Below are 72,089 nucleotides of genomic sequence, written 5' to 3' on the forward strand. Positions count from 1 at the left end.
TGCTGGGCGCGGAGGATGATGGCTGCGGCGGAGATGCTCGAGGAGCTCCTCTTCTCGAGCGCTCGGGCGACGGAGACTTGGCGAGGAGGAGGCGCGGGAACACCGGTTCCATCCTGGAACGAGGCGGGGCGAGCTGGGCGGCCTGGACTCGCCGACCGGAGGGGCGACGGGGCATGGATTCGGGCGCCAGATCGAGGAGGAGGGAGGCGAGGGGATCGGGCGCAGGTTCGAGCGATGCGAGAGCGCGATGGGGATCGAGGCAAAGGTGGCGGCGGGCAGAGGGAACGAGAGGGAGAGAGATGCGTGGGGGCTGGGATCGGTCGGGCTAGGGTTAACAGTGGTTAGATGGGCTGGCTGGGCCGGCTTGGTCTAGCTGGTTAGGTAGTGGGCTGCGGCTGGTCTTCCCCTCCCTTCTTCAAATCTCTTCCAAAAACAGAAAAGCAAAGAAAGAAAGGGAGAGAAAAGAAAAGAGTGGACAAGAATTTGGGCATGGGGGTAATTTTCCCGGACTCGCAAAAATATGCTCGTTCCAAGAAAAATAGAAAGGTCATGATTGAAAGATTTAAATTCAAACTCATTTGAATTTAATTCAAATGGGTTTGAACTAGGACTTGATAAAAAGGAAGGTCCAAAAATGTTCGGATTTTTGGTGGAGCTCCGGAAAATGGTAGAAGAATTATTGGCAAGGTTAGAGAGTCAAAACTTGAAGAAGAAAAGGCCAAGGGATTTAATATGCAAGTGGGTTCATGGGTGATTCCAAAAAAATGGAATATTTTATAATATCTCCCTAAATATCGGGAGGGTATGTTTTAAGGAGAACCCACCATGTGAGTTTCCTCAATTTAAATGGATCGAAGATCCATACGGTTTATCTAGTTGAGTTGGAAAGATTAAAGACATAATGACATGATGCCATGCACATGATGCAATGAAGAATGCAACAAGCAAAAACAAATCACACAACGAATCTCGAAAACCCTATAAGGCATTTGAAACTCCGGTCTTGGGGCGTTACATCACTCTTTATGGAGCTTAAACATTTCAAATCTTCATGTTTATTCAGGAAATAGCCTCTAATGAAGAAAGTCTTGCGAACGACTATTCTTGCAAGCACCATCATGACGTTCATTTGAAGTCACTGACGCTGGAAAGCTATGTTCAATGCGAGAAAAGCATTCTATTTGCGACATTCTTTATTCTCAATGCAGCACAGCTTCAGACTATGAGGATAAAGTCTCTTTGTCAGGAAGACTTCACGGAAGAATTCTACAAACAGCAACAAAACGTGCTTCAGTGGGACAAAAAGGCTTCTAAACATGCTTGCCTTAGGTTGTCGCCAAGTTGCAACCACGGGAACTTGGATCTAAGGCACGCATGCGTTGAGCACCTCGATTTAAAGGATCCATTCACTTGTAAGTGCTGAAAACAGTCTTGGAGTGAGATGTTGCCGCCACTTTCTAGTTTGGAATTTACGTAGGTGTGGTGAAACAATGCCCGTACCTTTTTGCTCAATCTATAACCTTGCCAACAGTGAACATGGTATTTCAGTCTATGGCTAAACAGTCTTTTGCTCATGTCGTACATTTCATTAGCTGAACGGGCTTCAAGTCTCTTGCAGCCACGGCTATGTACATTTGTGTCTGTCTGTGTTTCGGTGATAAGGGTCACGGGCACGGGCGTCAAATCAGCAAAGGCATCATGTGGTAGTATATAGAGTCATGTTAGCTTGTGTCTGTTTCCCGAATGATTCCGTCGACTCATTTAGACGGGGAGGCACGGACGAGAAGCCCATAGAGGCATACTTTAGTATTAGGCAGAGTTGTGTTCATGCATTTATTGCGCAAGCCGCACATTTCATTAGCTAAATGGACTTCAACTCTCTGTAGACACGGCTATGTACGTTTGTGACTTTCTGTGTTTCAGTGATAAGGGTCACAGGCACGGACGTCAAATCCACAAAGGCATCATGTGGTATTATATAGAGTCATGTTCGCTTGTGCTTGTGTTTGTGTTCCGAATGATTCAATGAACCACGGTTTGTCAGCAAACACAGAGACGATCATGCCTGTCACACGGGCACGACCATGGCAAGAGCACGGTTTGCCACGTACCACACAATGGCCGTGAAGTGATACGACACGCACTGTTCTACACGCCGCACATGATTCTTACACAACAAACGCCGTGAACCTACTGCCAGGCACTATATCCATTTGTGAAACAGAAACGCAAACACGTTCGCCTGCGTTTCAGTGTTTCAGTCATTAGGATCACAGCCACGGGCGTCAAATCCACAAAGGCATCGTGTGGTATTATATAGAGTCATGTTCGCCTGTATCTGTTTCCCGGATGATTCCGTCGACTCGTTTAGACTCAGAGGCACGGACGAGAAGCCCATGGAGGCATACTTCAGTATTAGGCAGAGTCACGTTCGAGAGGGTTTACTGCAGAAACATAACAAGATTGGATTCAGATGCAAACCCTCACTGTTTACTTTGTGAGGCAATGAATGACCGATCCGAGAGACACTGTCCTTAAAAGCAAACCACGGCTCTGTACCAAAGAGCCACTATCAAATGAATGGAAGTCAAGCAACGAGGGCCACACTTTTAGTAGTAGAAACAGCACTTTATCAGCTGGTGTTGCTTCTTTGCTACACGCATAGTAGGGTGGGTGTGGAAGGCACGTTATTCAAGCACACAACAAACATCACGATGTCACGACAAGGTCAAAAGCATGGTTGTGAGTCTGCGGTGTCATGGCTAGAATCCTCGAGACGCATTTGGGTGTGGCCTGTTAAGTAGAAACTCGGTTGTGCGGTCACCAGAGGCACTACGTAACGCCCTGCGAAACAGGTTTGGTTGACCGTTGGGGCAGCTATCTATGCTTTGAGCTCTTTTCATCTCTCCTGTGTCGCAGCAGAGACGCATGGTTGTATTCTTACATCATCCAACTTCATAAAGAAATGGCTGCAAAAATTTACCCGCAAACCTATCGCCCTTATAATATTTTCTCAGCTGAGTAATAAAAATACATAAACAAGCAAAATCTCTTCTACTTAAATTTCCTTTGTTTCTACTACTTCACCAAATAAATTTACAAGCCGTTTTTTATAACCACAGAACAAGGAGCAGAAACAGTGCAGCGGCTCAAATGCAGCTCCATCAGTGCAAGGCTCAACTGCAGCTCCTCAGTGTGTATGGAAAGTACATACGAGAAGCACTGCTCTACTTGCAACACAGGCATGGATGTGCATCCATTCTGTGCATGACAGGTACATATGAGAGACATTGTCGTACATACAACACAGGTACGGTTACACGTACAACGAGCATTTCTCCACTGAAAAACTAAAACTACTTTATATATTTTAACCTTGGTGCCACATCATTTTATAGTCCTTCGGCCCGTACAAAGCCGCAAAACCACACACTTCCTTCATGGCTGCACGCAACACAAAAACAGACAAGCCTACACACGGTGCAAAGACTACAACGGTTCTCTAATAAAGTTTACATAAAGCACAAGCTCCTCTTTCAGACAAGCCTACACAAGATGCAAAGAGAACGCAACAACAAATAACTCCATACACCTGGACAAGTAACACAAGGCCTGATTTCAACATCCACACTTGAACGGAACCGTCAAATCCAGGTATTCAATACTCCTCGTTCTTAAAATGCGGACGCGCATGGCTACAACTTGATGATAATCTAAGATGTGCACGTTTAGAAGCCCTTGTATGCCACTCCAGAACCCTTTTGTTGCTTTTCGTAAAATACTCCCGTGAACTCTGCGGGAGGGGAGGAAAACTTAATGGTCATGGTCTCTAGATCCTTTGCACTAAGAACAAAGAACATCGCAAAATCAGCGTAACTCCCGGAGCGAATATAATCTTCCAGTGATACTGTCTTCAGACAAATGTCGTGATGTTTGAGAAACTGTCGGTACTTACGACACCATTTAATTTTTTCACCATGAGAAATCGACAATCCCTAAAATATAAATGATAGGTTTAAAATACTTAGCGGCTATAAAAATATATATAGACCATGAAATAACCAAATGAAACAATTAGTTCTACCACCTCCGTGACACGAAGTTAGACATAGACTTGTCTATGTATGGATGTATCCAACAATAAATCATGTGTAGATACGGGTGCATCAATTTCAGCCAAAAGTAAGAAAAGCATTTTGAAAAAGAACGAGTACTACAGTATGCACATTTGTGAAGATCATGACCTCGACAAACAAGTTCTCCGGTTTTGGAAAGCACTGCAGCAATTCAACGACAATGTCCACCTTATAATCCATGTAGATAAGCAAGGTCTTAACAGATTAACGCATTCTTGTTAGACTGACTGCCTTCAAACCCTTGATGAAAAGTAATAGAAAGTGGATCACAAAACTAATAGAATAAAGGTTGGATGAAATAAAACTTGTTTCCTCACAAACAAAGTGAAGCTGGAAGTATCGTGAAAACTCAATACCTCAATACACGTGAAACGACATGGATACGGTTCAGACGTAGAGACACCGGTTAAGTCCAAGTCCTGACTTTGCATGAAGAATAGAACATAGACCATAAAATTAATAGAACAAACATCGGAACAAGTGCAGCTCTGTTCCAGTATGAAGGAAAGGCAGTACCTCAAGACGCGTCGAGGGAGGCACGAACACGAATTCACCCAACGCCTCCAGTTTAGGTGCAGAGACAACAGTTATCGAACAGTCGTCAACCAGACAATCAACAATCAACCGTTGAACCGAAGGGGCATCCTCAATAATGAGTTCTTCGTATGGACAACGAATGCCAATGATTACAAGGTTAGACAAGTTTATTGTGACGCGGCGACCTACTCTATTGCAAACAAACAGGAGAGTCTCAAGTCCAGGGCAACTAGAGTGGATTATACGTTGCAGCGAGGCGTCTGATATATCAACTTCCACAAGCGAGAGTCTTTTCACCAGTGGTAGCTTAAGCGTCCCAACGTAATTGTCCGGTATTTGGCAAAGATCAAAGGCAAGAGTGTGGAGAGAGGAAGAAAACCGAAACACGGACTCCGGTGCCGAGGGCGTAGATGAAGTGCATAGATCCAGTAATGTTACCTCTTGCGTCAGAAACCTTGGGCAGAGGTAGTAGAACTCAAGAACCTGGATATTGTCCAGCTTCCAGGATCGGAGCCAGGCATCAACGGTGGAGGGTCTGCACTGTAGGTAGCACGCCGGGATAGAGAGGCGGCTAACAGAGCCAGCATGGTCGGACAGAATGGATTCCAGAAGACTGGCAACATCAGAGACATGATTTCGACCGGAATAGCATTTGCGAATGCACTCCTTGGTGAAGGCGGACAGATGAGATATGGTCTCGATAACTTTTTCCCATCATTAAAAAGACGAGAGACAGAGATCTCGTGGCAGTCGAGATTCAGAGGAGTGATGGACCACGAAGGACGCCAGCAACGTGCGAAGATTCGAGTACGGATGCCTTCCTTGATGGGAAAACGAGAGATGATCTCACCTAGCACGCTGTCGGCGAGATCGCTGATGCGGTCCGCACAACATCCCTCTTCTTCCTCCTTGGATCGAGAGGGAGCACGGTCGCCGCTTCCATCCCCTCCGACGACCAGAACACCACCAGAAGGCGGCATCACCAAAGGCACCACTCTCGACATCTTGATGCTACGAGCAGCGCTTTCCATCTCCACCTCCGTTGCTGGGGTGGCGCTGCCCACGACCAGTGCTCACTGAGGTGGATCTGGAGAAATGGATTATAGCCTGTCAATCCATGAAACGACTTAAATACCCACGACAGGGAGCGGAGGGGTCCAGATTAATTACCTCTTTTTTTCTTTTGACGGGAGGGTCGGGGTTAATTACTACTTGTAACAAGTAAAAGGTAGGTGGTTGCTTGAAACATTAAATAGAGCCACGGCTTTCAAGGTACAAGATGCACGGTTGAAGACGCAGACCAGGCATGGGCGTGCCCGTCCGTGTTTTAATTATTTGCAGCACACGTTCAATAGAAGAATTTGTTTGATGCCGGAAGCATGGTTCTATAGTCATCTTCCCTCTGCAAGCAGCAAAATTTTCCACGGGCATGTTGACAAATTAAGTCACTACAAGATTCAAGGTTGTGCCTCCGCTTTCCAGATGATTCTGCTGAAACGCTCACGGACAAAACCAATGAAGCGTGGCAGAGGCACAGCTTGTCATGTACTAGACACACGGTCCTCCCTTCGGCATTGTAACGCACTGTCCTACATGCCACACAGGAATGTAGAACAGTTTGGGTCTACGTTCGTGTCTCTTTGTGTTCCAAATTATTCCGTTGACTCTATCACCAGAGGAGGCACGGTATGTCAGACCAGAGAGGCATGATTGCGTTTTACGCGGGGTCACAATTGTCACAGGCACGGGCATGAAGTGCTCAAAGGCATGGTCGGTGGTATTACATAGAGTCACGCTAACCTTTGTCTTACGCACAGCCACGGGCGTTTACTGTATGAGGCACGGAATGGCCTATATGAGAGACGTTGTTTTTAAAAGCTTATTTCCTTGTATTTAAAAGCACGGACGTACAATCCATAGTATGATATTCGGGTGTGAAAGCCACGTGACACCGCTCCGGAAACCCAAGTGTCCGACGGGCGTCTCCTCCGGTGACGCCGCTCTCGCTCATAGCCCGAGGCTAGGCTCCGACTATTTAAGCAGGATGGGGTCTCGAAACCCTAGCCACACCCTCTTCCCCCCTCTGGCCGCCCCCAGGCCATCCATTCCTCTTGCTGCTCTCCATCCTGACCCTCTCCTCCATGGCTGCGTAGGAGGACACTACAGCAGAGCCCCGTGTCCAGACACTAGAGGGGATCAAGCCTGGCGAGGGTTCCTCATCTGTAAGTTCACTCTGCTTCCGCTTCTTTCCTTTTTCTTTCCTTCGGCTACTTGATTTAGTTGTGAAACGTGAATAAGCCAGGCGGAATCTCGAAACCCTAGCCACATCCCCTTCATCCTTTTATCCGCCTCCAGGACATCCACTCCTCTTGATGTTCTCTTCCCTGACACTCTCTGCCATGGCTGTGCAGGATGACACTACTCCAGAGAGCAGTGACCAGACGCAGGAGGAGATCTCGGCTGGCAAGACTTCCTCATCTATAAGTTCACTCTGCTTCTGTTTCATTCGTTCTTTCTTTCATTTGGCTACCCGGATTAGTTGTGAAACGTGAATCATTGTGGTGAACTTCATCCTAACTTGATGATAGTGCGTCCTGCCATCAATCTGACACCTTCTATTTTGTGCAGGTGAAGAACCGGTGGGAGGCTACGGAAGCTCACCTCTTGAAGATCGTGAAGCTATGCACGAGGTTGTACCATCTTGGGGATGAGAAGACGAAGGCGAAGCTCAAACCTGACTACGACAAGTTGAAGCTGGACATATACGTTATGATAAAAGAGATCAAGGAACTTCGCGACCAGCGACCCTGATAGCTGTATCTGAAGCAATTAAGCAGTGGACTAAAAGTTTCTTATTTTGTCTTGCGTTACCTTGTAGTCAGTTAACAAACATGATTTGGTTTCCTGGGCCACGTTCCTTCCATGTTTTGCGTTACAGATGTGAACATTAACGTAATGGCCGATTCGAGCGTTGTTTTTAAAAGCATGGGCGTCAAGTCTATGCAGCCATGGTTCTTTGTACCAACTAGAGTCATGTCTTGTGCACACATGAAGGCATGGACACTCCTGCCTTTCTTTGTTTCAGTATTTCGGGTCACAGGCACGGGCATGAAGCACTCAAAGGCATGGTCGGTGGTATTACATAGAGTCACGCTAGCCTGTGACTCTATCAGACGGAGATGCACAGGCGTTTAGCCCACGGAAATGAACCTTTGTCTTACGCATAGCCACGGGCGTTTACTCTGTGAGGCACGGAATGACCTTTATGAGGGACGCTGTTTTTAAGATCTTATTTCCTTGTATTTTAAAAGCACGGGCGTGAACTCCCTACGCACAAGTTTCCGTATTGAGTTGCCTCACACTTCTTAATTGATGTGTTACGTATATTATGCGATATAAAAGACGTGGACGTTTGTGGCTATCTGTATTTCATTGTTTCACAATGAAGCACGGGCACGCTTTTAAACAAAGCACAAGCACGTCTCGATTTGCAGAAACAGCACTGTCATGGTTCTACAGGACGCTATGTTCTAGGCTGTGCAGCATGTTTCCACCCAAACGTTCACCACACGGTCACGAACATACACAGAGGAAGTGTCGTGCAGTGATAACAGACGTAGCCTTACAGGTACAAGAGGCATGAGGAGGCATATTGATTAACATCATCAGAAATGAATCACATTATACATGTGCACGCATATAGAGAGATGCACAAAAAGTGGACTACAAGAGATAAACTAAGCCGGTAATAGTGAACACACACAGTAAATAGAAGTCCTGATCATGACAGATCGACTGGGTCACCAAAAACTCAAAAGTAGTAACAAGTCAATGCTAGGTGGCTGCATGAAACATCAAATAGAGCCACGACTTTGACGGTACGAACCACTATTGTACTTGCAGACCAGGCACGGGCGTGCCCCTCCAAGATTTAATTATTTACCGCACACATTCACAAAGCATGCATGTCTTTGTGGATCTGTTCGATGCCGGAAGCACGGTTCTACAGTCATCTTGCCTCTGCAAGCGGAAAAAATTTCCAAGGGCATGTTGACAATTAAGTTACTAGAAGATTCAAGGCCGTGCCTCTGCTTTGCAGATGATTCTGCTTAAACGCGGACAAACCCAAGTAAGTGAAGTCATGGCAGAAGCACTGTTCTACATGCCACACAGGCACGGCCGTGATTACACAGTCATACCTGTTTGGTCCATCACAAAGTAAGTGTCGTGCAGTGATAACAGACGCATGGTCTTACAGGCACAAGAGGCACGAACGCCTCTGTGTTGTAAAATATTTCAGCTAACAAGTTATTTGGATAGGCACGACCATCACATCACACATGACTGCGTGTTCTAGGTGATTTTATTCGCTCGCTCTATTCAGAAAAGGAATTCCAAACTTACAGACGGTGCACAAAAACATTAAAACTTGTTAGTTTTTTGAGCTTCTGAGTTGCTTCCCGACTAAAGAGCACAAAAACAAGTTCCTAACAACCTCACAGGCAGTGCATAAAGTACAAGCTAGAAATCCAAACTGGAAAGCACACAACAACACCTATCTGTGACAGTCGGATAACCGTTTTCAACATTCACAAGTCAATGGATCCGGCAAATCCATGATTGGGCACTGGTTTGTCCAGATGTGTACTTTTAAATCCAAGTTCATATGCCTACAATACCCTGACAATATTAGACGAGCACGTCTAGAAGCCTTGTTGCCCCATTGAAGCACCTCTTCTTGACGTTTATAAAATCCTTCAGTGATGTTGTCTGGGGGGAGAGAAACTTAAGCCTCATAGTCTCTAACTCCTTTGCATTCAGAATAAAGAACGTTGCAAATTCAATGTTTTTGTTGCAGTGTACATATTTTTCTAGCGTTACTGTCTTCACACGAATGTCATGCTATTTGAGAAACACCCGGTGCTTGTGGCGCCACTTGTTTGTTACACCTTCCTCATGGAAGACTCCTCCCTAGAAATGCATAAAGAGTGAGAATACTTGAGGACTACAAGGGGAAAGAGAGGCCTCCAATATAGTATACTATGCATTGTTTGTTCTTTCAATGCGTCTAGAAGTCATTTTACCTCGATAAACAAGTTCTCTAGGCTAGGAAAGCATCTCATCAAGGCAACAACCTTGTTCAGATTTAATGACATGTGGATAAGCAGGGTCTTCATAGATTGAACCACCATTGATAGGCTAACTACAGACAAAGCCTGCACCAAGCACATATCATAAAACTAGATGGATAAAAGTTTACATGGCATGAAACTCGGGCAGTGGAATGAATGCAACTAAAGAGTATAGTGCAAAAGGTGAGTACCTCGATAACTGTAGAGCCAAAAACAATCTTGGATTCAGGAAATCCTTCGTAAAAATTGCCCAGACACTCGAGTTTAGGTGCAGATAAGACGGTTATCTGCAACTGCCGGCTCTGAATATCATGAATCAGTCATTTAAGTGAGGGCGCATCCTCAACAACGAATTCACCATTCTCACAAAGGATACAGATGAGTTCAACTTTTGCTGAGTTTATTCTGATGCAGTGGTCCAGGTTATTGCAAACAAGCAGGAGCCACTCGAGGGCAGGGCAACCATGGTTGATTATGCTTTGCAGTGAGACGTCTGATATATCAACCTCCAAAAACGAAAGCCTCTTAAGCAGTGGAAGTTTGAACGATTGTGCATACTCATCAGGTATCTGGCAAAGAGCAAATGTGACGGTGTGCAGCGAGGAAAACAGCAACGTGGAAGTCGGTGACGAGGCCGTGGACGAACAGAATTCGTGCGGTAGTGTGATGTTTTTTCCCACGAAACGTGGGAACATGTAGTAGAACTCGAGAACCTGCCGATTCTTCAGTCTTGGCAATCGAAGCCAGGCATCGACTGTAGAGGGTCTACAGTGGAGGTAGCACGCGGGAATGCAGAGGCGATGAACTGCGTCCCCATGGCCGGAGAGGATGGCTTTTGGAAGGCACAAACCACCAACGTCAGGCTGAAAATTGCACCGAGTTCCAAAATATCTAATGCGAATGACATCCTTGCTGGGAAGCATCGAGGCTACGTCGATATGAACTGTTTCTAGAGGCTTAAAAAGACGACCAACAGGGATCTCACTGCAGTCTAGATTCAGAGGAGCGGCGCACCACAAAGGGCGCCACCGACGTGTGAGGATTTGAGTGCGGGTGCCCTCCTTAGTGGACAGATGGGAAATGATCTCACCGAGGACACCGTCCGGAAGGTCGCTGATGCAGTCCGGGCAAGACTCCTGCTTCTCCGAACCACTGAGCGGGCCCGCGCCGCTTCTGGCCGCTACTGCCATGCCGCCAGAGGATGAAGTCACCGGTGGCCCGAACCTCGCCTTCTTGTTGCTCGGGGCATCTGGCCGAATCTCCATCCCCGTCTCCGTTGCTAGATTCGCGCCGCCTGCGAGCACCGCTATATGTGGCGTGGATCTGGAAAAACTACTAGGTCTTCACTGCGGGCAGATCCCTCGTGTGAGGAAAGGAGGGGAGGGGACGTTGGCCAATTGGACGACAACTATAAATTATATTTTTCCTTCACTGTTGCGGTAGAAAACAAAGAATGGACATTTTCCTTCACTATTGCGGAAGAAAACATACACAGGCACGTGTGGACAGCCCAACAAAGCATGGTGTGGTATTATATAGAGTCATGTTTGTGTGGGTTTGTGTTCCGAATGATTCCGTCGACTCGTTCAGACAGAGAGACACGGATGTTTCGGCTCATAAGCACGAGCATGCAACGCTCAAAGGCATGGTCCGTGGTATTACATAGAATCATGCTCGCCTGTGACTCGATCAAACAGAGATGCACGGGCGTTTAGCCCACAGAACTGAACCTTTGTGTTACACACAGCCACGGGCGCTTACTTTGTCAGGCACGGAATGCCCTACGTCAGAGACGCTGACTCCTTGTATTTAAAAGCACGGACGTGAATTCCATAAGGACACGGCTCCGTATTGAGTCGTGTAACGCTTCTGTCTTGATTCTACATATATTATTCGATAAAGGCGTGGACAATATGCACTGTTGACCACGCAGACCAGGAATGGGTGTACCTCTCCGAGTTTTAATTTTTTACGACGCATACATACATTAAAAGAATCTATTCCACGCCGGAAGCACGGGTGGGAAGCACACAAAGGCATCGTGCAATATTATATAGAGTCATGTTAACTTGTGTCTGTCATCCAAACGATCTCGTCGACTCGTTCAAACGGAGAGGCACGGGACGTAAACACGCGGAGGCATGGTGTGGTATTATATAGAGTCACGTCCGTGCGTTTACCATGCAACCATGAGAGTCACGGTTGAACATTCACCAGTGGCATGGCCGTGGCTGCCCGTGCCCTTCGCTTATTTTTATCTCTCTGTCACGCAGCAGAGAAGCATGCTTGTATGCTTACAAAATCCATGTTCAGAAACCGACGAGGCTGCGGAAAATAACAAGGAAACCTGTGCCTCTAATATTTTTCTGTTCCGAGTAAAAATACATAAAGAAACACAAGGCTTTCTTATTTAAATTTGTTGTGTTTCTATAACTGCAGCAAATTAACTTACAAGCCGTTCTTATAACCACAACACGATAAAATAAACAATCCACACCAGCCCGCCCTCCCCACCGATCACTTGCTATTTCATCGCTCCACGTGCATCCTTGTTTTTGAATGTTCAGTGATCCATTCTTCCTTCTCGACCCTTGTGCAACCCCACCCTTCTGAATACCTATTCAAACTATTTGCCTGTAATATTAATATTCATACATAAAAACAAAGCGAAAAACTGCGGTCATCACTGTTTTTTTGATTACGTCCTATTTAAGCTGCATTATTACTTTTTAATTTTTCTATTCGTACTGCTCTCCGGTACCAAAAAGTCTCCACTCAGACCTTTCCTTTCTGAAAATGGACTGCACAGATTTCGTGCCTTGTCACGGGCTTCCCTGCATGCATTCTGTGTGCCTGGCTTGTGTGATGTTCGATTCTGGCGTAGATGCAAGACTTTGGTAAATGCTCCCTGCTGTCAGTGGGGTCGTTGGAGTTGCTGGCGTCTGATGTCTTCCTCCTGGGCTTGGAGTGCATTGCCCTGAGCCGTTTGATGTCCTCGATGGTGTTGTCGGTGTTGTGGGCCATTTCATTGACCTTGCCCTCTTCTCCTGCTGTGATTTCCTCTTCTCCTCTTCAATCCTCATCCTCTCCTGTACTTCTGGGTTATCCGGGCAGTTTGTTTTCCTGTGACCCTTTACTCGACAACGGCCGCACTTGGATGTGGCTTTGTTGCCTTTTCCTTTCTTCTCAGAACCATCTTTGATTCGATCTCCTTTTTTCGTGCCCTTTGAGCCACTCATGGGAGGGTTCTTGAGAGTTTCGGCAAGAATGCCTGTGTCTGGTTCCTCAGCAAGTGCCACCATGACTTTTATTTTCATATCTACCGTACACTCACGCAGAACACTGTATGCCTTCTGTTTTCTGCAAGCATTTGAACAGATATACGACAACTCAGCGTAAGCGAGGCCGAATCTCATAGTTTCATCATCTTGTGCGGTCATGCTATCACCTTGACTTGTAGACAGAACTTTCAGACTCTCTGATAGATTCCTGGTCCATCTGGGGATGACAAAGGATTTTGGAAGTTGATCGATCATGCATGTTTGGTCCATCACCTTAAGCACATGGCAGCACTAAATGCCATCCCTACTCATTTGCTTGTAGCTGCAACTGTATATTTCTTTTTGCTCATCCACATCTACCCTGAACTCAGACCTGTCAAATTCCTCGCCCGGATATGGTTTCCACACTTTTTCTCCAGGCTCAGTAATCTTTTTTTAAAATACTGCCTCCCCTTTGCCAGGTTAGAGCACTTGAAGTAAGTCTGGTTCCGTAGCTCCAGCTGGAATTTCCTGAAAATTTCATTGGTGTATACCTGACTTGCTTGTCTTTCAATCGGAAAACCCGTCTCTAGTGATGGTGCCTTCTCTTCTATTCGGTGTCTTTTCTTGTCAAGCGTAGCGAGGCAATTTTGCTGAATCGTGTGATACGCATTAACAAACCTTTTTATAATGTCCCTGTGGTCGACATAATTCTTCCACATCGAATTCGTGCTCTCACTACGAGTGGTTGTTGACGAGAAAGGATAGAAGCAGTCCTTGAAGTAAGCCGGCACCCAAAAATTTCGGAGTTCCCATAGCGTGTTCAGGTGTTTGTTGCCTTCCGCCTTGTGCATAGAAATTTCTGCTTTCCAGGCATGCTCAAACTCGTCTTGATTTAGTGAGTTTTTGACGATTCGGAATAAATCATCATACATCCCTGGGTGCTGCGCAAACACTACTGCGTTATTTTCCTCCAGGTTCTTCCTAATATGCCACCAGCAGAACCTGTGCCTCGTTCTCGGAAGAGCTTCCTTTATTGCAGTCTTCATCGCCTGGTCCTGGTCTGTTATTATGTATTTCGGCTCTTTACCTCCCATTGCCTCAACAAACGTGCTTAGGAGCCACTTGAATGACCCTATTTTCTCATCCTTCAAAAGGCCTAGTCCAAACAGGACGGTCGACCCATGGTTGTCGACACCTATAATTGGTGCAAATGGCAAGCCATATATATTCGTAGAGAATGTTGTGTCAAAAGACACGAAATCTCCATATAGCTCATAATTCATCTTGTGCAAGGAGTCTGTCCAAAACAGGCTCCGCACTACATTGTTCTCTGTCTCTTCCACATGGTGGAATCCCGGCCTCCGCCTCTGCATATCAGCAAACAGTTTCATGGTGTCCTCGATATCAGTGTCACGCTCTCCAGCCCTGTCCCGGCATGCAATGTTGCTTATGTCAATCGTGTAAAACATAATTTCTCGCCTTGGTGTCCCCGTTGCAGTAAAAATCTGGATAACCTTCCTCGGTTCTAACCTCGCCTTCTGCAACACTTGTATAAAGAATTTCTCCTAAGGTGTCATCTTCTTATAGCATCTCATGAACTTCAGCATCCAATATTATGGGTGAAGTTGGTGGTTGTGCTCTAGGCGCACGTTCTTCAGATACCATTTCCTCCTATCTGCATCCCTCTTGGCTGTTATTTGGACTGGGCAGCTTGTCCGGATCAAGCAATTGCTCCTTCTCTGCTTAACATGTCTCTCAATTGTTTTATTCTGCCCTTCCTTGGTGCACTGAAACACCTACTTGTCAAGCTGCTGATCATACGTCGATCTTATGCTCGTTGATTGCTTGGCAGCAAAGCCAAACTTTCTCGCATATCTGTAGAAGAAGAAAAAGCACTCATCCAATGATCCAAATACCATACCACCCTCTGGTTCGAGCGCTTCGGTGACCTCCTGAATCATTGGGTATATGTGAAAGTGCAACTATCCCTAGGTGGTTTTGGTAATTCATAACAACATATAGCTCATTGAGATAATGCTATTCCAAGACATATATTGCAGGAAAGCTCAACGAATGGCATGGCATGGATGATGAATGTGGATCCCTCAAAATATCAAGGACAAAGGATTGGCTCAAGCTCAAAAGCTCAAGACTCTTCATTTTATATTTCAGTGATCCAAGATCACATTGAGTCTATAGGAAAAGCCAATACTATCAAGGAGGGATGAGGTGTTGCTTAATGAGCCTCTTGCTTCATGTGCTTAGTGATATGCTCCAAATACCCTCAACTACTTTCTCACATCCACATATGACCTAAACCTAAAGCCAAAATCAGTCACACCGATTCTTTCTATCCGGCGCCACCGAGTTCAGATGTCATAGCCACTACCACAAACCCTAGGCAAATCGGTCTCACCGATAGGGATCTCGGTCTCACTGAGATGGGATTGTAATCTCTCTGTTTCCCTTCGTAACGTTTTGGTCTAACCGAAGTGAGCGATCGGTCCCACCGAGATTGCAATGTAAACTCTCCGTTTCCCTTTTGTAACATTTCGGTCTCACCAAAAAGAGCAAATTGGTCCCACCGAGTTTACCTGACCAACTCTCTGGTTAGCTAATTACCAAAATCGGTCTCACTGAGTTTGTGTAATCGGTCTCATCGAGATTACGTTATGCCCTAACCCTAACCATATCGGTCCTACCGAGTTGCATTTCGGTCCCACCGAAAATCCTAACGGTCACTAGGTTTACTAAATGGGTCTGACCGAGTTTGTTCATTCGGTCCCACCGAGATTGGTAAATTGTGTGTAACGGTTAGATTTTGTGTGGAGGCTATATATACCCCTCCACCTCCTCTTCATTCATGGAGAGAGCCATCAGAACAAACCTACACTTCCAACTTACTAGTTCTGAGAGAGAACCACCTACTCATGTGTTGAGGCCAAGATATTCCATTCCTACCATGTGAATCTTGATCTCTAGCCTTCCCCAAGTTGCTTTCCACTCAAATCTTCTTTCCACCAGATCCAAATCATATGAGAGAGAGTTGAGTGTTGGGGAGACTATCATTTGAAGCACAAGAGCAAGGAATTCATCATCAATGCACCATTTGTTACTTCTTGGAGAGTGGTGTCTCCTAGATTGGCTAGGTGTCACTTGGGAGCCTCCGACAAAGATTGTGGAGTTGAAGCAAGGAGTTTGTAAGGGCAAGGAGACCGCCTACTTCGTGAAGATCTACTGCTAGTGAGGCAAGTCCTTCGTGGGCGACGGCCATGGTGGGATAGACAAGGTTGCTTCTTCATGGACCCTTCGTGGGTGGAGCCCTCCGTGGAATCGCGCAACCGTTACCCTTCATGGGTTGAAGTCTCCATCAACGTGGATGTACGATAGCACCACCTATCGGAACCACGCCAAAAACATCCGTGTCTCCAACTGCGTTTGAATCCTCCAAACTCTTCCCTTTACTTTCTTGCAAGTTGCATGCTTTAATTTCCGCTGCCTATATACTCTTTGCATGCTTGCTTGATTTGTGTGATGATTGCTTGACTTTTCCAAAGATTGTTAAAATCTACCAAACTCTAAAATTGGGAAAAGGTTAAGTTTTTAATTGGTCAAGTAGTCTAATCACCCCCCTCTAGACATACTTCAAGGTCCTACAATATGCCTTCTTTGAACATGTCATCCATTTCTTTCTCTACAATGGTCGGCGGCACCATGGTGATTCTGTCTACCATGTCTTCATTCGTCTAATCGCATTCACTTCTGACGACATCAGTTTCATCGCCAGCCACAGGTCCACTTACAGCAGAGTTGCTGCTGCTCTGTTGTTTGTCACACGCAGCAGCGTCGTTTCTGCATGGCACGGTCAAATCCATAAATGACTCTGCCTCTCCACTGTCGCATTGTGCAATGTTGCTCCCTGTTTCTCCGGCACTTGTGCAACCAAGGGAATGTGCTGCTTCTACCATGCAATCCGTGCTGGCGTTGTACGCTACTTGCTGCTCTGAACGTTGCGTTCCTTTCGAAATGGATGGAGAACTATGATATTTCTTTGCCTCATCTGTTATCCCCTCCGCCAAATCCTGAACACATAGTACAAAATAGAATTAGATATCCAGAGCAGCATATGCATTTTTTAATTTCTAATAAGCGGTACACCAGAGGCACTGTTCACATTACACCCAGCAGCACGAACCTGACCATGCTACACACACATCTGGACAAAGAGGCACAGATGTGCTTCTGCTTACACCATACAACCGGAGAGGCACAACAACATCCTATACACTAGAACAACTGCACATACAGCCGCACCAGACGGACAACCGTCCTCCTGTTTTGCACTTTACACTGTTCTTCCAGAAAACTGTTCGTGTGTTGAATTGAAAAAGCATAGTTCCGACGTCACCTTTGTTTTCCCATGCCTCTCTTGTCCAGCAAATCTTGGCGACAACCTTCGTGCATTGGTAATTTCGCTGACTATTCTGAATGCCATCGGAGATCCTTTGGAAGGACCCCTCATGTTGAACGCCACAGGTGATCCTTTCAAAGGACCTTGCCTTATGTTTTCATCGATCCGTGGACTACTGTGATACTTGCTTCCTTGCTCGTACACCTACGTGTGCAAGATACTACAATTTAAATATACCACACGAAAACAAAGAAAAAACTGCTCAGAAAAAAATATACATTTGATTTAAATGTTGTTGCACGTTCGTATTTGTTGTCACATGTATTGCTTTTTGGTGCTGCTGAACAGTAAAGTTTATTCCTCCTATGTTTGATTTTGTCGTTGGACTCTTCTTGCTTGTGCAGATCATACCGAATCCTTGAACACTAATGCTTTTGTTGCCAATGATCCTTCTGCTTGCATCAAAGCAAATTCGGTTACCCTGTACCTCTTCATTATGACTGCCTTCAAACGCTGGGGCGTCACAATGCCCGCTCTGCACCTTTGTGGAAAACTGCATCTTGAAACCAAAAAAATAGAGGCACATGCGAGTATTACGAAGAATTAGCACGTAAAACTTCCACGTACGTTCAAAACCAGCGTTTGAAGTTTTCGTTGTTACCTGCACAATCTGCTTAGTGGAGTCTCTGCTGCTTAGAATGCTCCTCTTTGCAGGTGTCTGCTGCACACCATGCTCCTGGTTGGGACGTTTTCCAAGAACTTGTATCTCACTCTTGACTCCAATTACTCCAGCCTGCATGGCATGTGCGTGTTTGACAACATCTGCATCCTTGACCTTCTTCTCATTATGCAGTGATTTTTTTCTTCCACCTCTCGATACTCAACTGCAGAGTAGATGCACAAGATAAACAGATATTACAGCATTCATCCAGGATATATTAATCATTTTTGTTGTTCTTAATGATCTACTAATTGGTGTTCTCAGTGGTGGCACCTTAACAGCAAACGTCCCAGAAATAAAGGACCAAACCCTAATGTTCAACTGCCTTGCTATTACCTGCCTACCATAATCCTTGCCGATGTCGTTCAAAGACTGATCGTCCTTGTTGTCCTGACCAGATGACGCACTCGTGAACATCTGCCTGAAAAGGTTATAAACCTGCAGTATCAGTGTTGAAAATTTTCAAAGTCGATCTCAATCTTTCTTACTAACGTATTACACTTAACACGCAACAGAGATATAATTTTACTTCTATATAATTGACATATATAAATATATACATATATTAATTTTTAATTAAACTACAACCTCAGCCAAAGTGAGATCCTCTGATGCTAGTTTGCTTGTGAAACACTTAACACAAAGATAACCATTCAAACCTAACAAAATTAACAAGCTCATATTACAAGGACGAGAGTACACAAAACTAAAAACAAACTCAAATCAGAGCTACAATGTAAAACTAAACAGTTTTATTCTATGAATCCCAACCACAAGAAATTCATCCACGAATTGAATCTCGTGTATCAGGAATCGCCACACAAAGGTGTGTTGATAAATTTTCTACTAACCTTTGATTGCCGAATCTTATGCGCTGATTGTTTGGAACTCACACCTTTCTAAATTGTGGGGGGATCTGCTTCCCTGCAGTTTGTCAGCGATCTCCTTCAATGATTTTGAATCTGGGAGAGAGAGAAAAGAGAAAGAGAGACGGAGAGAGAAAGAGAGAAGGAAAGAGACAGGCTACTTCAATTTTTTGCGTGTAGGAGAAGAATAACCTAATAGGTGGGGTGAGTTTTGGGACGCATGAGAGATGCACATGTTTTTTCGGCGTGACGAGATGTGGTAGGTCGGCTTCACTTGACCGTCGACGAGACTGACAAGTGGGCTCTCAGTTACTAATTCCTCTAAGTCTCTCACTAACTTGTGGAGTCGGCCTTATATGAGTCCTACGAGGAGTACCTCCATCTGGGGTGAGAAAATGTGGTAGGTGGAATTCGAAGTCATACTGACATGTGGGCTCTCAAATAGTTCCTCCAAGTATATGACTAACTTGTGGGGTCGTCCGCAAGATGAGTTCCAGATCTCTCTCCATCTAGCATTGGTGGCAACATGCGAGGCATATTCTAGCTCTCCAAAGGAAAGCCAATCCTGATCCCTCCGCAGAGTTCGCTCGTCACTTAAAATTTATCGGTCTCCTTCATCTCACTCGTCGTGGATCTCCTGTTCAGGTAATCCATTGCATCATCACCATGATTATGCCACCGATTCAACGTTTGAACCTAGCAATTCCGAGGGCTGCGTACACACCGCATCTATGCAACACAGCATGTGGGGCGCGATTTGAATATTGGTTCCGGATCCAATTATCTTCAGCTATTCCGTGCTCAAACTGTTGCGCCGTCTTAACAGCAGAAGGGTTATGGATTTAAAATTAGGACTCAGCTGACCTCACTTTAATCATGCCAACTGCATGCTTGCATCGTGGTTTTGCTGAGTTGAGTTGTATCTCCAGCCATGCAAAACTTAAGCACTCTCGTGACCACATATTATATTACTTGCAGAGCTCAATGAAACTGCAGTCAAAATTCACTATCATGATCCCTAACATGAGGTCACAGGTCAAATGATTGTATAGATCCGCAATCTATAGCAGAGATCCAAAGGACTTACGTCCCTTTTTGCAAAGTAGTTACTAACTCAGAGTTAGAAACCATCTTACATGGACCAAGCTGTTGATGATGGTCTCACATGGACTGCTAACAACTGTCTTACATAGCTGACCTGGTAACGATGATGTCTCGTGACCTCTTATGTAGAGTTCGATGAGATGGACTCCACCCCATAGCTGTCGGAGACTCAGTCCCAGTCTGTCGATGGCACACAGATTGTCACCCAAGATTTCATGGTTCATGACCAGCTAGAAACAGAGAGACTAAGGATCGATTTAAAACATGCAGCGCACAAAAAGCTTGTTGAGGAGTACAGGGCAAAGAAGTAGCTTGCTGCCTCGAAGTAGGTGTTTTTTATCATGCATCTTGCGTGTGTCGTTGAAATGTCTTTGGAAATCAATGCCTCTCATTCTAGCTACATTTTTAATCACGGCTTAAACATTTGTCTCTGTTTTGCTGACTCAGCGTTTGTATGTAAGCTTCTGCCAGAAAAGCATGTGGTTCAACAATACATTTGCTAAAGGTCATTTCTTATCTTTGTCCACAGAGCTGTTACAATGGGTGAATATGAAGAAGAGTTCAGCACAAAACTTAGCTTCCAGAAATTCATTACTGTCTGTGAAAAGCTAACAGAACCACAAAAGCAGCTTGTCAGAGATATTGGATTTGGATACCTTCTAGATCTATGCTGTCGCGAGCTTCCAAGGTGTTTCGTTCGCTAGCTTGTCCGCTATTTTGATTGCTCTTCCACGTGTTTCATACTGCCTAGTGGATACAGATTCCTCATCAACTCGTACACCGTGCACCAGATATTAGGAATTCCACTTGGCGGGTAGATTATCCCTAGAAAATGCTCAGAAGCTTTCAGATGTCAGGTTAAGTCTGAAACTCGGTGTGCTGGGCACGCTCCAAACATCAGAGAGTTAACTAATCTCATAACCCCAAAGCTGATAAGAGATGTGTTTCAACGGGTTTTCATGATGTTTGCAACAGCGGTATTTCTATGCCCAACGACATATGACTGCATTAGCCCCGACTATTTAGCCGCTCTAGAAGGACCAGCAAGTAACATATCGTCATACGATTGGTCCAATGATGTCACAGAGAAACTGGTGGTGTCACTCCAGACCTTCAAGGACAAAGGATTCGCAGGCGCCCTGTGTGGTTGCCTCCTGATTCTAGTGGTTTGTTCACTAACTTGTACATTTCTTTATACCCACAAGCAGCTACAAGAACATGATTCATTTTTATCTCTTCCCCACTTGCAGATAACGTATTTTGAGTACCTGGATACGAAGATTATGGACCTGGAACCTGACACTCTTGCAAGACTTGTCATGTGGGACACAGAGGACATTAAGAATTATGCTAACATAGACAGCCTGTCAACAGAGGACGGAATTTTTGGGAAACACATGATGAGTCAACTTTTCATCATTTTCCTTTGGCGAAGTTTTCGACTCAACATAAGGACTTAGCTGGAACATATTAACTTGACTTGACTGTAATTGTTTCCTTTTCTGCATGGCAGCTGAAAGACATTAGGCGCACGCCTTTCCAACCACCGTCTGGCTTTCAAGTGCCATTTTTCCAAATGAGTCCCAGACTAGAATCCTACATAGAAGAATTTGTGCCTCAAGAAAAACTTTGTTCCGTAAGTGATTTCCAGCAACTTCACCTGATTTTATGTTTGAAATGATGCTCCCTAAGTTTTTACGAAAAAGATACATGTCCTATTGTGTTCATCCAGACAGTTTCCTATAGTACGTTAGCTGTGCTTTTGTGTTAAAACTAGAAGTGCTTCATATAGGACATTAGTTGTCCTTTCATGCTCATCCAGACAGTTTCCTATAGTACGTTAGATGTGCTTTTTTCTTAAAACCAGAAGTGCTTCCTACAGGACATTAGCTGTGCTTTTGTGTTTAATATAGAAGTGCTTCCTATACTACCTTAGATGTGCTTTTGTGTTAAATATAAAAGTGCTTCCTATACTACCTTAGTTGTGCTTTTGTGCTAAATACAAAAGTGCTTCCTATAGTACCTTAGTTGTGCTTTTGTGCTAAAACTAGAAGTGCTTCCTATAGTACGTTAGTTGTGCTTTTGTGTTAAATATAAAAGTGCTTCCTATATAGTACGTTAGCTGTGCTTTTGTGTTAAACATAGGAGTGCTTCCTACAGGACGTTAGTCGTGCCTTTGCGTTTAATATAGAAGTGCTTCCTATACTACCTTAGTTGTGCTTTTGTGTTGAATACAAAAGTGCTTCCTATAGTACCTTAGCTGTGCTTTTGTGCTAAAACTAGAAGTGCTTCCTACAGGACATTAGTTGTGCCTTTGTGTTAAATATAGAAGTGCTTCCAAAAGTACGTTAGCTATCCTTTTGTGTTAAATATAAAAGTGCTTCCTATATAGTATGTTAGCTATGATTTTGTGTTCAATATAGCACTGCTTCCCTGCAGCGGTAGGTCAACCATGCTTCGTACAATACGTCGGGTGTGCTCTTTCAAGGAATGTGTTGACCATGATTCATTGACCTTGTTACCCGCGCTTCCCCGCAGCATATCATGTGTGATTCTGCAATTCTTGACAGAACATACAACAGCTCACAAGATATTTTTCATTTTCGGTATTAATAACTAATTTTCATTTTCGGTATTAAAAATTTCTGATGTTTTTTTTCAATTATAGGCCAAGGTGAAAATTGCAAAAGTTATCAATGAAATGTACACAAAACTTTTCTCGCGGTTTCAACCAGTTCTCGAGCAGAAATTGGAGAAGCTCCTTTCACTTGGTAGGGATCTTAGTGCAAAAAAAACCAAGACTAGAGACCGGGGCGTTTATTATAACTTGCAACAGGACAACTCGAATGAAAAAGAAACTTTTTCGTCAGCCCCTTCAACATACTCTACGCTTCCAAGTTCTAGCACGACAAGCAGTCAAAGTTCTTCTAGTAGTGGCTCGACCAGTGTCCTTCACGCCACGTCATACTCCCTGGAAAATTTAAAGGGTTGTTGCGATACCGCTGACCCAGACTCCCAGAATCTGTACGACAAAGAGCAGTCCCAAATTCGTCTATCTTCACAGCTAAAATCATCAACTCGGATTAAGTTGCTACTGGAGGTGAACAGGATCGACCACAACAAAGAGGACATTGATGAACAAGCCAAGATTCATCTGGACAAAGTGCATAACCATCTGCAGAACTGCCTTGATGGCTTGCCGGTTCATGAGTCATTCGTGCCAACGTTTGAGATGCTGGAGAGCGGGGCAATTATAATGACAGGTGAAAATTCGTCTGAGTGTTCTGTATGGATTGAAACCAAAAATTCTGCTGGAGGATCTGCAGACCACAACTCTCTGACAAGCCCACTGGAAAAACTCTTGGAGGAAACAGCAAAACCTACTGCAACAGAAACATCAACCTCGCACTCTGCGGTTGACAAATAGTTACTGACTGGTCCAATCTCAATGGATACACTTGGAGCACCTGTTCATCACATTGGGAAAATGTCACCAACTACTGCACGGTCCAGCGGTTCTGATAGCACTCACAAGAATTCTTCAACCAACACAAAGAGCCTCACCGTATCCCAACCTGCACAAAAGTTAAACATTGTCACTGAACAACGTTCTTCTTCACTGCTAGAAGCTAAGGTCCATCTTGTTTCAATTTTGAGAGATGAGAAGACAGTTGCTGAAACTGAACGCACCAGAGCTACTTCCTTCCTTGCTCCTAGAGTAGCCATCACCATTGATTCTGACAATGGTTCTGCCACAGTACTGGACACGAGAAAAGCACTTCCATCCACTAGTGATGCTCCAATCATTACTACCACATCTATCGATGAAGAAGACAATAACATTGCAGAAGAACATGAACAATGTACCAAACAACCACGTATTGATCCCACAGACAGCGTCCCTCTTACCACAAACACAAATCCGCCAAAACAGGAAACACAAATGGCAGCTTACAAGAGGTCCTTACAGCAGTCAGAAGATCCAGGAAACAATAATATGGCACCTCCTAAGAAAAAAGTTAGAATACTGGAGCCTCCACATAATTCAACAGAAACTGCAACCAATCAGTCTCTACAGGCTGACAACCACAGAGGCCTCCTTGATGTTGGATTCATTGATGATGATGAGATATGGTCTGGCCCATCTATCTATGAACAACTTGACAGAGTCATTGAAGAAAAGAAGAAGCAACCCTTTCATAACCAAGTAGCATCCCAACAATGCCAACCTGATACTATCTCACACTTGACCAAGAATTCAACCTCGTCATCCAGATCTTGCCTTTCTAACTATGAAGAACCACATATGCCCAGCAGATCAGGCTCAATGCCAGGCGGTAGCCACCTCTCACAGACTTTTGATACGTCATACTCCACAGGTTTAACTCAAACTATCTTGTCCGACAGTTTGCCAGCAACTGCTTTGTCCCAACACTACCAACCAGTTCATACTCTCAAAAACAACTACTACCGACGTCCTGGTGCTCAGAATAACGGCAGCTCAAACAGCAGCCAGCACTCACCTTATGCAATGAACAACCAAAGTCGCAAACAGTACCACCAACAAACCCCTGTTCACAATGCTCACTACCCCCAACACAATGATGCTCAGAATAACAGCATTGCACGGTGCCAGCAACGCCAACCTCAAGAGCAGAACCATCAGCAACCACGGGCAAGCGAGTCTCGTGGGCAAAGTTACAGTGCCTTGCAACAATAGTTCAACAGCATGCAGTATTCCGGCCATCCTCTGCAACATTTTCCAGATATTCCTTCGAGCTCAACCGGTGATCCAACTGTCAGAACATTACAACTGCGCATGCAGCACCAACCACAAGGCCTAATAGTCCAAAGAAACAACAATTGTAATGAGGGTCATCTGCAACTCAGTAATGGTCAAATGAACTCCGGTGGTCATGTCTTCCAGCCTCATCAACATCATCCTCAGCTAGAACATACTCGATTCACTCACCAAGGGAATGGCCATCAAGATCACTGCCAACTTTTGGAAATAAGAGATTCTACAACGCAGGAGAAAGAAGTGTATGAAACAATCGTCGATAGTACACCAGGCATCAGTCAAAATGATAGGTAATGAATTAGTTCTTCCTCTTACAGTAATGTTTTGATCCTTTCTTTTACTACTGCAATGCATTCTGCCTGAAGCTTTCAAATTAAAGAGTTTCAACTCAATTATTCTACTGTTGCAATTGAATACTCATCAACTCTAATGTTAAATAATAAAATCATACGATTTAAAATGCATTTATCTTTTTTGGCAGCAAGAGGATATTCTACGTCGACCGACGTTGGGCCGATCATTGAACTTTAGGTTTGTCAATGAAGGTATACGAATATATCAACTCATTCGTGGTCGATGCTTACTCAGAGTTGCTGATGAAAGAACAATTCTACGCAATGCCAACATCTATGCACAAGCATATAATGTACATTGACGCCTTTGTAAGTTCTTGCTTCTCATAAATAATAATAACAAACCACATTTACTACTACTAGCACGCTGAGTGACGCAGCTTCAATTTACTGCAGTATAAATTTCAAGTTCTAGGAGCAAGCACTGAACTACTCAAGGAACAAATTGCAGAAACAACTATTGGGTTCAGGCTGCCAAACCAATGCAACATCGTGAGTTCACCCTACTCACTCTATCTGTCCAGTGTTCATCTTCAATTCTACCAGATTTTCTTGTTACAATGATATAACTTCCCGTTAATTGTTTTAGGTCTTAATACCTGTGAGAAAGAACCCACATTTTATCTACCTCATAATCGTGAATCTTGCAATGCGTCGCTTCGAAATTCTGTGTCCTTATATCAATTGCGACGGTATAAAGGAACACTCGGACATTGTCATCAAAAACTTCAAGAGAGCTTACCATTCTGCTTACAACAACTATCCTCACACAATGGCCTCCTTTCATGTCAAACCTTTGCAGAGTGTATGTAACTCAGACAGAGAGTGAGTTTCTTTTAACTATAGCTCTACCTCATTTACACCATGCATTTTTTTGTTCCACTACGTATCCCATATCTACTGTCACCTTCTAACCAATAACATAATGCTCTCAAATTTCAAGGATGACAGTGCTATTTACACCATGCATTTGATGCCCCTCATTAATTTCAATAATAATTCATTTTTATCAATAATGTAAGTTCACTCTCATTGACAACACATCAACATACGTTCATCCAAGCTAGCTAAACATTAAGTTTTACAATAAATTTTATTAGTTTGTGTGCTTATTTGTTTTGCAGATCCATGTGAAACCGATGAGAGAACAACTAACTTACAAAATGATAACATTGAACTACAACACAAGCCATGTATTTGAGGCACTGAGCATCGTACTCAACAAACACAACATCCGGCACGAAAGAAGAAGAGTTGGAAAAAGATGACTACTGCTTAAATGTGCCTTAATTTAGATGGAGACATCTGAACATTGTTTCAGCCATATCGACTCATGTAATAACAATAATGTTTCAGCTATTTTTGTGTCGGTCCAAGATATCTGCTATGGATCCCATTAACGATAGATGTGCATTCAAATGGTCAAGTCTTAAATTCCTGACATCGTATTTTTTTGAAAATAAGAATCGTATTTTTTCGAAAAGTTGTAAAGATCATATTCAAGACATCAATTCCTTGCACTAGAACACAAGTCACTTTGACTAGACATAAAAAAAGTAACAATTGGAACACAGAGGAAAAACACTATCGATTCGTAAGCATCTGACGAGGGAGCTAAATGACTCACCTCCAGTAATGCCGGTCACAGAGGCACTGTCGTGCCTCTTATCCACGTAGAACGTGCCACTCTTAACACGGACAACTAACCTGACACACACAAGTGCGCCACCAGTTAACACAGGACCGTCCCCTCGATAGCTTAACACCGGTCCCTCTACCAAGCCAACGAGTCATGGAAGCACGACCGTGACTTCAACCAAAAAAGGTCTGTGACCTCACAAGTTTCACCGACGAATCTCTCTCAGCAAGTAAGTGAAAGCAAATGTTTCGAAAGAAAGACACGACCGTGCCTTTGAATAACAGCGTATACGTGCCTCTCTGAACAAACGTGTCAGAGAAAGCATTTGCGAACGACACACACAACTCTGCCTCAACATAACATAGGACATGCCTCCACTAACTAGACAGACGTGAATTCACTAGCCAGACTAACTAGAAATATTACAGAACATACAACCATGACAGTGCCTCTCCGAATTTAGTACCCAAAGGAAGGATAACGCCTCTGCCAAACATACAACAATGCATCCAATACCTTCACGGCAATGCCTTTCGAAATCAAAGCACCACCACAATAATTGGAACACAGGAACGCAACCGTCACTAACACAATACTCCCACAGCAACTCTCACACTGGATTATCGTCCCCAAAATAGACAACCTATATTGAAAAAGGCAGCACAGTGAGAAAATCTGAAGAATCTTAAACACACCCAAGCTCTACATAAAAACATTTCAAACACACAACCACAACCGTATATTCGTTTTAAAAACAATCGTGCCAAACACACTACAAACACAAAGTGAAAGTGATGCCCCTACCTGTCAGTGTGACCATATTGAGAAAAAAACTGAAGCAGCTAGCAAACTAATAACACCAGAGCGTGCCTTGCCTAAAACAAAAACAATGCATCCCTGAGCAGACGGCTGTGCGCTGCCTAGATTCACGAAAGTGCACATCTGAGTGGTCCTCTTAATACATCTCATCTTATACCAACGAATAGCAAGAAATCATAGAGGAAAATATTCTTGAAGGCACCCAGTCAAGAAAAACATGATGGAACGAAAATAAACTTAAATTTCCAAACCAGTCAACTCCATCTGGTTCAAAATAAAACCACCACAATTACAAATTCATTAGTCGATGTAATATTACCCAATACAATAACTATCAAATAACCAATTCATCACACAATCCTCAGAAACGTCCTCGCCATCTGACATCAGGAAGACAGCGACGATGCAGGATGTCCCTCATCGACAGAAACCGGTGGTATAGCTCACAGCTCACATACCCTTCCTAAAGGAAAAGCAAATGAAAACATCAATCAAAAAATGTATTGTTCTTGCAACAAAGGAAGAAACTAACGAAAATGAAATCTTCACTTACAGTAGCTCCATATTTCAGGTGATCAAAGGTAAGTGGCTTCCAATCCCAGTAGTGACGAAGAAGTTCTGGAAAAGAGGACTCCAGCTTGGAGTAAGATTCGTCAATGATGGCTCCTACTAAGTCCTCCATGGAATCCATTTCTTCACCTCCTTTTATCATGAACTTCTCTTGGATGTCGACATGGTACCCTTCTGGAACTCTGATGAAATCTTGAAAAAGAGTATCTCTAATATTCTTGACGCCCACACTAGAGAAAGTTATACCTCTATTCTCAAGGAAATCCTTCAGGACAGGGCACTCTGTCCTGGCCTTGCAGAAGTGATAGACCAAAACATGATTCCGCATAGCTAGTTGCATGACGGCGACTTTTCTATGCCCATACAAATCCTTTCGTGTGAACTCCATGCCGAGACCAACAAACTTGTACTTCTCCTCGCGCAACCAGTCCTTGTACAAGGCAATGATCTCCTCCACCTTGCCAGGCTCGTTGGTGTACCACATGTCGAGCTTCGTGTTACCATCGGCAACTATCGGATGGTACTCGGTGGTGTTCAAAAAGTCGTCCATGGCAGCAAGCAGCAAGGTGCCAATGGAGACTCCTGAGACCCTGCGACAAGGTTAGGGAGTGGTAAGGAGGGTGGAAACTGCCTGATGTTCTGCGGCTACAATACGACGTGGAGACCTCACAAACACGGCCAGTATTTAACCTTGGCGAGGGATGTTTGGGTTACCATATGCATTAACGTGTGAACTAGGAGCAGCGTATAGACGGTTATGCTTCCTAAGCTCATGGAACCATGCACTTCCTAAAGTCATAGCTGTGCACAAATAATTGATACTGCGGAGAAACCGAGGAGCCTCTAACTTTATTTCACGGTAACTAACACACTGAATAGTCATATCAAACAGCCACCACATCGGTCATCGATTCCTCCTTTGAACAAAGACCACCGACGGAAGAATCCAATGAAGCAAATGAACAGCCTGCCGTACACCTTAGATCCGAAGGCCAGAACTCATTCGTCCCTCATCTAGCTAGATTCACACCATCTGTCCCTCGAGAGTCAAGGCTGGTTTCACGTGAGGCATGGGTATACAGGCACAAGACGCACATACATGTTTATTCCACAGGCATGGGCGTACAACTTCTGGAGATATCGGTCGGTATCACAACAGGCACGTACACATGCAGGCAGAAACTCGCCGGAAACACGTCAATGAAGGCAACGTAGGCACGAAAACATAGCCTCTACAGGCACGTGCATCGGCTTCGCGAGCCACATGATCTTTTCCGTCTTGTTTTTCAGTCTCGACCTAAATCCTCTGGATACAAATCATCTGAATGCAAAAAAGAGACCTCAAAGAGGCACCGGTGAGAACACTCTGTTCGAGAGTCATGGCATCTATCACGTGAGATACATCAATACTTGAAGCAAATCAACAGCACAAGTCGGAGAGCCGCAGTTTTAAAGTCTCCGGACGCACAGGAGTGTAGAAGCACAGGCACGACGAGTAACAGCCATCGCATCCCCTCACGGACGGGCATCTGACACCACGGGCACGAAGAGTCACAGCCACTGTGTCCCCTGAGAAACACGAATGCAGGCACAGGAGGCACAGAACTGCAGCGTATACAGGCACGGAATTGCAGTTTCTCGGCGCACAGGCACGACTTTGGAAATGGCGTTCTCAAGGCACATGTATAAACCAGCTGGATGCACAAAAGAGTGGTGGCAGAGGCACGGTTGTGCAGTCTTAAGAGAAACTGCAGTGTGACACCAGCACATACAGACATCGCGTGTGTCGCGTGAGGTACAGAAATAGCGGAAAAGAAGCCACGGGAGTGAAGCCTCCACAGACACGGATGCCGGGCTTCTAAAGGCATGGTCCCGAAGAACACAAAGACAGGGTACTGAAATGTTGCCTCGTACGTTAGCAGACATGCCACTCTCGTGCGAATGTGTAAAACACAACAATACAAACACAAACAAACAGCGCTGAATATAAGCCAAACAAAAAACACGCTTCTCCCAAACAATACATATGTGTCACGTCACGGACGGACATCTGCACCAGAGGCACGTAGAGTCACAGCCAGCATGACGCCTGGGACACGCAAATACACGTACAGGAGACACGGAATTGAAGCGTATACCGTCACGTAATTGCGGCTTCTCGGAGTTCTCGAGGCACGGGTACAAACCAGCTGGATGCACAAAAGAGTGATGGCAGAGGCACGGTTGTGCAGTCTCAAGAGAAACTACCGTGTGACACCAGCACATACATACATCACGTGTGTCATGTGAGGTACAGAAATAGTGGAAAAGAAGCCACAGGAGTGAAGCCTCCACAGACATGGATGTCGGGCTTCTAAAGGCACGGTCCCGAAGAACACAAAGACATGGTACTGAAATTTTGCCTCGTACGTTAGCAGACATGCCACTCTCGTGCGAATGTGTAAAACACAACAATACAAACACAAACAAATGGCGCTGAATATAAGCCAAACAAAAACACGCTTTTCCCAAACAATACATATGCATCACGTCACGGACGGACGTCTGCACCAGAGGCACGTAGAGTCACAGCCAGCATGACGCCTGAGACACGCAAATGCACGTACAGGAGACATGGAATTGAAGCATATACATTCACGCAATTGCGGTTTCTCGGGGTTCTTGAGGCACGGGTACAAACCGGCTAGATGCACAAAAGAGTGATGGCAGAGGCACGGTTGTGCAGTCTCAAGAGAAACTGTCGTGTGACACCAGCACATACAGACATCACATGTGTCACGTGAGGTATAGAAATAGCGGAAAAGAAGCCACGGGAGTGAAGCCTCCGCAGACACGGATGTCGGGCTTCTAAAGGCACGGTCCCAAAGAACACAAAGACAGGGTACTGAAATGTTGCCTCGTACGTTAGCAGACGTGCCTCTCTTGTGCGAACGTGTAAAAGACAACAATTCAAACACAAACAAACAGCACTGAATATAAGCCAAACACCAAGCGCGCTTCTCCCAAACAATACATATGCGCCACTTCAACAGGTTACCTAAATGTACATGAACTCGCGCAAACGTCAACAATGAACTTGTAACATGAAAAACGTAAAAAAATTATTTTCACATAACATGAGACAAGCCAAACACGATACTGAATAACAAAACGGTACACCATAGGATTGAACTAAAAGTACTCATTAATTATACAAAAAAAAGAAATGTAAGTCTTCCGGGAGTCCATTCCGCTCAGAAACGTCCACACAAACATCCACCGTGACCATTCTACTCAGTTGGAGTTCTGCTCCAAAACATCAACGGTCTCTGCGCTCGGGAAGACAACGGGGATGCATCATGTCCTTCATCGACAAAACTCGGCGGTAGAGCTCGTGGATCACATACCCATCCTAAAACAAAAAAAGGATGAGAATGAAGATATACGTAAAGAGAAAAAAGTACTATTTTTGCAGTAAAACAAAAATATAACCACAGAAAATCATAAAAAATGAAGTTTTCACTTACAATTGCCGCATATTTCAGGTGTTCAAGGGAAAGAGGCTTCCATTCCCAGTAGTCATGCAGACCTTGGGGAAAAGACGACTTCATACTCAACTAAGATTTGTTTATGACGGCTCCTGCCAAATCTGCCATGGAATCCCTTAGATTGCCTCCTTTGATCATGAGCTCCTCTTGAAGATCGATGTGGCACTCTCTTGGGATTTTGAGGAAACTGTTTGTGAGAACATTCCTATCGTTCCTAACATTGACACTAGCGAAAATGATACCTTTGTTCCGAAGGAAATCCTTTAGAGGAGCGCACTCCATCTTGGCCTTGCACAAGTGATAGAAAAGAACATGCTTGCGCATCGCCAGTTGCATGACGGCGACTTTTCTACTATGATCAAAATATTCCTCTCGTGTGTACTTCAGATCAAGACCAACAAACTTGTACATGTCCTCACGCAGCCATTCCTCATAAAGAGAAAGAATCTCCTCCACCTTGTAGGGCTCGTTGGTGTACAACACCTCGAGCCTGGTATTACCATCGGCATCTATAAAGAGACGCTCAGTAGTGTTCCTGAAGTCATCCATGGAAAAGAGGGTGACACGACAATGGAGTCTGACTGTGCTTCTCGTACGAGGCGAGGATGATGGGAGCTACCTGCACTTCTCTGGAGAGAATAAGACGCGATAACCTCCCGGAATAGACCACTACTTAACCTTGGGTAGAGACGACTCAGTTACCATGCGCCCATTAAATTGCATCAGGGACAGTGTGAATGGACGGTTGTGCTTCTGCAGCTTATGAAACCATGCACTTCAAAAGTCACGGCTGCCACGCTATAATCGAGGAGCCTCTAGGTTAACTCTAGCACGGTACCTGGCACAATGAATACTAACAATAAATAGCCATCCCATCGGTCACCAGCACATCTTTTGACCGAGAGAACAATGAGAGGAGGCAAACTAGATGACCCTGTCGTACAAATACCACACGGGGAGTGAACCAAATTAAAGCACGGTTCGGCCAGCACAAAAGCCACACGCGTGGCTCCACTTTGCTTAAAGACAAACCTCAGTGATATCAACGGACCTGCATCTATATGCATGCGTACCACCCAAAACATTGCCAAAACAAAAGCACGTCCATGCTTCTGACATATAGATAACTGTGCGCTATCATACATATTCCCGCCTGAACCCAACGTACATAAAAACAGTGGCTCCCTGGGTCAACGACTACTTGAATTTTTTTTGCAATAACAGAGTCACGAACCGTGGCTCCATTCCAAATGCAAAAGTGCCTCTCATTAGGAACCATCATGCCTCCCGTCAATTTGCCTCCCCCGACGTATCGACCATGCCTCTCCTGCTACAACGACCGCGCATCTAATAACATCATCACCATTCCTCTCCTAAAAACACACCCAACCATACCATATTAAACACGTGATTAAAAAATTTAAAACACAGAAGCACGAGTATGCTTTTCAGCATGTATAACCGTGCCTCACAAAAAGTATGTAAGGCAGGATAGGCACGTAAAAGACTCCGCTGGGAGGCAGCACAGCTGGACAACTATAATGGCAGGCAGCTGGATGAGTCAAACATCTCGTGTCCCTATAACACCTCGGAATGCACGCACACCATCTACAACCAGCATTCATTCCATTTCGCAGAATAAAAAATAAAACAAGAAGCACTCATTACTACTCTTGCTCTCTCCCGTCTCCTTTATATTTCAATAAGCTCCGACTCCCTCAGCCACATCACAACTCATTTTCCTTCTCCGTCACCTGCTTCTAGGGTTCATCCTTCTTCTCCGTCGCCTGCTTCTAAGGTTCGTGCTTCTTCCCAGCACTCAATCGATTAATTTCCAAGCCATGATTCTATCCTACATTGCTGGCCGTGGGTGCTTGCCCTAAGCTTCCCATCACAACCCATATGCCTTATCCGACCACCTACTTCTAGAGTTCGTGCTTCTTCCCCGCACACAGACTTCATTCTCTAAAGGAATATAAAAACCATTTGAAAATCTAAACAAGTGTTCTAAACTCTATCATACTGATTTTCTGGAAGGAGTAGATGAGAAGATTTCTGGTAAATTTGTAGTTGTTGTCTGCCTTCATACGGATATTTTAATATGGCTAACATAGTTGAAGCTAGTCGTTGTCTACCTTCAACGTTGAAGCTTGTTTTTAAATTGTTATGATATTCTTGTTTTCTTAACATAATTGTTCTGAATTATTTAGGTATGCTTTGCCCTACCTGCCGCCAACCAGGCGGCCCTTGCAAACCACACCCTGAAGTTCTCCAGGAGTTTGAGGTTATTCTTGATGAAAATTGCTGGAGCCGCATGGTTAGTAAGCATCACTAACATATTAGTTGCCTACAACACAGTAGAAATCGTCACTGTTACTCATACCCCCTTGCACCTACACTAGGTTCCCCTGCTGTCACTTCTTCGCACCCGCCTTGTGTTTTCATTTTCCATTAGTTTGCCTGCCTATGCCCTGATTAATATAGTCCATTAGTTTTGCCTGCCTATGTCTTGATTACTATAGTGCATCTTCAGTTCTAATTAAAACTAGTCAACATATGCCAAAAATCTGTATCCATTAATTTATAATACCATTATGGTGTTATCTATAATTCTTATCAAAAATTCATATCCAAATTAAGAAAACTTTTAACATTAATAGTACACGAGTTCAAAGTTATACTTACAGGTTGTTATTTTTACTATTTTTTCCAGTATGTACCTTGTAACGTCAGAGCTTTTCTCGCTGAGTACATCGACGAGAGGAAGGAAGAAGCAAGAAAATTGCGTAAAGAGCAGGTAGAGCCAGCCCTTCTTACACATGAAGGAAGGTCTTACAATGCTTTGTTTAAGCATAGGGCGAACTACACAAAGTTCTGTGGCGGTGAGTGGAACACCTTTGCGGATGATTATCAACTTCGTGCTGGAGACCGCATAGAATTTGAACTACCACACGAGGGTCTCAATCTCGAAATACAAACATATCGCAATGACAAAAGGCTGCTTGCATTACCCCATGTTGGTACGTATTTAATATTACAAACTTATCTTCTTTTGCTGTATTTTGATATGCATGCATCGAACTGAATAATATTAACACATGTTACATAAAACTTTATCTAACTTTAAATTCTTGTTCTTTTTCTAGCTCTCGGCGACCTTTTTTCTGACGACTTCGACCATGTTCACTACTGTGTCTACTCTAAGGATATTGAGCTTACCTACAACCAGACATGATTCTTTATACAATGCCTTTTCGGAGATACTTTCATCCGTTGCCGTCCATTTGTACACGTCTTGACTCCCACTAACACCAAAGACTGCGTCATGGTTGGTTACATCTGTCCTTGTTAAAATACCAAATGTATTTTGCTCATATATAATATAAACAATATTGACGAAATCTTGCTTATATGTAAAATTACAAATAACCTATTTATTCAAACCTAAAACAACAAAAATTTTGTTGTTCTCTTAATATGTTGTTTTATCTGTTTACACACAAACCTAAACATGCCAGGAATTATATTACTTTCAATTTGGAATTTCTTAATGTTTGCACACTCAGCGTATTCAGCCATTCTTTTATTTATTGTCCAAGTGGCAATTCAACGGTTTTAATTTCCATTTAATTTCGATTTCTTATAGAAAATTCCGAGGAGCGTTGTCTCGACACTGGAGAGATGGGTGGACATGCCAACCAATGGCACGGTGACCCTTGAAGCTCCTGATGAACCTACCCATGTCATCACTCCTTTGTCGTACTACATCTGCAAAAATGACGGCAGGATGGTAATAGAAAAGTCTTCTTTCAAAGACTTCATATCAGCTACATCCTTTGTTGAAAAGAACGTTGTTCTAATCACTTTCAAAGAGCGCCATGACCGTTCTGTGTCCATCATCATTCAACGCATTCTGTAGATTCCGTCGGAACCTGCACCTAAAATGGAAGCAAACGGTGTATCTCCTAGGATGTTAAGCACTCATTTCAAGATGATGCCTCCCAGGAGCAAAACACTGGTTAAAATAAGTTTGCTAGTTAGGATGGTACAGTAATGTAACTATTATGGACCATGTGCTTGCTTGAACTATCCGAATGATCTTTTGGAACTTATGTAGCTCTTACGGACCATCTACTCACAGTTTCAACCATCGGAATGATCCTTTGCAACAAATGTTGTTTGAACTATCAGAATGATTCATTCGAAAAAATGTAGTTCTAATCCTTTGAAAAGTTCATAATTCAAAAAAAAAACAGAAAGAACCATTTTCAAAAATCAAACGAAACAAGAATCAGTTTTTGATCCAAAACCTATAGCAATGCCATGTTATCAAACTTATTCAAACGATCTACTGAAACATATCTCAATTTAAAACCAAACAGGACTCTATTTTCAAGTGCAAACTATGTTTACTTCACCAACTTTTCATGAACACACAGTTGTGCACCCAATAACATAACAACAGTGCCTCCCTGACCAAGGAAGATTGTTAATTGAAAAAAATGTTTTCACAACAAAGGCACGACCATGCATCTACTGAGTGTTCTACCGTTCACACGACTACTTATACAGCCAAAGATGGAATACGCACATATGGATCACGCACACAGCACACAGCGAATAAAAAAATCAAAGAACAAGATAAGTGAAAATATTAAAAAAAATAGATACAACAAACGCCTGTTTCCAAAAATCTACGCCTGGAACCGCCGGGTGACTACCAACTGCTCTTTGGCGGTTTCCTTTTTTGCACGACAAAAGATCCCTTTCACTTTCTGACTCCATTTGCATCCTCTTCCTCGAAAGTTTCTCGCCGGCCATAGTTCACTACCGCACACCTCCAGCCATGGATGACGGGAAACTAACAACATTCACCGAGCACATCACTACCCACGGTACAACCGTGCTGGAGGTGGTGTACACCAACGACGCAAGGACCATGGAGCGGATCATCAAAAAGTACGAGGAATGGCTAAAGGAGGAGAAGAACAAGTTCGTCGGCCTCGACCTCGAGTACACACGTAAGAGCAGTTACGTACGACAAGGGATCGTCGTCGTCCAACTTGCCATGCGCGAGCATGTCCTTGTATACCACTACTGCAGGTCCGAGCGCTCCCAGGCGTTAGTTGACTTCCTGCAACGGAAAGTGGTAACTTTCACCAGCGTCGACACCAGGAACGACAAGACCATGCTTTCCTGTGCATGCATCAGAATTCCAGACGAGCACCACGTCGACATCCAAAGGCTATTCTGCATCAAGGGTGGTGGAGAAATGGACTCCATGGCTGACCTTGCAGCGGCCATCATCGACCCCTCATACAAGAACATGAAGAAATCATCCCCAAAGGAGAAGCACCAGTTCTGGGAGTGGAAGCCGCTTTCCCCGACACACCTTGAGTACGCGGCAAAGGACGGGTATGTTAGCTACGAGTTGTACCATAGAATCCTAATCATCAAGAACGGGGTACGTCACCTCCACCAACAACCAGTGAAAGAAAGACTCCGCCCACGTAAGAACAAAGACGAGGGATCTTCCAGTGGCTGGAAGTGCCGGAAGGGAAATAGTGGTTGGTAAATTGCAAGAAAATGGATCGTGCCATGATTGATTGATCTTCCGTGATCGAGTGATCAGGTGCGTGGCACAACTATTATGATAATTTAGGTTGAATGAACCCATGTTGTAAATATGTTTGTTGTTGCTCAAAGATGTTGTCTCTATTGTATTACTATTTTACGTCTGAAATTTGAACACAGTGGTGTGTGTGTCTAAATGTAATTAGTAAGGTATGTCCCAGTATTGAGCAAGCATATATTGTATCAATGACTATAGAACGAGAGATATGTCGCACGACATTGTATTTTAATTTTCATACTCAACCTTTACAAGATGCATCATGCATTTACAAGAATATGTGATGGTATCGTTGCAAACTTTCAGTAGAATGCTTATTCAACATTGGCATGAAACAATTCATAAATATTGCAGAAGAACATTCGGTACACAGACGCAAGGGACAAGAACTTTGTTACTTTGACCACATTGAAAATAAATTAAAATCACACAACACAACCATTTCACATCAAACACCACTCCGTCCATTCACAGGTTCCTCTCCGTACACCAGTTCTTCACGATGCCACAAAACTACACTACCATGTCCAACTGACCCATGTACAACCGTGGCTCTCTAAGTGTCAACTCAACCCATGCCTCTGGTGCCACGCACCCATGACCCTAGAGACTTCACACCTGTGCATCCACAATCGAGCCTCTCTAACCAAATATTCGAACCGATGCCTCTGCTGCCATACATCTGTGCCTCTAGACACTTGACAGCAGCAAGAGGGTTCAAAACTGTGCATCCACACAACCGTGCTTGTACTGACTGCACTTCGGTGCCTCCATTTACTCGATCGACGTGCCTCACATGAAACCCACAGTAACTCTACGTGCTCCGCGCGAGTGATCGCCCGTGCCTCCGCACAACCGTGCCTGTACTGACTTCAATTATGTGCCTCCATTTGCTCAATCCACGTGCCTCACATGAAACCCACTGTAACTCTACATGCTACACACATACGTGCCTCTCGCTTGAAACCCACAGTATCTCTACATGTTCGGCAGGCGTCATCTTCCGTGTAACTTTGGTATTGCACACACGTTCCTCTCAGTATACTCATGTTCCAAACAACCGTGCATGTACTGACTATAATTCCATGCCTCTGTTTGCTCAAACCACGTGCCTCACATGAAACCCACAGTAACTCTACGTGCCTCCACACAATCGTGTCTGTTCTGACTTCAATTCCGTGCCTCAGTTTGCTGAATCCAGGTGCCTCTCACATAAAAGAGATGCACGGCCATGCCTCAGAGTAAACAACACACGTGCCTCTACTGTATTTATAACTGTGACCACAATTAAATAACATCCGTCCAAAAAAAACATATTTAAAAGAGATGCACAGCCAAGCCTCTTATACATCAAAATCCATTATGTTCAAAGGCTATAACTAACATCACTGCGGCAGAAGATTGAAGATAACAACAAGCCTCCCAACACGCTGTTTGAAAGTTATCAGCACCAAGCTGTTTACTTCAATAGACGATGCCTGGAGAAAATCACTGAAACCTTCATGTTTGAACACCATTCTATTACCCAAACCAATGAAGTAGGAGCAAGGAGTGCTCACATATATATCATCATCACCAGATTCCAGAGTAACTTCAAGAGTTAAAACGCCAGTTCTAGGAAAAGTCACAAACTCCTTCAAACTCCTCACAACAATACCAGAAATAACCTGACAAAAAACATCAAGCTATCAGAAATAGAATAAAAATTCAAAACTATAAGTAGAAGACGTAATAAAAATAAATAAATAAATAAAAACAAAGAAAAAACAATGGAAAAAAATCTGACCATATGATGACCATTAACATTCATTGAATCAATCCTATGAACAAAAGGACAGCAGGGTATGTACTCATCATCAAATAGTTGACACCTCATGAAATACATCTGCTGATAATTAAGAAAAACACCACGGGTGTAATAACAACTCCCAACAAGTTCCTTCTCGGTGTCGCTCAAACCATGTAGAGCTACAAAATATAATTACACAGGCTCAAGGGAACAGAAAAATCAAAATGTACAATAAATAAGATAAAAACTTCCTTAAAAATAAACCTTACCAACAGACAGTAAAGGAGACAACGCATCTCCACGACCAACACGATAAAAATCAATACCAATCCAAGTTCCATAATGTTCAAGCCTAATGGTCATTATATCACGAGGACGAACACCATAATCATTGACCAATCGTTCCCAGGAAGGACCATGGAATTTGCTCCTCACCCGACCATGACTAAATAGAACACCATACAAATAACCCTCATTGCACTGAAGAGCAAGATCAGTATCTTCGTCACCCCTCCTTATAGCTAAAGCCCTACACTCCTCGATGTAACGAACAAGATGAGCTCTAACACTGCACGGAACATACTGCACAACAAATCAAAACAAGGATCATAATCAAAATCTAAACAGCATGGGCAACACCAAAAGAAATAAGCGTGTGTGTAAAAAATTGAACAACTATAAAATGATTTTCTTACAACACGCCTCCAACAATGCCGATCCAGGACCACACTAAACCCATCTACAGAAGAATCAACAGAAGAACACGGGCCACTAGGCATACAGCAAAAAGGACAAGCCATAACTGCAAGGAACATAATGGTTATCAAGAACTAATCCCACAAAACCCAGTTGAAACTTGACATCTGATAGTGTTGGTAGTCCCCACCCGTAACTACCTCATAAATCTCCATATTCCGGAAATATAATGGGAACAAAAAGAGAAACGAATAAGGGAAACAGGGAACCCACGAAGGCAACCAGTAGGGAACGACGATATCGTGAAGGGGAAAGCGCGCTCGATGCTAAAGAAGGACCGCCGTAAGAGCAGGCAACAAGCGCGACGGCCGGAACAGCTGCCGCCGTAACCACGAGACAAGAGCAGCGGCGGCGATGAGCGGAGACGACGGCAAAGAAAGAACAGTCCTCGACGAGGTTCGCCCACACCAGAGAGAAACAGATCTCAAAACAGATCAAAAGATATTATAAAACATTAAAAGTATAAGGACTAAAGTGAAAAAAAAGAAAAACCACAAAGGGAAACCGAAAACCGGAAATCGCGGGAGAAGTCGTGCGCGCGCCAAGTGTCGCGCGCGGAGCGCATCGGAAAAGTCTCAGGAGCGCTCCGCGCGTGACACTTGGCGCGCGGGGAGCACTCCCCGACTAATCGTTGCGGGGAGCGCTCCTCAATTAGTGATTTCGGAAAACAGAGACAACCAAAGTAAAATTAAAAACAAACCCAAATAAAACCGTGAAAAGACAAAGCGACAGCGACTACCATGCTAAATGGGTCAGCCCGTTAGTGGTGGCCCGTCTGGGTATTGGAAAGAATCGAGCCAGCCTTTGTTTTGGAGGCGGATACAAAAAGACACGGTCCGTGCCGTCCAGTAAAAAAATAGGAGCCTCGGAGAGAATCGAAACTCTCTCTCAATAATAATAATAATAAATAAAGAAAAGAAGAAACAAGACGAAGAGGATCGAAGAGCCGTCGGCGAGAATAAGACCTGCGAGCGGAACAATCCTCACCGATGGCGGCAGCGCTTCGTTCTGCGGCGAGGAAGATCTGCGGTCACGCCTTTGAGCGACCGCAGGCGCTTCTCAGGACGGCCACTTCAGCTGCCATCAAGGAGGAACGGCGGCGGCTGCTGCCAGGGATTAGCCATGGCCGAAGCTCACTCCGCCAGTTCACCTCCTCCGAATCACTGAGTGTTCTTAATAATAAGAACAAGGTACGCACACTCTTTCCAGCCCGTGCGAAATTAACAAAATCAGATCTAGGGTTGTTCTTCCCCTTTTCCTTGCTGAGATCCAAATATCATATTAAGTGGCAAAACGAAATTAGTAGTATGTTAACTGGCTAACTATATTCGGGATTCATGATTCTTTTCATTCTTTTTTTTCTTCCGTTGTACTCTGCTAATCTATAAAAAAACATGTTTCTTTCCATTGTGGATGTACACTGGAAATTTGGCCCCAGAGTGAAAATAACAAATTAACGTGACTCCAAAATTCTCCAAACTAGATGATACCCCACGCGTTGCTGTGGGACATCTATGGAAACAAAAAAGGTATATATATTAACATATTCTATTTATAAGAAGCATTGTTGCACAAAGGTGTGGAAATGAGGTACGTGTTGACAATTTCTTAATATTGAGTCCGAAATATATGTGCATATTCCCCGACAGATTTATGGGTTCGTTAATCCACTAAACTGCACTTCCCACTTGCATATAGAAAGAAACATTGTTTTAATTCAATACCTTCGTGGTCTCTTTCATGAAAATGACTGAAGCTTGTAGAAGAAGTGTTCCCATATCGTATTATAGAAAACCATTGACAACCCACTTAGGAGGCAAGAAAAATCCGAAATAATAGATGGAAACATGCCTGTCCCGTATGAACTATTTATATAAGGACAATGATTATAATATCATTAGATCTATTTTTCATATGGGTAGCACACTGTAAGATCTAAAGTGAATACCAAAATAGACATGTCAAAACAACATGATTCAAAGGAAAAAAATAGAGATCAACATGAGTTTAGCTATATATCAACAATCCAATATTTCAGCCCATCACAATAATTATATAGATAAACTGTGTATTTCAGGACCACGATGAACAACACCTATTTTATTCTGAAACAACCAGGGACATTGAGATATTAAATACACGTTTATGATAATATAATCATAACTGAAGTATATGTGCTGCATAGCTGAGTTCATTTGTACGTATAGAAAGAGCAGAGCGAAGACGTAATTTTCATTACCGACGATGCTCCTGTTCAAGCAGGAATATCTCTATTCTGAATCTCAAAAGGTGAAGATACATCCTCACTTAATAAACTTGTTAACCAACTCAAATTTAGCCTGCTTCAGCGTTAACCATTGAAACAAAAGACATCAGGAAGAAACCAGAGCGATTGAGTGTGTCCAAAAAGATTAATAGACATCATATAAGATTAATGGAGCCAGTGCCTTAAAAGGCCTTCAGAATTTGAGACTACATGATATATGACAATACAGTAATAAAGAAAATTCATGTTGATATCTGAACTGGTCATAGCAATCAGTAAGTACGATGCAGAATTTGTCCTCAAATGCTGTAACAGATATGGTTAACATTTAGCAATGTGAATCCCTCACAAAAAATATGTAGTGATCCTAAAAGAGCAGAAAAGACCAGTACAACATAAGCTTCAGAAACCAGTACAACTCTCAGTTCCAAGAAGAGACTTTGACCTAAAAAAATTAGCCACCTAAAACCCATATGATCTGCAGAAATCATACGAAATTTCCTAGTTACATTATGGGAATTGAAACTCTCAGTTTCACAGAAAAGGAATGAAAGAACCATGACTCCATGATTGTGCAGACGGCCGGCCCAAGACCTGAAGGATAGAGACATCTGAACTTCTGAATAAACCATCTGAGACAGCAAACAATTCAGATCTGGTACAGCCTATGTAATAGGAGGTCTGCAGAGAGAAGAGACATGGGCGTGCTACAGTGGAGAGAAGAGACGTGAGCGGAGAGCCTCCGGCCTTGCTCGTTCTCCACCTCCATGAGTACCTTTGCCTGGTTGATGCTAGCTAGTTCCTCCGATTCATCCCGCTGACTCTACAGTGGAGAGAGACAGCCTACTGAATACTACTTGATGGGATCTTTTCTCATGCGGTTTTGTATAAACTCTGGAAAATATGTAGATGACGCCAGAAGCCGCCATCGCCGGGTAACACACCATCCGACCCATCAGCCACTTGAGGGATCCAAACAGGAAGGCCAAGGACGTAAAAGGAATCGTACAATGTGAGGACTCGACGGCGAGCCTGAGTGGCGATTGTGGTGATTTATATACTACGGAAAATGAAGGGAACCATTATACAAAAATTTACTGCCCTAGACTAAGAAGCTGAATGGAATCCATCAATGCTTTTTCGATCAGTTTCCTAAGTGGAACCCCAGAAGATGAATAGGGGAGAGCAGACGAAGGGGTGAACATCATTGGACCCATATGCTTTGAACCGCTCGTTCCTGACATGGCAGAATAATATTCTGTGATGGGTAAAAAAGTTAATTAGCAAAATAAATGATGATGTGGCAGCTTGGTGAGGTGGGAGGGCTGCATGTTTAGAGAAATGAGTTAGTGCGTTGCTCCTATTTAGTATTGATGATGTGGCATGGTGATGATGTGGATAGTGTGCATGTTGAGAGAATAGGTAGAAGTGGGGAGCAACTTCTTAAGAATGTTAGATTCTGAATGGATCAATGGAAGAAGCAATAGAAAATCCCGTGATTTATTGGATTCTTTTTATCACCGTAATTTTTAGGTTGTAGATATAACTGTCTACTTTAACTCTAATCATAACTGCTTACTACAATTAATTATTTTATATTGATTAAAGTGCACTTTGCAGGGTTGTAGATATTTTTCTCAAAGAGGAATGAATGAGCTTATGAAACACAAAGCTTCTTCCAATCATCTGGTTATTAGATGGTGAGTTATACGGATATATCATACATATGTCATGCGATGAATTTATTTAGCCCCTTTGTTGATTTATCATTTATTTAAGGTGAACAACTTTTGAAAATTGAGCTTTGATTGTAAATTTGTTGTGGAATACTATTTAGATTCACAAAATCGCAGCAATATCAAAGTACTTTTAAATATAGATCAAATCATAGCAATCTTTTATCATATCATCCATTGCTTGAAATGTTGGACGTGATTATACCCTATATTTGAAACACATAATTTCATTCATTGGATTTAAAAAAAAAGTATGAACCGACTCAATAGTTTTTGTACAATTTTCCATATTGGATACCCGTTGAACTTTTGTGTATTTATTATTTTATAATTTAGCATGGTCTGCAAGTAAGTTTGCTATTTCCAAGTTTGTAATTTTATTTGTAAACTCAGCAAGACCTACAATATTGTTGAGATTTTTTGCAATTCTTCTACCTCATAACTAGGAATGTGCTCACATAATTATGCAATAACTTCCCTTTTTTTTCCCAGGTTATCAAGCGAGCGGTCATTGAAGTCGCGCTCGTGTAGCTTATTATCAGCCTCCGAAGATAAACCACCTACTTACTTTGTGGCTTCAAGATTTATTTGTTTGGCAATGATGTTTGTGTATATCTTAACACTTTGTCATGTGTCAATTCCCTACTATAAGTCAACCATGAATGTGGTAGAGGATAAGTAGGTTGCCACAGTGTACTTGAACTTGGATGTGTCAGAACTTATGTTCCATTCAGCTTCTACCTTATCTTTGTGTGGAATCCAACAGTATGAACTGGTTTCCCCATGAGGGCTGTATTTTCTTTTCTTATATATATATATATATATATATATATATATGTATATATATATATATATATATATATATTCTATTGTCATGTACTTCGGTTTCATCTTTCAATGTTTGTCCTTATATGTGTCTTTCTTGCTGAGGCTATTTGGATGAACTTTTGTCATGAACGGACGTTTTTAATCTGACCTTGTTTGAGATGTTCTTTTATGCTTGACTCAGGCACTCAGCTATGTGTGGTCAGTGACAATCGACATTGTGTCTGTTAAAAATTATTTGTAATTACTAGCAGCATTCCGTAATTTGTATTGGGCTGTCCTAGTGTCGCAACCTAGTTAGGACCAACTGTGTCGTCACAGATAAAAACATTGTCGAGCCTTACTTTCTGCAAGTTGCCTTATTTCTGTTTCTTTTAGAGGGAAGAGAGCAATTTCAGTCATTGCAGTCCTGTTGCACGAACACTGCTAGATCGCGGCGCGTCAAGATCGTAATTGCTACTCAAAGGTTACATTGACCTTATACATATTACTTAAACCATATGTTCGCCTAATCTATGACAATTGGTGTTTCTTTATAGCGAAGCACATGAGTTGTGCTATTTTTATAAAATGAGCGAATCTGATAATGTCACTCGGTTTCTCACATTGCAACACTAGTACATAATACTCCCTCTGTTCCATAGTGTAAGACCATTTTTTACTAGTGTCAAAAAAGGGACGGAGTGAGTGTATATAAGATAAAAAAAGCGGCATCGGGAGGATCTTGTAAAAGCGGACAGACCACACAAAAGGCCGGACGATCAATACTAAAATCCTTCATTATAACACCTGCATTGAGCATCACCTTTCCACTGGGATGTAAACAGTGCCCAGTATGCCATCCATCAAACAACAATAGGTTGATCCATACAAAATTGCATCTAGGTGCATGCATACTAACATAACATAATCCTGCCTAGTTTCGAATGTCAAAACAGCATGCAACATAGTCAGAACTCAAAGACATCACGCACTGCAGTTTGGCCGTTCACAAGTTCTTTCCACTGAACATTCCTTCTCACCTTAGCCTATTCATTCAAGGTGTCTTCTCATCGGCGCTCACACTCCTGGACCCTCTTTTCCAAGTTGACAAGCTTTGCCTTTTCTGCTTCCACCTCTCCCTTCAGCTCATTCAACCTCTTGCTTGCCAGGTCCGCCTCTACCTCCAGCTCATCCAACTTCTTACTTGAGAGGTGGGTCTCTCCCTTCAGCTCATCCAAGTTCTTGCTTGCCAGATCGGCCTCTCCCTTCAGCTCATCCAACTTCTTGCCTGCCAGGTCGGCCTTGTTGTCAGCTCGCACCGCCAGCGTCTCTAACATGTAAAGACTGGTTGGAACAGCCATTGAAGCCGTGATCGCGAACATCAGGTAATATAGGCATGTCTTACGGAACCAGCGAAGCTCCTGCCTGAGTTTCGCCACATCAGCAGCAGTGGCATATCGTTGCTGTAACAAAAGTGAAGTCAAATAATGAACCTAAATAGCAACTTTTGCGTATGTTTATTGCAGATACTTACGTAGTTCCCCCCTGTTCCTGCAGAGTACGTGCGGCATGAGGACTGTGGGAGCAAGCCACACACCTACATTGAAGCAGTTTTAATTATGTCAAACAAGCAAAGCAGAACGTAAGAAATAAAATGTCTTCCTTTGGATTTAGAGTCATATAATTAAACGCAGTGTGAGACAGCCAAAAGGGTAGACTCTTTTGCAGATAGAAAATAGTAATTCACCATGCACAAGACTGCAGAAAAATAAAACTATTACAAATATAATTGGTTTGATTGAACAAGATAAGAGTCCTCAACTTACTTATGGTGCACCCTGCAGCAATTCAATCACTAAGACAAACAAGCTGACAGTCCTAACCAGTAACCATCCAGAGGTAACCAAGACAAGAAAATTTGATACAGGAATGCTTGAAAAGGGTAATTTTGTCCAACACTTATTATCTAAAACTAAACCGCATTGCATTAGCAATTACAAACCACCTGCTACCCTGACGTGGCCACAATTCTCAGGCCATGCATAGGATCACAAACAAATTTTGTCCAATGTTCATTATCTAAAACTAAACCTGATTGCATTAGCAATTACAAACCACCTGCTATGCATAGGATCACAAACAAATTTTGCCCAATGTTCATTATCTGAAACTAAACAGGATTGCATTTGCAATTACGAACCACCTGCTACCCCGACGTGCCAACAATTCTCAGGCCATGCATAGGATCACAAACAAACTGATCCTCTCTCTCTTTTATCCATTGTTGGTAAAAGGGACAGATGCATGTGAAGAATTAGTGCATAATAATAACTTAATTGAAGGGGAAAATGAGCTTATGAGCAGAGGCTAGTACATGGATCCTACTTGTTGTGACATGCAACAAGATCCACTTAGTTTGCCATAGATTTGAATATGATGATTGCGTGGGATTGCAAGGGGGGAGAGGGTACGCAAGGAAGAAGAAAGCAACTAGTACTCCCTCTGTAAACTAATATATGAGCATTTAGATCACTAAAATAGTGATCTAAACGCTCTTATATTAGTTTACGGAGGGAGTATTATTTTTTCTTCGTTTCTCTCATGTGGTGCATGAAAACAGAAAACAACCGTCGGTTCAAAATCCACCACGTAAAGGGACCATGTTACCCTTTTAGGCAAAGAGGTACGTTATAATCTCAGCCATTGATCGCATCAAAAATTGAAAACTTTCCTAGGGAGATGTACCGAAGCAAACCTCAATTCGATAACTAAATTGAAAGTGGAAGTGGAACTCATGTACATGGAAACAAATGCGAACCTAGTACAAAAAACAACAACAAAGCCTTTAGTCCCAAACAAGTTGGGGTAGGCTAAAATCAACCACAGGAAAATCAACCGCAAATCTGAAATGTATATGTATGTAAACTTCATCTTATGCATGTTAACAACTAGCCAAGCACACCTGAACCAAGTTGTCAGCAATGAGAGCAAGACTGAACCAATGCACAAAGACGGATAAGTGACAAAGCATGTAAGCTAGCAAAATAACACGGAATCTCTCCCGGCCCTTGCTCAGCCCCTATATATGGTGTTGGGAAAGGCCGCGAAAACGCCAAATCCACACCAGCACTAACAACAGAGCCACTTCTATGGTGAGGCCGACAACTTGGCCTAGAGGGGCGCCATATTTAAGTTCATACAACGCAATCAAACCCACATAACTAAGTTCATACAGCGCAATCAATTCCACATAACTAATCGCAACATCCCGAATAACTCAAAATCATCGTCCAATTACACTGGAAGCCATCTCACCACAACAACCTAACCGACATTTCGAACTAATCACCACCAATAGGCTAACCAGGGAGCCTGCTGCCGCTGAGCAACACACATCAAACTGGAGAAGGGGCGGATGGAGGAAGAGAAGCGTGTGTCCGTACCTTGCGCCTGATGGCCTCCATGCCGTGCAGGCTGCTGATGCCTGCCCCTCCCAGCCGCGCTGTTTTGGCCAGCCGGCCCGCGCCACCCCAGCTCATCGGAGACATCACCCGAGATAGACGACGTGGCGGAGAAGCATCCGGCGACGACGCGCTAGTGCCGCCGCCCAGAAGCAGCACCCCCTTTCGTGCCGCGCCCAGGCCGGCCGGAGACGCACGCGGCCATCCAGAAACCTTGGTCGGGACTGGGGCAGTCGAGGGGGCGCAGGAGCCGCCACCCAGCACCGGCGCCTTGGCCAGCGGGCCCGCGACAGCCCGAGGAGCCGACGCCCGTGGATGACCCTTCTCGGCCATTGCGCGCTTCCTGATCGTCGGAACCGGGAGCACGCTGCGGTGGCGGGGGGCTGGGGTTTGGGGACGGCGCGGGTGCCTAGGGTTCTGGACTTCCGGTGGATTGGCTGTGTTTTCGAAATGGGTTTTTGCTCGGCGACAGGGTGAGGAGGCGAGGGACAGCGGAGGGGAGGTGTCGAGGGCGAGGGACGCACTAGTATAGCTGGCCAAACGGGCCGGCCCGGCCCGGCCCGGCACGGCCCATCCTAATCGTGCCAGGCACGGCCCGGCCCGCCAAGGCACGATTATTATACGGGCCGTGCCGTGCCGGCCCGTGTGCTGCAGCCTGCAGCCCAGGCACGGCCCAGCTAGTAAACGGGCCGGCACGTTGGCCCGTTTAGCACGGTGGGCTGCATAATTTTAGCCTATTATTTGACGCACTGAGCGTTTTTTAGCCTATTTTTACACGTTGGGTCATATATATATATATATATATATATATATATATATATAAACGTAATCGGGCCGTGTCGTGCCGGCCCGCGTGCCCAGCCTCCAGGCCTAGGCACGGCCCAAGGCGTGCCGCGTGCCTAGCCCAGCCCGTTTAGCCCGTATCGTGCCTGGCCCAAGGCGGGCCATGCCGGCGTGCTCACGGGCCGGCCCGAACAAACCGGCCCATTTGGCCAGCTATACGCACTAGGCGAGCGGCCTGATCTGGGGTTCTGGACCGTAGGATGTAGGGCGAACGGTCCAACATTATTAGGTGGAGAGAAAAAAATACTACTCTATAAACTATAGGTAACACTCCCTAACGTCTTTCACATGGGTTTTCGATGTTTACCTTCAAAAAATATATTGTACGAACCAAAATGTTTTTCACATAGTTCACCTCCTCTCTCCCGTCCGGCGGCCTCGGCAGCGACAAGAGAGGACTGCCCTGTCTTTCTGATTTTTTTAGGTTTGCCTCCCTAGTGACATCAATGAGGTGGTGGCGGTGATGGCGTGTGAGAGTTTGTGTTCCCAAATTAATTGGCTCTCATCAGATCTTGGCAATTGGTGTGTTTTCAAGGCAATTGGTTGGCCACTGGTGTGACAATTTTGACATGTTCTTCTGTGTTGTTCTCCGGCATGGTCCTCCAACCCTCTAGTCTAATGCTGATGGATTGCAAGCTTGTTTTTTTCATGGGGTGATGCTCCAACCGATATTTCTTCAGCGACCTCTAGATCTCGTCTCATGGGATGAATGGTTATTGTGGTATTTAAAGTCTGGTATGACGAAGGTGTTTGCAGGTGTTCATTTTCTTTATTGTTGATTCAGTGCAACTTTCAATCTCAAACATGCGGCGTACTAGAGGAAGAAGGCTAATATGTTTTGCAATGTATTTTATTTGTATTGATCGGTCGTGTCCATTTGTTATGCTGACTATTGTTATAAATAAGATGCCCTTGATGTCTCTCAAAAGAATATTTATCACATAGTTCACCTCCATGGCTCCATATACATGTTAAGGGAGCACCCTGTGTACACATGTATAGGCTGTAGTCCAGAGCCGTGTAAGGCCCAGGCACATGTAACCCTCTACTTCTAGCTTCTTCCTCTCCATACAGAAACTATGTTTTTGTCTATATTTCACAATATTGAACATGGTATTAGAGCCAGCGAATCCTAGCTTCCATCCGCCGCCGCCACACATGGAGCTGTCATCGGTGAGGTGATTCCGGAGAGATCCTTCGTCCAACAACATCCTCAATTTTGGTTCCCCCTGTATTCGTCGTCATCTCGTGGGAACTGCTCTCCCGTAGCTCCCCGTGCGTCTTCCCCACTGACTTGTGGTTGGCTTCTTGCGCCATTGCCGGCCTTCCAGCAAGCCGGTGCGACATCTCCGCTAAGTCGTTGCCTTCACATCGGAGGTTTGCTGCTTTATCAAGCAGCTCCTCCTCTATCAAGCAGCGGCTGCTCTATACGTATCGGGAACCTTCTCCCTATCAGTTGGTCTGCTTAATTCTGTTGTGCTCCAGCAACTGAAGAGGTTTCCAATTGCTTGATTTGCTCTCCAGTTAGCTGTTGCCTTATGGTGCTTTGCTAATTTGGCCTATGAACTTGCTCCTACTATGTTCAATCATTGCTGTGTGCTGCCCGTGCTAGTTTTTCCCCTTTTTCTAGAGGTCCTTGCTGCCATGGCGAAGAATGATTTTGGATTAGGAGCTGGTTCATTGTCCATAGACATCAAACTTGATGGTACAAATTACAGGGAATGGGCTTTCTTGGCTAAAACAATCTTGAGGGCAGTAGGTTTTGTCTCTCACTTGTCTGATGATCCACCTAGTCCTATTGATGATGCAGCTGGGAAATCTTGGCAAAAGATTGATGATCGTGTCATGGGCGCTTTAGTTCTAGGTGTTCATCCCTCACTCAGAATGGGTCTTGTGTTGGAAATATGCCCAAGAGGCAATAATAAAATGATTATTATTATATTTCCTTGTTCATGGTAATTGTCTGTTGTTCATGCTATAATTGTATTAACCGGAAACCGTAATACATGTGTGAATACATAGACGACAACATGTCCCTAGTGAGCCTCTAGTTGACTAGCTCGTTGATCAATAGATGGTTATGGTTTCCTGACCATGGACATTGGATGTCGTTGATAACGGGATCACATCATTAGGAGAATGATGTGATGGACAAGACCCAATCCTAAGCATAGCACAAGCTCGTGTAGTTCATTTGCTAAGAGCTTTTCTAATGTCAAGTATCATTTCCTTAGACCATGAGATTGTGCAACTCCCGGATACCGTAGGAATGCTTTGGGTGTACCAAACGTCACAACATAGCTGGGTGGCTATAAAGATACACTACAGGTATCCCCAAAAGTGTCTGTTGAGTTGGCATGAATCGAGACTGGGATTTGTCACTCTGTATGACGGAGAGGTATCTCTGGGCCCACTCGGTAATGCATAATCATAATGAGCTCAATGTGACTAAGGAGTTAGTCACAGGATCATGCATTACGGAACGAGTAAAGAGACTTGCCGGTAATGAGATTGAACGAGGTATTGGGATACCGACGATTGAATCTCGGGCAAGTAACATACCGATTGACAAAGGGAATTGTATACGTGATTGATTGAATCCCCGACATCGTGGTTCATCCGATGAGATCATCATGGAACATGTGGGAACCAACATTGGTATCCAGATCTCATTTTTGTTATTGGTCGGAGAGATGTCTCGGTCATGTCTGCATGTCACAGCCCCAGATCAGCCCTTGTTTGTTTTTGCTTTAGCATCCATGCAACATGTTTAAATTTTATGAAATTTGAAATGGGGATGACCAAGCCCTAGCACCAAAGCATTGCAAATAGGTTCAACTTCAAAATATTTTCAAAGAACCCAAATTGGTTTGCAAAAATGTTCATGATTACTGGAAAAGGGCGAAAACCATATCCAGAGATGATGGATATTTTTCCAAGACATTTTTGGATTTTTGATTAAACCATATTGTATTTGAATTGGGGCATTTAAATACTGTTAATATTTTTAAATGCTCCAACAATTCTGAAAATAGTTGAGGGCCTCTGTAATAATTCAGTTAATGTCCACAATTATTCTCAGGATTTATAAAAAATGATTTAGTGTCTAAAACTAAATCAAAACAAACTACAGAAAATAGAAATAAAAAAGAGGAAATAAAAGAAAGGGAGAGAAGGCCACCTGGGCCACCTACCTGGCGCCCACTTACCTGGCCCAGCTCCCCCAACGGCCCAGCCCACCGCCGCCCCCCCTCCCCTGTCGTCTTCCTCCCTACCAGGAGGACGGACACCGCGACGCCGCCGCGCGCGCCACCTCCACCCTGCTCGGCCACCTCCTGCTTCCCCTGGCCACCTCCTGCTTCCTCCCCCGCCTCCCTAGCGACGCCCCGGACAACGCCACGCAGCCCCGACCGCTCTCTCACTCTCTCCCGAACTCTTCCCCCTCTTCCGCTCCCTCTCCCTCTCGAGCCCGAGCACAGCCGCAGCCGCGCCACCGTAACGCCGCGGCCACCGTCTCCCCCTCGACCCCTCGCTGTGCCTGCGAGCTCCGTCTCGACGTCCCCGACCTCCTCGACAAGCCACGACGCCACGGACGCGCTGCAACACCGCCATCACCACCATCTTCATCGCCACGGCCGGCGATCGCCGCCGTTTGATTCGCAGCACCAAAGACGCCCCCGAGCTCGCTGACCACCTCATCGTTCTCCCTGTGAGCTCCTGCTGCCTCCTCTTTGCTCGCTTCCCCTGTTCCCGTCCCCTAGCTCCATCTTCCACCACGGCCGAAGCTCGCCGCCGCCGTGTCTCGTCGCCGTCGTGGCCAGAGCCACTGTGGCTCGAAGCCGGGCACACCACCGTGCTCCACACCTCACCAGGAGCACGTAGCACGCACCAACGCCTCCCCTAGCGCCCTGCATCGCCTAACCCGCCGTTGGTCGAACTCCGGCGCCGCCGCGAGCTCGTTTCCGGCGAGCTCCGGCCACCACAGCCGCTGCCGCTCGCCCAGTTGGATGCGGCGCATCTTCAGCTAACCGTAGGAGCAAACCACGCGTCGAATGGTGCTCCGTAGCGAGCATACGTTGCATCTCCGTCATCGGCCATGGTCGTCGCCGGCGAAACTCCGGCGGGAGCTGACGTGGCTCCATCATTAGGAGCTAACCCAACTAACTAATCAACCTACAACCACTGACAGTAGGCCCCACCCCTGGTCAAACCCCAGTCAGCGCTGGGTTTGACCGGGATTAGCTCCCGAGTCACTGACCAGTGGGCCCCACTGGTCAGGTTTGACCTGGACCTGGCGTGTTGACCCTGCTGACGTCATGCTTGCTCAATGCTGACGCAATAATGTTTTCTGGATTTATTTTTATTCAGAAAATTCCAGAAAATGCCTAAAACTTCTAAAATTCATAGAAATTCAACCGTAACTCCAAATTAAATAAATTATATATGAAAAATTATCAGAAAAATTCAAGGAATCCATCTGTACCATTTTCATACTGTTAGAACAACTTATAGATGCTGTTTAGCACAAATCATATTAATGGCATTTAAATATCCACATATGGAGTTTGAGTTTGAATCTTGGATTCAAACCAACTTCATTTAATCTGGTTTTAGTTGCATTAGCACAAAACACAGCATATTGCCATGTCACATTCATGCATCATATTGTGCATTGCATTGATTGTGTTTTTCTTCAGTTGCCGGTGATTGCCCCCTTTCGATAGATGTGATACCGACGATGTGATCGATGACACCGATGAAGAGCTATATTATCTTCAGAAGTGCCAGGCAAGCAAACCCCCCTTGTTCATTCCGATACAATCCTACTCTCTCGCCCCTGCTCTCTTTTAATGCATTAGGACAACACCGATTCATCTGTTACTTGCTGCGGTAGCTGAACCCCTTTATCCTCTGCATGACCTGTCATTGCCACAGTAAATAGATGAAACCCACTAGCATGAGTAGGAGTTGTTTGAGCCCTGTTGTGCCTACTCATTCATGCTTATTGTCATGCCTGCTACTGCTTAGAGTTGTGTCAGGTCTGATTCATCCGGGATGAATCAGAGGTGTGTGAACATGTCCTACTGTGTGTGAGCTAAGTGTGTGAACACGATTTGGTAAAAGGTGTCGGTGAGAGGCCATGTAGGAGTACATGGTGGGTTGTCTCATTGAAGCCGTCCTTAGGAACTGAGTTCTGTGTTTGTGATCCATGATTCAACTACTACCATACATTGGGCCCTGAAATATGACCCCGCTCGACTTCTTATTCACCCTCGTCCTCTGTCCAGGAGTTGCAAGTAGTTTCTGGTGTTTGTAGTATGCTGGAGGCCGTGGACAGCGCTGACCGGAGGGGTGGGCTGTGATGCGGTAGGCACGTGGCCGGGTATACCGGGCGCCCGTTTGGTGTCACGGAACCCTGTTCACATCGTTTGGGGCTGTGAGCGAAACTCCGGCCGGATCTCCTCATGGATGGAACCCGAATAGGCGATAAACCTGGACTAGAGACTTGAGTGTTTAGGTAGGTCGTGGTCTACACCCACGTCGACTTTCGCTTGAAGTCTGCCGAGCACATGTCGTGTGCAGACGCTAAGTGGTGGAAATATGTATGAAGAAGTACACCCCTGCAGGGTTAACATCATCTATTCGGATAGCCGTGTTCGCGGAAAAGGACTTCTGGGTTGCTTATATCAGTTCATAGACAAGTGAAAGTGGATACTCTAAAATACGCAAGATAAGCGTGAGTGCTATGGATGGCGCTCTTGTAGGGAGACGGGAGTGGATCCATAGTGGTGTATTGATATGGTGAATATGTGGACTCGTGTGCGCCACCTCAAAAGAGTTACATTGCAGTCGTAGTTCAAGATAGCCACCGAGTCAAAGCTGGCTTGCTGCAGTTAAACCCCACCATCCCCTTTGTTGATAATGATGCATATGTAGTTAGTTCTGATGTAAGTCTTGCTGGGTACATTTGTACTCACGTTTGCCTATTTTATGTTTTTGCAGAGAGACTTCGGTCTCACTAGTAGTTTCGCGTGGACTTCGACGTTTAGCTTGTTACCTCAGCTACGATCTTGTGCCCCGGCAGGATCTGGTAGATAGTCAGGCTTCTCAGCCTTTTTCAGTTATAGATGTCTGTACCCAGACATGATAGCTTCCGCTTGTGCTTTGATTTGTATGCTCTGATTGTTGGGTCATGAGACCCATGTTTGTAATATCTCGCTCCTCGGAGCCTATTGAATAAATTACTTGAGTCGTAGAGTCATGTTGTGATGCCATGTTGTATTTGCACATATCGAGCATATTGTGTGTATGTTATTGAAATGCTTGGTATGTGTGGGATCTGACCATCTAGTTGTTTATCTTTAGTAGCCTCTCTTACGGGGAAATGTCTCCTAGTGTTTCCACCGAGCCATGGTAGCTTGCTACTGCTCCGGAACACTTAGGCTGGCCGGCATGTGTCCTTCTTCGTTCCTGTGTCTGTCCCTTCGGGGAAATGTCACGCGATGAATACCGGAGTCCTGTTAGCCCGCTACAGCCCGGTTCATCGGAGTCCTGCTAGCCCAGTGCTACAGCCTAGATTCACTCGCTGATGACCGACACGTTCAATGTTGGGTCATGGATGCGTGTCCCTGTAAGTCTGTGCCACTTTGGGTTTACGACTAGCCATGTCAGCCCGGGCTCCTTATCATATGGATGCTAGCGACACTGTCATATACGTGTGCCAAAAGGCGCAAACGGTCCCGGGCAAAGGTAAGGCGACACCCGTGGGAATACCGTGCGTGAGGCCGCAAAGTGATATGAGGTGTTACATGCTAGATCGATGTGGCATTGAGTCGGGGTCCTGACAGCGTTGGTATCAGAGCTTGACTGCCTGTAGGATTACCAAGCCAAACTGGTCGAAGTTGAGTCTAGAAATTCTTTAGTTATATAAGGGAATTGATTGTGGGATGGAACGTAAGGCTCTTTTTACTCCTTATACCTCATGGCCTTCTGATCTGAGTCATCATCTTCTCTTCTACGGGGATTAAGAACTAGGCTATCTCTTCTTTCCATCAGGATCACGTGTTACTAATCCGTAGACTTATAGAATTGTTGGAATTAAGCCTCAGTTTAGTTTCTACCTCTGTATGTTAATTATTGATCTCAAGACCTTGATATTGTGCTTCTGAGTGGTTATGCCACCATTTTTGTGAATGTCTCAAATCTTTTCTGAGCATTTACAGCCGTTATGCTGTCCGAGTCATCCCAGGTTTCTAAATAGTCCGATGCATTTGCAAATCCCTTCCTTCTGTTTCCGATGTGCCTTTGGTCAGATTAATCACACAAATCAGTGAGTTGAGGTACTTTATTGCCTTGACCTATATGTTGGAGCTGGTATTATGACCCTAGGTGTCTTAGGGGATCATCTAGTAATTTAGCCATGATTTGTGTCTCAGTGTGATGATTCTGGCCGTTATTCTCGAAAGCATTCCGTGATGCTACTTAGTAGCAGGTATTCTATTCCTGGGTTTTGAACCCGAGATTCACCCTACTTGCTTCATGTTGATAGTTTTGCTCGTTCCTTTAGGATATTAGTAACTTTGCGATAGTCCTCGAAGTTCGTGGTATTTCCTTCTTCCAAATACTATGAACCCCTTTATGGCAGATATTATTGGATCAAAAGATGACAACAAGAGTGCTCCCGATGAGTTCTCCATGCTATGTTGTGACTCTGTCAGTTCTACCTTTCTGCATGGGTTATCCGGAAGAAATATGTTGAACTTCGTTCGACATGCTAAACCATGCATCCACAACTCAGAAAATCGTATGTTCCTTTGAGTTGTCCCTCTTTAGTTGTCTTCTGACCCTCGTCTATCAAATGATAGTCAAGAGTATGCGTGTGTTTGTTTATCGATACCTATTACTCTTGTGGTCCGTCAAGCCATTCTATCGCGGAATGACTAGGAGAAACAAACTCCAGTACCTCTTCCATATCTAGGATTGGGTCAAAGTAGTTGTATTCCGCAGATCAAATGCCAATCCAGCTTTTGGTTCTGTTCTACCTTGGAGTATTACCCCCTTTATGTCAGAATTGTCATGAGAACTGCACCAACTCTCATGAATTTTGACGTAGTGATACTTCTCACCATCATTAGTCATTCCTCAGCCCTCGTGTTGATGCAACCGGGATACCGACAAATGAATTGTGATGTGTGAAATCAATACTCCCAGCAACCTCGTTGCTTGGTAGTTAATGGACAATAATTTCATTCTTAGCGTGTTGGTTTTTGAATCATCATTCTAAGGTTGATCATGCTACCTAGTCCTTTTCCTGGTGCACTCCTTGATCGATGAGTTAGGATTATTCCAAATCCCTCGCTCTTTGATCATATTGTCTTGCCCTGAAAAGCAAGATTGTTCTCGAGCTTAGTAACATATCGGTGGTTTGTGATTTTGCGAATATCTTCTCGGAAGTATTACCAGGTTGTCACCTGACCGCTATGTTGATTTCGTGATCAAGATGGTTTATTGTAAACCACCCTTTCTCCAAGAATCCGTGTTGGATACCCCTGAGCTAGTTGGTTAAGCTAAACGACAACTTGGAGAGTTGGAAGATAAAAGCTTGCCTGACTTAGCTCGTTCCAAAGGGATATTCTTGTGTAGTGTGTGTTGAAGAAAGATGATATCTTCATCGATTGGTCCCTGTGATCAGTTGCTGGACCTATTGTCTTATCAATCCCTTGATTTGAGTGTGGGCTATCGTCAAATCAAATCAGTACCAACGATGCTCGTAATGTTGTCTTACTCGTGGTTGATCCCTCGAGCATACACCATTACATCTTTGGTCTGACCAATGCTATCACCGTGTTCACATGATGGTGGAAGTCCAGTGATATGGAAATTCCGATGAGTTGCTGTTGAGCCCATCAGTAGCATTTTGTCTCCCCCCATGAATCATGTTGAACATCAACCTAGTGTTGAAAACTTGTGTAAGCATTTCTTCGTGTTTCGTTCATGAAGCATATGTTTGGATGAAAGTAGTGACTTCCCCTAATTCATGTGCATCTGATGCAAGTTGCCGCCATGAATTCAAGGAAGATTGTTTTGTTTCCTTGGAATCATCCCAAATCAGTCATGCACACGTGCGAAGTATTCTGTGGTCTGGAGACTTGCAACCTTCATTCCATATGTGTCCCGAGCACACCAAGCCACTGATTGATTTGTTCAAGGAGAAGAAGTTCCTTCATAAGAGCTAATCATATGACTTATGCAAGGACTTCGTTATCCACGGTGATGGTTCCCAACCAGAACTCGGTAGTGTTTTATTGTAAGACTACCACATGGTCATGCTTGTCTGGGACAACGTGTTCACATGTTTGTAGCAGAACCAACTCATGTTTTGGAGTTTACTATCGTAGTTCATTCCCCAAGAATCTCGCAACGTCATCTCGTTGATTTGTGTTGCAAACTTTCATTTTTCTTCCTAGACTCGATGAGTCTGGAATATCCTGACACCAACCAGATCTGAATCTCAGGCAGATATGATGGTTTGGAACATTTCCCAAAAACTATAATATCGGTCCCTCGGAAACCGGTAAAGTGGATGTGGCCAACACACCCAGCCGGAAGACCTGTTATTATAATATCTTGATTGAGGAAGTTGGCCACCTCCCCATAAGGATCTCCTAGAACTTATTCTAGTAGTTGTTCCTTATGGATTTTTGTGCTCCCGAAGTCCGACCTTTTTACTTGATGTTCTAGATATCAAACCTTATGAATGGGATACACTAGCACATCAAGGAGAATATTAGAAGCGGAGTGCTAAATGTCCCTCAGTCAATCATCCAGATTTTGCTTCCTTGGCCTCGCTAAGGTGAAATCTGAGAAAGTGTTATCCTCCTTTGCATCTGCATCGTCCATCGCTATTCATCATGGTAGTATGTTGTGTTGTCAGCACCCTTGATGCGGTTGTTGATAAAACCTTGATGATTGTGGAAAATGCTCAAGTTCTTGAGAGCACGCACAAGCGCTAGGTATTATCGCCGGCACTAACCGGGATTGCTCCTAGTCTCTTCGGTTATGCTATAACCACTCCAACAGTGATCACTCTCTATTGTTGGGTTCTTCCCCAGTTACCAGAATCATTCCCATCATTTGCATTTTGTTCCCAGCTTGCACCGCCAATGTGCCATTCTACCATGGGTCTCTTCCATTTCCGGTGATAAGCAAATTCATCCATTACGTTGTCTTCAACAAGGTAATCCACATCATCCAAGTCCGAGTATGCCATTCTACCGACCCCCCTCCAAACGATTGCTCGAGAATTGCCTTAGGCTGGTTTAAAGAGTTTCAATGATCTTTAAATCAAAGGTAATTATTTTTGCCACTTGGATATTTCTACGAGTCACCTTCCCTAAGGTGCATCGTTATGGTATCATGGCAATTCAACTCCTCGCTACGTTGACAACCGGTCACCACATTCTTAAGTCTGAAATTGTTGTCTACCTAGTGAACCTTTATCATCTGCTCCACTCCATTCCTATGGATGTATGCTTCATCTCTCAGCTCGAGAGATGTTGCTATGTCTCATTCCGTGAGTTAATCCTGAGTTGTTCGACCTTCGAGAAGAACGATTCTTTTAGGGTCTTTCCTTTCCTCTCGTTGTCATGTTAGTTGGAGTTCTCAAGGCAAGACTTCGAGACAATGATGGTGAATGAATCAACGTTCAATTGAAGTGCAACCTGGATTGTGAAGATTGTACTAGTTTGCGTTCCCCCTTCACCTTACCCTACGCTTGAATCTCGGGACGAGATTTTGTTTAGTGGGGGTAAGCTGTCACAGCCCCAGATCAGCCCTTGTTTGTTTTTGCTTTAGCATCCATGCAACATGTTTAAATTTTATGAAATTTGAAATGGGGATGACCAAGCCCTAGCACCAAAGCATTGCAAATAGGTTCAACTTCAAAATATTTTCAAAGAACCCAAATTGGTTTGCAAAAATGTTCATGATTACTGGAAAAGGGTGAAAACCATATCCAGAGATGATGGATATTTTTCCAAGACATTTTTGGATTTTTTATTAAACCATATTGTATTTGAATTGGGGCATTTAAATACTGTTAATATTTTTAAATGCTCCAACAATTCTGAAAATAGTTGAGGGCCTCTGTAATAATTCAGTTAATGTCCACAATTATTCTCAGGATTTATAAAAAATGATTTAGTGTCTAAAACTAAATCAAAACAAACTACAGAAAATAGAAATAGAAAAGAGGAAATAAAAGAAAGGGAGAGAAGGCCACCTGGGCCACCTACCTGGCGCCCACTTACCTGGCCCAGCTCCCCCAACGGCCCAGCCCACCGCCGCCCCCCTCCCCTGTCGTCTTCCTCCCTGCCAGGAGGACGGACACCGCGACGCCGCCGCGCGCGCCACCTCCACCCTGCTCGGCCACCTCCTGCTTCCCCTGGCCACCTCCTGCTTCCTCCCCGGCCTCCCTAGCGACGCCCCGGACGACGCCACGCAGCCCCGACCGCTCTCTCACTCTCTCCCGAACTCTTCCCCCTCTTCTGCTCCCTCTCCCTCTCGAGCCCGAGCACAGCCGCAGCCGCGCCACCGTAACGCCGCGGCCACCGTCTCCCCCTCGACCCCTCGCTGTGCCTGCGAGCTCCGTCTCGACGTCCCCGACCTCCTCGACAAGCCACGATGCCACGGACGCGCTGCAACGCCGCCATCACCACCATCTTCATCGCCACGGCCGGCAATCGCCGCCGTTCGATTCGCAGCACCAAAGACGCCCCCGAGCTTGCTGACCACCTCATCGTTCTCCCTGTGAGCTCCTGCTGCCTCCTCTTTGCTCGCTTCCCCTGTTCCCGTCCCCTAGCTCCATCTTCCACCACGGCCAAAGCTCGCCACCGCCATGCCTCATCGCCGTCGTGGCCAGAGCCACTGTGGCTCGAAGCCGGGCACACCACCGTGCTCCACACCTCACCAGGAGCACGTAGCACGCACCAACGCCTCCCCTAGCGCCCTGCATCGCCTAACCTGCCGTTGGCCGAACTCTGGCGCCGCCGCGAGCTCGTTTCCGGCGAGCTCCGGCCACCACAGCCGCTGCCGCTCGCCCAGTTGGATGCGGCGCATCTTCAGCTAACCGTAGGAGCAAACCACGCGTCGAATGGTGCTCCGTAGCGAGCATACGTTGCATCTCCGTCGTCGGCCATGGTCGTCGCCGGCGAAACTCCGGCGGGAGCTGACGTGGCTCCGTCATTAGGAGCTAACCCAACTAACTAATCAACCTACAACCACTGACAGTAGGCCCCACCCCTGGTCAAACCCCAGTCAGCGCTGGGTTTGACCGGGATTAGCTCCTGAGTCACTGACCAGTGGGCCCCACTGGTCAGGTTTGACCTGGACCTGGCGTGTTGACCCTGCTGACGTCATGCTTACTCAATGCTGACGCAATAATGTTTTCTGGATTTATTTTTATTCAGAAAATTCCAGAAAATGCCTAAAACTTCTAAAATTCATAGAAATTCAACCGTAACTCCAAATTAAATAAATTATATATGAAAAATTATCAGAAAAATTCAAGGAATCCATCTGTACCATTTTCATACATGTTAGAACAACTTATAGATGCTGGTTAGCACAAATCATATTAATGGCATTTAAATATCCACATATGGAGTTTGAGTTTGAATCTTGGATTCAAACCAACTTCATTTAATCTGGTTTTAGTTGCATTAGCACAAAACACAGCATATTGCCATGTCACATTCATGCATCATATTGTGCATTGCATTGATTGTGTTTTTCTTCAGTTGCCGGTGATTGCCCCCTTTCGATAGATGTGATACCGACGATGTGATCGATGACACCGATGAAGAGCTATATTATCTTCAGAAGTGCCAGGCAAGCAAAACCCCCTTGTTCATTCCGATACAATCCTACTCTCTCGCCCCTGCTCTCTTTTAATGCATTAGGACAACACCAATTCATCTGTTACTTGCTGCGGTAGCTGAACCCCTTTATCCTCTGCATGACCTGTCATTGCCACAGTAAATAGATGAAACCCACTAGCATGAGTAGGAGTTGTTTGAGCCCTATTGTGCCTACTCATTCATGCTTATTGTCATGCCTGCTACTGCTTAGAGTTGTGTCAGGTCTGATTCATCCGGGATGAATCAGAGGTGTGTGAACATGTCCTACTGTGTGTGAGCTAAGTGTGTGAACACGATTTGGTAAAAGGTGTCGGTGAGAGGCCATGTAGGAGTACATGGTGGGTTTTCTCATTGAAGCCGTCCTTAGGAACTGAGTTCTGTGTTTGTGATCCATGATTCAGCTACTACCATACATTGGGCCCTGAAATATGACCCCGCTCGACTTCTTATTCACCCTCGTCCTCTGTCCAGGAGTTGCAAGTAGTTTCTGGTGTTTGTAGTATGCTGGAGGCCGTGGACAGCGCTGACCGGAGGGGTGGGCTGTGATGCGGTAGGCACGTGGCTAGGTATACCGGGCGCCCGTTTGGTGTCACGGAACCCTGTTCACATCGTTTGGGGCTGTGAGTGAAACTCCGGCCGGATCTCCTCATGGATGGAACCCGAATAGGCGATAAACCTGGACTAGAGACTTGAGTGTTTAGGTAGGTTGTGGTCTACACCCACGTCGGCTTTCGCTTGAAGTCTGCCGAGCACATGTCGTGTGCAGACGCTAAGTGGTGGAAACATGTATGAAGAAGTACACCCCTGCAGGGTTAACATCATCTATTCGAATAGCCGTGTCCGCGGAAAAGGACTTCTGGGTTGCTTATATCAGTTCATAGACAAGTGAAAGTGGATACTCTAAAATACGCAAGATAAGCGTGAGTGCTATGGATGGCGCTCTCGTAGGGAGACGGGAGTGGATCCATAGTGGTGTATTGATATGGTGAATATGTGGACTCGTGTGCGCCACCTCAAAAGAGTTACATTGCAGTCATAGTTCAAGATAGCCACCGAGTCAAAGCTGGCTTGCTGCAGTTAAACCCCACCATCCCCTTTGTTGATAATGATGCATATGTAGTTAGTTCTGATGTAAGTCTTGCTGGGTACATTTGTACTCACGTTTGCCTATTTTATGTTTTTGCAGAGAGACTTCGGTCTCACTAGTAGTTTCGCGTGGACTTCGACGTTTAGCTTGTTACCTCAGCTACGATCTTGTGCCCCGGCAGGATCTGGTAGATAGTCAGGCTTCTCAGCCTTTTTCAGTTATAGATGTCTGTACCCAGACATGATAGCTTCCGCTTGTGCTTTGATTTGTATGCTCTGATTGTTGGGTCATGAGACCCATGTTTGTAATATCTCGCTCCTCGGAGCCTATTGAATAAATTACTTGAGTCGTAGAGTCATGTTGTGATGCCATGTTGTATTTGCACATATCGAGCATATTGTGTGTATGCTATTGAAATGCTTGGTATGTGTGGGATCTGACCATCTAGTTGTTTATCTTTAGTAGCCTCTCTTACGGGGAAATGTCTCCTAGTGTTTCCACCGAGCCATGGTAGCTTGCTACTGCTCCGGAACACTTAGGCTGGCCGGCATGTGTCCTTCTTCGTTCCTGTGTCTGTCCCTTCGGGGAAATGTCACGCGATGAATACCGGAGTCCTGTTAGCCCGCTACAGCCCGGTTCACCGGAGTCCTGCTAGCCCAGTGCTACAGCCTGGATTCACTCGCTGATGACCGACACGTTCGATGCTGGGTCATGGATGCCTGTCCCTGTAAGTCTGTGCCACTTTGGGTTTACGACTAGCCATGTCAGCCCGGGCTCCTTATCATATGGATGCTAGCGACACTGTCATATACGTGTGCCAAAAGGCGCAAACGGTCCTGGGCAAAGGTAATGCGACACCCGTGGGAATACCGTGCGTGAGGCCGCAAAGTGATATGAGGTGTTACATGCTAGATCGATGTGGCATTGAGTCGGGGTCCTGACACTGCATGATTCCCGAACCCGTAGGGTCTACACACTTAAGGTTTGGTGACGCTAGAGTTGTTATGGGAATTAGTATGTGGTTACCGAATGTTGTTCAGAGTCTCGGATGAGATCCCGGACGTCATAGGGAGTTCCGGAATGGTCCGGAGATAAAGATTTATATATGGGAAGTCCTTATTCGGTCGCCGGAAGTGTTCGGGGGTTTATCGGTATTGTACCGAGACCACCGAAAGGGTTCCAGGGGTCCACCGGGAGGGTCCACCTGCCCCGGAGGTCCCTATGGGCTGAATATGGAGGGGAACCAGCCCCTAAGTGGGCCGGGTGCCAAACCCCCTAGAGCCCATGCGCCTAGGGTTTGGGGCAAACCCTAAAGGGGGCTCCCCCTTGGCTTGGGGGGCAAGCCCCCCCCCCTTGGCCGCCGCCCCCCCTCTTGATCTATCTGGAGGGGGCTGGCTGCCCTCTCCCTTGCCCCTATAAATAGAGGGGAGGTGGGAGGGCTGCCGTACCCTTCCCCTGGCGCAGCCCTCCCCCTCTCCAACACCTCCTCCTCTGTAGTAGTGCTTGGCGAAGCCCTGCCGGAGAACTGCAAGCTCCACCACCATGCCGTCGTGCTGCCGGAGCTCTCCCTCAACTTCTCCTCTCCCCTTGCTGGATCAAGAAGGAGGAGACGTCCCCGGACTGTACGTGTGTTGAACGCTGAGGCACCATCCGTTCGGAGTTAGATAGGATCTTCCGTGATTTGAATTGCCGCGAGTACGACTCCATCATCCGCGTTCTAGTAACACTTCCGCTTAGCAATCTTCGAAGGTATGAAGATGCACATCCTCTATCTCTCTCTTGTTGCTAGAATCTTCTAGATTGATCTTGGTGATACGTAGGAAAATTTTGAATTATTGCTACGTTCCCCAACAGTGGCACCATGAGCTAGGTTTATGCGTAGATTCTATGCACGAGTAGAACACAAGTAGTTGCAGGCGTTGGTTTGTTCAATATGCTTACCGTTACTAGTCTTATCTTGATTTGGCGGCATTGTGGGATGAAGCTTCCCGGACCGACCTTACACGTCACTCACGTGAGACAGGTTCCACCGACTGACATGCACTTGTTACATAAGGTGGCTAGCGGGTGTCTGACTCTCCCACTTTAGTTAGATCGGATTCGATGAAAACGGTCCTTATGAAGGGTAAATAGCAATTGGCATATCACTATTGTGGCTTTTGCACAGGTAAGAAACATTATTGCTAGAAACCCATATCAGCCACGTAAAACATGCAACAACAATTAGAGGACGTCTAACTTGTTTTTGCAGGGTATGCTATGTGATGTGATATGGCCAAAAGAATGTGATGAATGATATATGTGACGAATGATATATGTGATGTATGAGATTGATCATGTTCTTGTAATAGGAATCACGACTTGCATGTCGATGAATATGACAATCGGCAGGAGCCATAGGAGTTGTCTTAATTTATTGTATGACCTGTGTGTCATTGAAAAACGCCATGTAATTACTTTACTTTATTGCTAACGTTAGCCATAGTAGTATAAGTAATAGTTGGCGAGACAACTTCATGAAGACACAATGATGGAGATCATGATGATGAAGATCATGGTGTCATGCGGGTGACGAAGGTGATCATGCCGCGCCTCAAAGATGGAGATCAAAGGCGCAAGATGATATTGGCCATATCATGTCACTTTATGATTTGCATGTGATGTTTTTCATGTTTACATATTATTTGCTTAGAACGACGGTAGCATAAATAAGATGATCCCTCATTAAAATTTCAAGAAAGTGTTCCCCCTAACTGTGCACCGTTGCGAAAGTTTGTTGTTTCGAAGCACCATGTGATGATCAAGTGTGATAGATTCTAACGTTCGCATACAACGGTGTAAGCCAGATTTACACATGCAAAACACTTAGGTTGACTTGACGAGCCTAGCATGTACAAACATGGCCTCGGAACACAAGATACCGAAAGGTCAAACATGAGTCGTATAGTAGATACGATCAACATGAAGATGTTCACCGATGATGACTAGTCCGTCTCACCTGATGATCGAACATGACCTAGTTGACTCGGATCATGTATCACTTAGATGACTAGAGGGATGTCTATCTGAGTGGGAGTTCATTAAATAATTTGATTAGATGAACTTAATTATCATGAACATAGTCTAAAAATATCTTTGCAATATGTCCTGTAGATCAAATGGCCCACGCTAATGTTGCCCTCAACTTCAACGCGTTCCTAGAGAAAACCAAGCTGAAAGACGATGGTAGCAACTATACGGACTGGGTCCGAAACTTGAGGATCATCCTCATAGCTGTCAAGAAAGCATATGTCCTTGAAGCACCGCTAGGTGAAGCACCCATTTTCCGAACAACTCAAGACGTTATGAACGCCGGGCAGTCGCGTAGTGATGATTACTCCCTGGTTCAGTGCGGCATGCTTTACAGCTTAGAACCGGGGCCCCAAAAGTGTTTTGAGTAGCACGGAGCATATGCGGTGTTCCAAGAGCTGAAAATGGTTTTCCAAGCTCATGCCAGGGTCGAGAGAAATGAAGTCTTCGACAAGTTCTATAGTTGTAAGATGGAGGAAAACAGTTCTGTCAGTGAGCATATACTCACTATGTCCGGGTTACACAATCGTTTGTCTCAGTTGGGAGTTAATCTCCCAGATGACTCGGTCATTGACAGGATCCTCCAGTCGCTCCCACCTAGCTACAAGAGCTTTATGATGAACTACAATATGCAAGGGATGGAGAAGTCTATTCCTGAGTTATATTCAATGTTGAAATCAACGGAGGTGGAAATCAAAAAGGAACATCAAGTGTTGATGATGAATAAGACCACTAGTTTCAAGAAAGGCAAGGGTAAAAAGAACTTCAAGAAGGACCACAAGGGAGTTGCCGCGCCCGTTAAATCAGTTGCCGGGAAGAAGCCAAACAATGGACCCAAGCCTGAGACTCAGTGCTTTTATTGAAAGGGAAATGGTCACTGGAAGCGGAACTGCCCCAAGTACTTAGCGGATAAGAAGGCCGGCAACACCAAAGGTATATGTGATATACATGTTATTGATGTGTACCTTACCAGTACTCGTAGTATCTCCTGGGTATTTGATACCGGTGTGGTTGCTCATATTTGTAACTCAAAACAGGAGCTGCGGAATAAGCAGAGACTGGCGAAAAACGAGGTGACGATGCACGTCGGGAATGGTTCCAAGGTTGATGTGATCCCCGTCGGCACGCTACCTCTACATTTACCTACGGGGTTAGTTTTAAACCTCAATAATTGTTATTTAGTGCCAGCTTTGAGCATGAACATTGTATATGAATCTCGTTTAATACGAGATGGCTACTCATTTAAATTCGAGAATAATGGTTGTTCTATTTATATGAGAGATATTTTTTATGGTCATGCCCCGCTAGTCAATGGTTTATTCTTATTGAATCTCGAATGTGATGTTACACATATTCATAGTGTGAATACCAAAAGATGTAAGGTTAATAATGATAGTCCCACATACTTGTGGCACTGCCGCCGTGGTCACATTGGTGTCAAACGCATGAAGAAACTCCATGCAGATGGACTTTTGGAGTCTCTTGATTATGAATCATTTGACACGTGCGAACCATGCCTCATGGGCAAGATGACCAAGACTCGTTCTCCGGAACAATGGAGCGAGCAACCAACTTGTTGGAAATAATACATACTGATGTGCGCGGTCCAATGAGCATTGAGGCTCGCGGTGGCTATCGTTATGTTCTCACCCTCACTGATGACTTAAGTAGATATGGGTATGTCTACTTAATGAAACATAAGTCTGAGACCTTTGAAAAGTTCAAGGAATTTCAGAGTGAGGTGGGAATCAACGTGATAGGGAAATAAAGTTCTTATGATCAGATCGTGGAGGAGAATATTTGAGTCACGAGTTTGGTACTGCTACGTCTTGAGCTAGCATTGGTTTTCCCCGAAGAGGAGAGGGTGATGCAGCAAAGTGTAGCGTAAGTATTTCCCTCAGTTTTTGAGAACCAAGGTATCAATCCAGTAGGAGTCTCCTCAAAAGTCCCACGCACCTACACAAACAAACTGAGAACTTGCAACCAACGCAATAAAGGGGTTGTCAATCCCTTCACGGCCACTTGCGAAAGTGAGATCTGATAGACATAGTATGATAAGATAAGTATATTTTTGGCATTTTATGATATAGATGCAAGAAAAGTAAAGATGCAAATAAAAGTAGATTGAAAACAAATATGATAAGAGATAGACTCGGGGGGCATAGGTTTCACTAGAGGCTTCTCTCGAGAGCATAAGAATTACGGTGGGTGAACAAATTACTGTCAAGCAATTGATAGAAAAGCAAATAATTATGACATTATCTAGCATGATCATGTATATAGGCATCACATCCAAAACAAGTAGACCGACTCCTGCCTGCATCTACTACTATTACTCCACACATCAACTGCTATCCAGCATGCATCTAGAGTATTAAGTTCATAAGAACGGAGTAACGCATTAAGCAAGATGATATGATGTAGAGGGATAAACTCATGCAATATGATATAAACCCCATCTTGTTATCCTCGATGGCAACAATACAATACGTGTCTTGCAACCCTTTCTGTCACTGGGTAAGAACACCGCAAGATTGAACCCAAAGCTAAGCACTTCTCCCATGGCAAGAAAGATCAATCTAGTAGGCCAAACCAAACCGATAATTCAAAGAGACTTGCAAAGATAACTCAATCATACATAAAAGAATTCAGAGAAGATTCAATTAATAACCATAGATAAATCTGAACATAAACTCACAATTCATTGGATCTTGACAAACACACCGCAAAAAGAGATTACATCGAATAGATCTCCACAAGAGAGGGGGAGAACATTGTATTGAGATCCAAAAAGAGAGAAGAAGCCAGCTAGCTAATAACTATGGACCCGTAGGTCTGAGGTAAACTACTCACAACTCATAGGAGGGGCAAGGATGTTGATGTAGAGGCCCTCCGTGCTTGATTCCCCCTCTGGCAGAATGCCGACGAAGGCTCCAAGATGGGATCTCGTGGATACAGAAGGTTACGGTGGTGGAAATTGTGTTTTGTGGTGCCCCTGGTTGTTTTCGGGGTCCGTAGGTATATATAGGAGGAAGAAGTACGTCGGTGGATGCCCGAGGGGCCCACGAGACAAGGGGGCGCCCTACAGGGGGGGCGCCCTCCTATCTCGTGGAGCCCTCGGAGCTTTCTTGACTTGCACTCCAAGCTCTCCGGATCAGATTTGTTCCAAAAATAACGCTCCCGAAGGTTTCATTCCGTTTGGACTCCGTCTGATAGTCCTTTTCTTCGAAATACTGAAATAGGCAAAAAAAACAGCAATACGGGCTGGGCCTTCGGTTAGTAGGTTAGTCCCAAAAATGATAAAAATATGTAGAATAAAGCCCATAAGCATCCAAAACAGGTAATATAATAGCATGGAACAATCAAAAATTATAGATACGTTGGAGACGTATCAAGCATCCCCAAGCTTAATTCCTGCTCGTCCTCGAGTAGGTAAATGATAAAAAGAGAATTTTTGATGTGGAATGCTACCTAGCATAATTCATAATGTAATTTTCTTTCATTGTGGCATGAATGTTCAGATCCAAGTAATACAAAATAAAAGTTCATATTGATAAAAGAAATAGAAATACTTCAAGCATACTAAGCAAGTAATCATGTCTTGTCAAAATAGCATGGCCAAAAGAAAGTTATCCCTACAAAATCATATAGTCTAGCTATGCTCTATCTTCATCACACAAAGTATTTAATCATGCACAACCCCGATGACGAGCCAAGCAATTGTTTCATACTTTAATAATCTCAAACTTTTTCAACTTTCACGCAATACATGAGCGTGAGCCATGGACATAGCACTATATGTGGAATAGAAAGGTGGTTGTGAAGATAGTCTCACATCAACTAGGCGTATCAACGGGCTATGGAGATGCCCATTAATAGATATCAATGTGAGTGAGTAGGGATTGCCATGCAACGGATGCACTAGAGCTATAAATATATGAAAGCTCAACAAAAGAAAACTAGTGGGGTGCATCCAACTTGCTTGCTCACGAAGACCATGGGCATTTTGAGGAAGCCCATCATTGGAATATACAAGCCAAGTTCTATAATGAAAAATTCCCACTAGTAAATGAAAGTGACAACATATGAGACTCTCTATCATGAAGGTCATGGTGCTATTTTGAAGCACAAGTGTGGTAAAAGGATAGTAGCATTGTCCCTTCTCTATTTTTCTCTCATTTTTTTATTTGGGCCCTTTCTCTTTTTTTATGGCCTCTTTTTTATTTTGGGCTTCTTTGGCCTCTTTTATTTATTTTTTAAAGTCTGGAGTCTCATCCCGACTTGTGGGGGAATCATAGTCTCCATCATCCTTTCCTCACTGGGACAATGCTCTAATAATGATGATCATCACACTTTTATTTTTTACAACTCAACAATTACAACTCGATACTTAGAACAAGATATGACTCTATATGAATGCCTCCGGCGGTGTACCGGGATATGCAATGAATCAAGAGTGACATGTATGAAAGAATTATGAACGGTGGCTTTGCCACAAATACAATGTCAACTACATGTTCATGCAAAAAAGCAATATGACAAAAGTAATGTGTGTCATATGAACAGAACGGTGGAAAGTTGCATGGCAATATATCTCAGAATGGCTATGGAAATGCCATAATAGGTAGGTATGGTGGCTGTTTTGAGGAAAGAGTATGGTGGGTGTATGGTACCGGCGAAAGTTGCACGATACTAAAGAGGCTAGCAATAATGGAGGGGTGAAAGGAGTGTGTATAATCCATGGACTCAACATTAATCAAAAGAACTCATATACTTGTTGTAAAAAATTTAGAAGTCATCAAAAACCAAACCACTACACGCGTGCTCCTAGGGGGATAGATTGGTAGGAAAAGACCATCGCTCGTCCCCGACTGCCACTCATAAGGAAGACAATCAATAAATAAAATTGTGCTCCAACTTCATCACAAAGCGGTTCACCATACGTGCATGCTATGGGAATCACAAACTTCAACACAAGCATTCTTTAAATCCATAATCACCCAACTAGCATGACTTTAATATTACTACCTCCATATCTCAAAACAATTATCAAGCATCAAATTGATCATAGCATGCAATTCACTTCCTATGATAGTTTTTATTATACCCAACTTGGATGCTCATCATTCTAGGACCAAATTAAAACCATAGCAAATACCATGCTGTTCTAAGAGAATCTCAAAATAATATAAGTGAAGCATGAGAGACTAGCAACTTCTATAAAATTAATCCATCACCATGCTCTAAAAGATATAAGTGAAGCACTAGAGCAAAAACTATCAAGCTCAAAAGATATAAGTGAAGCACATAGAGTATTCTAGCAAATTATAATCAAATAGGCTTATTCAAAAAGGTGTGTTACAGCAAATATGATTGTGGTAAACTAACAAGCAAAGACCAATATAATACACGACGCTCCAAGCAAAACACATATCATGTAGTGAATAAAACTATAGCTCCAAGTAAAGTTACCAATGAACGAAGACGAAAGAGGGGATGCCTTCCCGGGGCATCCCCAAGCTTAGGCTTTTGGCTATTCTTGAATATCTTGGGGTTCCATAAGAATCCCCAAGCTTAGGCTCTTGCCACTCTTTATTCCATAGTCCATAAAAGCCTTACCCAAAACTTGAAAACTTCACAACACAAAACTCAACAGGAAATCTTATAAGCTCCGTTAGTGAAAGAAAACAAAACCACCACATAAGGTACTGCAATGAACTCATTCTTTATTTATTTTGGTGTTAAACCTACTTTATTCCAACTTTCTTATGGTTTATAAACTAATTTATTAGCCATAGATGCATTGAAATAAGCAAACAACACACGAAAAACAGAATCTGTCAAAAA

At 44.3% G+C, this 72,089-nt stretch overlaps 2 protein-coding genes and 1 pseudogene across 2 annotated transcripts; 1 reads left to right on the forward strand and 2 right to left on the reverse strand.

Annotated features, from left to right (window-relative positions):
• Positions 1-12,627: 12,627 nt before the first annotated feature.
• On the reverse strand, positions 12,628-28,902 carry LOC119279409 (annotated as a pseudogene).
• Positions 28,903-40,928: 12,026 nt separating this feature from the next.
• LOC119275256 lies at positions 40,929-44,845 on the forward strand. The gene is made up of 3 exons (XM_037556063.1): positions 40,929-41,246; positions 43,943-44,022; positions 44,551-44,845. The coding sequence occupies exons 1-3, from the start codon at positions 41,046-41,048 to the stop codon at positions 44,738-44,740; spliced, it is 471 nt and encodes a 156-aa protein (XP_037411960.1). The 5' UTR covers positions 40,929-41,045; the 3' UTR covers positions 44,741-44,845.
• An 819-nt stretch (positions 44,846-45,664) lies between these two features.
• On the reverse strand, positions 45,665-48,681 carry LOC119281011. The gene is made up of 3 exons (XM_037561665.1): positions 48,309-48,681; positions 46,400-46,462; positions 45,665-46,328 (listed from the first exon to the last, which is right to left on the reverse strand). Exons 1-3 carry the CDS (start codon positions 48,657-48,659, stop codon positions 45,933-45,935), a joined length of 810 nt encoding a protein of 269 aa, XP_037417562.1. The 5' UTR covers positions 48,660-48,681; the 3' UTR covers positions 45,665-45,932.
• Between the last annotated feature and the right edge of the window lie 23,408 nt (positions 48,682-72,089).

Source organism: Triticum dicoccoides, chromosome 3B (genome assembly GCF_002162155.2).
Source record: "Triticum dicoccoides isolate Atlit2015 ecotype Zavitan chromosome 3B, WEW_v2.0, whole genome shotgun sequence".
NCBI classification, from domain to species: domain Eukaryota; kingdom Viridiplantae; phylum Streptophyta; class Magnoliopsida; order Poales; family Poaceae; genus Triticum; species Triticum dicoccoides.

Coding starts and splice junctions, on each gene's coding strand:
- LOC119275256 (XM_037556063.1), top strand. CDS start 41,046: ATGGCGGCAGCGCTTCGTTCTGCGGCGAGGAAGATCTGCGGTCACGCC. Junction 41,247..43,942: donor TTCTTAATAATAAGAACAAG/GTACGCACACTC, acceptor TGCACTTTGCAG/GGTTGTAGATATTTTTCTCA. Junction 44,023..44,550: donor AATCATCTGGTTATTAGATG/GTGAGTTATACG, acceptor TTTTTTTCCCAG/GTTATCAAGCGAGCGGTCAT.
- LOC119281011 (XM_037561665.1), bottom strand. CDS start 48,659: ATGGCCGAGAAGGGTCATCCACGGGCGTCGGCTCCTCGGGCTGTCGCG. Junction 46,463..48,308: donor TGGAGGCCATCAGGCGCAAG/GTACGGACACAC, acceptor GCTTCAATGTAG/GTGTGTGGCTTGCTCCCACA. Junction 46,329..46,399: donor CAGGAACAGGGGGGAACTAC/GTAAGTATCTGC, acceptor CTTTTGTTACAG/CAACGATATGCCACTGCTGC.